The sequence below is a fragment of the Camellia sinensis genome, chromosome 12 (assembly GCF_055761805.1).
Source record: "Camellia sinensis isolate YWXY chromosome 12, ASM5576180v1, whole genome shotgun sequence".
Lineage (NCBI taxonomy): Eukaryota > Viridiplantae > Streptophyta > Magnoliopsida > Ericales > Theaceae > Camellia > Camellia sinensis.
Window position 1 is genome coordinate 32,549,057 of NC_138972.1, and position 72,089 is coordinate 32,621,145.

Genomic DNA, 72,089 nt, shown 5'->3' on the forward strand with positions numbered 1-72,089 from the left:
AGCCCTTATCAAAATGGCATTAAGCCTCTTATCAGAATGGCATTAAGCCATAATCAGAATGGCATTATGCCCTTATCAGAATGGCATAAAGCCCTTATCAGAATGGCATAACGCCCTTATCAGAATGGCATACAGCCCTTATCAGAATGTATGAACTCAAGAGGTGGCTCGCACGGATTCTAGAGGTAACTCGCATGGTAGCACTTAGTTCCGTGCAGCACTTTGTTTCATACTAACAGATCATACAGAATGGCCATAGGCCCAGATGTCACAAATTGGCCATAGGCCTCACAGATGGTACAGAACGGCCATAGGCCTCATAACTTTCACAGAACGGCCATAGGCCTCATAACTTTCACAGAGTGGCCATAGGCCTCTTAACTTTCACAAAACGACTTTAAGCCTAGTACACACAAGTATGGACTCAAGAGGTGGCTCGTACGGATTCTAGAGGTGACTCGCACTGCAGCACTTAGTTCCGTACAACACTTTGCTCCATACCAGAAATTCATAGGTTTTAAGAATAGAACCATTCATATCACGTCATGGCATAAACATATCGATTAAACAGAACAGAATATTCCCGGGTTCATAAGAAGATAATTCCATAATAGTGTTCATAAGGTACCCCATGGGTTCTTACAAATTAACATAATTATCTTGCATATCAGAACATTAACAATACTCATCGACAAAAGTCACAGGTGTCATTACAGCACTATTCATGAGGACGGACCAATTCACACCCTAACTTGGGTCATATAACAATATTGTTGATATTCGATTCTTTGACGTTATCCGAGTATTCATTTCGATAATCCATTCTAGGCAGATGTCAATGACATAAAACGTGCGCCAAATCAATCAGATTATAGGAGTCCAAAATAGGACATTCAAAAGATTATGTTTCTATAAACGGGGTTTACGTCCCTAATTCCTTTTTCATCAATCAATTGCACAATATTAATAATTCGTATGTAATTCTTATACGGAATCATAAGTAACTTACAGGTTATATCACATTAATGATGGCCACTAATCATAACCGAAAAACAGAGTAGTTGCAGGGTCATATGAAAACATTTCCATTCTTTTACATCATTCATTCACATCTTTTCTAACATTCCTAGAAGTTGCATAATTGACATGCATTAACAGAACGCGCATAGAAATCATTAGCTGTAGAAAGGCGTACTATAACAGTACTACTACTCACAGTGCATTGATGGCGCAACAGTTCCTTCTAGTATGTGACGTATGCACACATAGAACCCACAAATTAGTCAACTTCCTTTTTCTTTAAACTCACATTTGATTCGATAACTTCAGTACATTAATAAGCATTTTAAAAACTTCAAATACTAATTTTAACCATTCCAGAGGGTTAAACAGATAAAACGGAGCAGACAGGATTTTACAGCATGGGCCACACGTGCGGCTGTGAGCCCTGCATGTGCGGCAGTGGCTCCCGCACGTGCGGCAGAAGGGTCCCGCGCGTGCCTTTTTTTCAGTGTCTATCGCCCAATTTTTCCCTGTTTTCCGCACGTACGGCTGTGACCCCGCACGTGCGGCAAGGCTTCCCGCACGTGCGGCCATGACCCCCGCACGTGCGGCGATTCTGCACAATCTGCAGTTTGAAATTTAGACAAAACCCACAACTTGGTAGGCACATGTTAAGGCACAAAGGAGGGAAAATTAAGGCAATACCATAGCTTAACATCATGATAACATGGATTATAAGTATATGATGCCTCAATATTCATAAACCACAAGCTCAATTACATTAATTCATCCCAATTTTGCAACACCACTCAATTCTCTTCATCATACAAACAATATTCATGTGCCACATGTAATTTCTACATGAAAATTCAAAGGATAAGTTACAACTCCTCTTTATACCTACTTTACCTTTAACACAATCAAATGATAAGAATACTTCCCAAGAAAATAATGCCCACATACATGTTCTCAATGTCAAACTCCATGAAAGTAAGAGGAGTTTAAGAAGAGGTTAGAAAGGAGGTGATTCATACATACCTTGAGCCAAATCTTCACAAACTCTCTCTCAATTCCTCCTCTCCTCCCTCTCAAGCTCTCTTTCTCTCCCTAACCCTCTCTCAAGAGATGTGTTTGAGTTAGAAACTTCTTTTATCAAAAGGGTCAAAGAATACACATATATACATAAGGAGGGAATAGGACGAAAATCAATCGTTTAATCATCCCAAATTAAAATTTCATAGGAAGGCTCATTATTACTTAAAAATTATGCTGATTCCAATTATGTAATCAATTTGGGATTCTCAAGCCTCTAAGGTCCTCAATTTCTGATTTAACATTCTAAATGTAACAGATACTTTCCTTACCTAACAGATACAGGTTCAATTCATAAGATATATATACTTAAACTTAATTTCTCATGAAGTTTCACATTTAGCATTTGAAAGCACAAAATAAGGGACGTAAAATATATCAGAATCACATACGAGAGTCAGGTTATTACATTTCGTCTCCTCTCTCTGTGTCTTCTACTTCTTCTCAATTTATTTTATTTTATTTTGGGTGTGTGTGTAAATTTTGCCCCAAAATGACGTATCTGGACACACACTGGAATGGCGCTTTTTGTCATGTAGATCTCGATGTCTCTCTAATGTCGATCACACCCTCAGACTCATCCAACCACTGGCGTCCGCTACTTCAACCAGTCACTCCGGCGTCGCCTCCAAGGTACTCTCTCTCTCTCTGCTCCCCACATGCCCACACTGCTGCAACTGCAAGTTTGCAACCCCTGCCCTCAGGCACCCTTTGGACGTCATTTATCGAAAACTCCCCACTTTTGTGTGTGTGTGTGTGTGTGTGTTTTTTTCCTTCTTCTAATTAAAAAAAAAAAAGATTTGCTTTTGCTTTTCTTGTCTGTACAGACTGTGTTTTTTGTTTCAATTTTTTCTTGTATTGATGTGTAAGAATGTTGATTTTGTGAGATGTATACGAAGTTCATTTTTTTTGTAACTAATATGTTTTTTTGATAATTTTTATATTTCTATGTTTGTTGTTTGTATTTTGTTTATGACTATGATTATTGGAAGTTTCTTGTATTCTGAGGATGTATATGTAGTTTTTTTTTTTAATTTTCTTTTCCTTGGTCGGCGTCGATTAGATTTTAATCGGGTCAAAAAGAAAAAGAAAGTCCAGATTTTGGATTCCAGATTTAACACACACTCAACCTGCCTAATCCACCAAATCGAAATCGATTAAAGAATTCAACTCACTGGCCAGTCTGATTTGGATATGGGTGATGAAAATTTCAACCTGCCAAGTGACACGGACTGGGCGCTTGTCATCCCCCGAGAAGCCGGCTTCACGAGTGATACTACATATCCCATGAATTACACCCACGGACTAACTCAGTAAATGCAATAGAGATCTACTTTACCTGCCTTGCTGCTTACAAACTAATGCGCTTGCAAGGTGCTTGGTGTAGAACTTACATCCCTAATGAGTTGGTACGTGACACAAGGCCGGTTAAGTTGAAAAAAATTGCTGTTGAACGCCGCATTGAATAAAAATTTATGGAGACGGCACTAGTTGCCCCCCCTCAGTGTAAAATCCTCTCTCTGTTCGTGGTCCTACCATCGGACACAATTGAGGCAATAAAACAAGATTTTTTGTAGTTCAAGTGATTCAATTATTTAAACATAAATGATATGTATTCAAAATAACATAACACAACATTTTACTATAAGGGATAATTACTGGCGGATCTTATGGACTGGACCAGACTCATAAGTCTTGAGTAAAAAATTTTACGTGTTTACCTCTCGTTTTGATAATGAGAATTTTTTTAGACTTTTTAGATGTATATTTTATATTTTATGTTTGTGGAATAATCATTTGGTACTGGTAATGATAGTGAAAAATTTATAAAACTGATAAATGGTTGGGACATTTTGGTTTTTGTTTGCGAGTTTTGATTTATTTTTAATCGTTGAAAGCTTGAGCAGGCTTTTTTGGTACGGTTCATAGGACTGGCCTGTAACTACCCCATATTATAAGCATGACCCTACTTTGCAGATTTCTATACGAGATAAGTCTTAACTGTTGCCTTATTATAGGAGAAAATGCAAGTCATTTTGTGCTAATTTTTGGACAATATGTTGAAGTGTTGAAATTGAAAATCCAACCAAATTACCGTTGAGAGCTAGAAATTTTATATGAGCAATACTATCTTTGACTTTATTCTATTTCCATTAAAATAATAACAAATAGTTTATCTCTGTCTATAAATAGTTAGACAATTTGAACAAGTTAACGAGACCAATTTACAATACATTCCCTATCTATCTCATGGAAGAGCATCATTGGGTCAAACTACAACCCCAATAGTGTGTATTGTCAATGCTTCATGAGAAAAACACATATGATTTACACTACAATACCAATTAGTTTCGCAAATCAAGCAGTTTTTGTTAGAGCTTGCACTAGATCTTGGTTGAAAGTTAAAACCATCAACAAAAATGTAGATAAGTGTTCAAATGTTTATATTGACGTTGCAAAGAGATCCAAAGTGATGTGGTTAATGATCTTTCATTCCTTGGCAATGAAACTTGCCTAATACAACAACAGATAACATGATATTTCACCATTGTTAGAAAGTAAACGCCTTAATGACTATACTAAATAGAGATGCTATACATTATAAGAAGACCATACATGAATATAAGTGTAGATATGCTATCACTACTAATGGTACTTTTGTCTCGGTTATCTCTTAGGAACATAATCCTTCAATAATTCTCCTGGGAAAAAGACCAATCTATGCCACTTTGGTTTCTGTATGGTGGTTAGAAATTGTGAAAATACTAGGAGTGAGCATGGTCCGGATTGGGGTAAAATTAGGACCAATCCGTTATCTACGGTTCCTGAGAAATTAGAACCAATCCAATCCGTTTAAATCGTGGAACCAATCTGAACCAATCTGTTTAAACACGGATTGGATCGGTTTAGGATTACAGATTCACATAATTAAATAACAAAAAAAATATAGAACATTTAAAGCAAACAAAAGCAAACAGCATCATGTGTGAATTGATCAACAAAAACATCAACATATAAAATAACAAAAACCCATTAAAACAGTATCACCAATTCTCCAAAATGTCATCTTATGTAACAAAATTCCAAGCAAACAAATAGCAGTAGTAGTAGACAACAACAAACAAATTTAACAGTAGTAGACATTTCCCTTTCCACAAATTCTAAGCAAACAAACAGAGATAAACTGGTTTTAAAAGGGGGGCATACCTTTGAACCAAAAGGAGTTTCAGGTTGAGGATCATACTCTGGCTCAGACTGAGACTGAGAGAGGTCATGACATCATTTGTCTCTCTAGTACGCATCTATCAAACAAGAAAAAGAAATACATCAAAAAAATAGGATTAATATTATTAGAGAATAGAAATCATACCAGAAATCAAAGAAAAAATATACACGGTTTCTCTCCATACCACAGAAATCATACTAGAAATCAAAGAAAAAAAATTTATCCACACCACAGAACCAAAGAAAAAAATAAAAACAAGAATCATATAATACACACACACCCATTTAAGATACACTATTTCTCTCCTTACATAAAGAAGTCATTGTTTTAGAAAAAAAAATAAAAACAGGAAAAAATATACACACACCCATTTAAGATAAAAATAGAAAAAAATAAAAATAAAAACTCTTACTTACACACCCACACCAATTTTAGAAACAGAAAAACAGTGTCATCAAGAGAGAGAGAGAGACAGCTCACCAAGAGAGAGACAAGTAGCTCACCGATCTGATCTGAGATGGATGAGAGTGTGAGAGACAGTATCGAGAGAGAGAGAACTCAGTCTAAGATGAGAAAGAGAAGAGAGAGAGAGTACCGAGAGAGAGATAACAGTGTTAGAGACAGTGTGGCGAGAGAGAGTACCGAGAGAGAGATGAGAGTGTTAGAGACTGTGTGGCGTGAATGAATTAGGGTTAGACTTTAGCTTTTATATGAAACAATAAATTATATTACATGGGAGGGTATATAGTATAAATATAAATATAAATTATTTCTATATGGTCCAGATCAGTTCCAATCCGGAATCGTGAGATTCAATCCAAAATTGGTTTGTGACTTACGGGTTTTTAAATTTTCAATCCGAAACCAAAACACAAATTCAAAAAACCAATTCAAATTTATCAGATCAAACTAAATATCCAATTACGAATTATACTAATTTCTTGCTCAGCCCTAGAAAATACTTGTGTCCATTAAAGTAATTTACTGTTTGCTAATATACATGTTCGTTGGTTGAAATATGTTAGGGCAATGACCTCAAACCCATTAATCATCTTACTGAAATGCCAAATGACATTCTCTCTTTCATTCTCTCGTTTTTGAGTATTAGAGATTCTATCAAGGCAAGGATACTGTCTAGAAGATGGAAATATATCTGTCCATTCATGTTGAATCTTGATTTTGATCTTCATACTGTGCTCGGAATCAACTACAAAGCAAGGTACTCAAATGGAGATTCAGATATCTCATGGGAGAATAAGAGTAAGTTTGTAACTGGAGTTGATTAATTTTTGGAGCTATACAATGGTCAAAGGCTACTCACTCTCAGGATCTGTTTTTGTCTTGGTAACGAGTACGCTGGTTATGTTGATAGGTGGATTAGATTTGCAATTATAATGAAAACTGAAAAGCCAAAGTAATAACTTATATGATTTTCCCTGTCAGCTTCTTCATCAACCTCAAGGTGATTAATCTCAATTAAAGTATTTGTGCCTAAAATCATGCAACCTAAGGCCAACCCCTAATCACGTAAGCAGGCTCGTCTTCCTAAATCCCTTGATTTAGAACATGTGCCTCTAAATCAAAGTTGTGCTAACAGTATCCTTTCTAGTTGTTTAAACCTTGAATGGTTGAGGCTAAAGAACAGTATTCTACCTGAAACTTTATGCATTCATGGTCCATCCCTCCATTTGAAGATTTTGATTGTGCATAAATTCTATTGGTCTTACCACATTTGCATATATTGGTGAAGTGAAATACTTCTCTTTTCTTGACGTTCCTCGGCTGGAAAAAGTGCATATCAGGTTCATGGTTGCATATGAGAGGGGCATACAATATATATATATATATATGTTCAATGGAATTGCAAATGTTCTTCCTCGGCTTCAAACCCTATCACTAGTTTTGACAACAGATGAGATGAAAAAAATGAAAGAATTATTACTCTTTATTGTGTACTTTTTCATTTTGTGTATGAAAATGGGATATTTTTCTATATAAAACTTTTTTCTTCTTTTCTCTTCAAGTCCTCCCAATACCTGCAAGGATAACTAGATTCAACTCTCTCAAACAATTGGAGTTGCTTGTTATGGTATCATCAGACTTTAACCTTCTCTCTCTTACTTCGCTCTTAAATGCTTCTTCTCTTCTGCATAAGCTCCATTTGTCGGTGAGTCATCAGAATCATTTTGATATTGTTATGGTGTAGTGAATTGAATACAAATTCCTACAATTGCAATGATAGTTTCACATTTTTTTAGCAATTTCCTATAAATCATGTTACCTTTTATATATTGTTCATTTCCTTATTGGTTCATTTATCCTAGTAAAATGCAACAAATATGGGCCTCTGTACTTGTATTTTTATTGTAACTTGCGCTTTGTTTGTTTAAACAAAAAACATTTTTCCATGGAAAACATTTTCTACGAAAAACATTTTTAGAAAAAATGTCTCCCTATGTTTGGTTGGGTTCTTGAAACTAATGTTACAAAATAGTGCCAACTTTTTAAAAATAACAACTATGGAAGACTAAAAAAACCTAAAAAAGTCATGACATATTTTTATAAAATAACAAAAGTAGCCTTGTTTTTTTCAATGTCTTTTGCAAACAACCTGCGTCCGCACATTCCTTCACCCTCCCTCGCCACCTCTACAACTTCCCCATCTGCCTCCATCACTCCTCCACTCCTCTCCACCTATCTCGATCATCTCTACTTACCTCCGTCACTCCCCTACCAATATCCGCAATTTCCCTACCTACCTTTGCTACCCTCAAATCATTCCTACTCAACCCAACACCGTAGTTGACCTAAAACCTAACCACCAGAACTACCCAAAACCCAAAATTTACAAAGTGCACAATTTGGAATGGGTTTTGACAGAGGACTTCATCACCAATTGCCTGATATCTCTACATCCTTGACTCTAGTGCCTAAATTCATACTTTATGCGATCTCCATTGATGAGCTTCTTTGACACTTGCGCGATTAGGGTTTGCTTCTTTCTCAATTTTGTTATGGAACATTGTCCAATCTAGTGTTTAAAGGTTTAATGAGATATAGTCATTTATCTCATATTTAAGCCACTAAATTAGTATATTCTCAATTTTTTTTTAACCCATTTTCTTGTATTCCTGATTGTAGGAAATAATTAGTAGTAATTATTCATTTATAATTTTTAAGCTTTTCAAGTTTTGATTGCAAACAATCTTTATTGATAAATAATATTTTGTTATTTGGTCACTATAAATAGCTTTTATGGTTGGGTTGTTTGCAGGTACATTGCTAAGACATTGTACGGTGATGATGATGAAGAGGTTACTCCTCAGAATAGCGACACAGTGGAGGAGCCAAAATGTTTAGGCCTTTACCCTGGATCAAATGAGAAGGTTTTCCTTGTTTTGATTTAACATCAATTATGTGAAAAATGAATCTTTATCATCTTCAGAAGCTTATTACTGCTTTTAATGTATGTATTGGAATTATTTTTATTTTTTAGATTCTCTTGAAGAATGGTCCTTATGGGTTCTATGTTCAGCTTGGTGAGGACAGGAAGGGATACTTGCCTAAAAGAGCCTCGGTTTCTCAAGTATGTTTAGCCTCATTTGTATTTGTAATGGGACTACTAAATTTTTGGAGCTTTAATTCCTGGCCTACTGCCATTATCTGCATATATGTAAATGCTTAAGTTAAGCATCTATGCTTCGTTTTCTTTTCAAGTAAATTAGGGATGAATACTTAGCCACTACTGGTCATTAGGGAAGTCTTGTGATGTTAATTTTCTTCCTTTTTTTTCCCCTTCAAAACAATTAACATCAAGGGATCATCTGTGGATCAGATACAAAGGGTTGGGTCATGCCTGTTTGGTTTAATTTGGTTATTCAAATCAGGCCTTCAAATTTCAAAAAATCCATACATATACAGACTGAAATCAATAAATCTAAACATAAATTTATGCATAATATTATCATAAAATCTATAAACATAAGACTGAACATAAACATATCTAGAGATTCTAGACTGCTCTTGCATGCTTTTCTCTCTTTATGCAAGCATTCATGTGCTGACACTTGTTCTCTTGGAAGAAGAATACACCTTGTGGAATATGTCTTTTATTTTGCATATTTGTGTTGTGAACTGCATGATAGAAAAAAAGATGGATTATAAAAGATTAAGGGGCATGTATAAAATTTCAAAGGGGCCAATTTGAAGAACTTTATAAGTACAGGTTAACTTGTAATTTTAAAAGAGTTGAGGGGAGGCACTGCCCCCTCTGGGCCAATGATGGCTCCACCACTGGCCACATGAATATCTTGCTTCTTCTGTTGATACCCATTTCTAGAGTGTTTTTCTTTTCTTTTGTTGTTAGTATTGTAGATGCAGATGCAGTAGTCGTCGTTGTTCTTATTATTATTTGAATCCAATAGTGTGTCATATTTATTGTCGTTAATGAATAATTTTTGTTTGTTGCTATATGGCCTCTGCTCCTTGTGTTTCATCAGTATTGAATAATTAAAAGTGGGATACAAAAAGTGCAGTTTATCAGCTCCCTATAGAATTGACAGTGGTCACATCATCCTCCCAGAATATCACTACTACTTTTGTAGTTAATTTCATAAATTCCATTAATCTTTAAAGCAATATTTTCCCTTATTCTTGACCTTGCAGGTCGTTTTTCTCACTACTTCCATTCATGTCCTTTTAGACTTCTTGATTTTTTTTGGAAGGTTCACCTGTTCCAGCATGATCCTCACTGGCTGAATAATGACTCATTTGTTATTCCTGAAAATCTTCTCTGCTTTAGGCAGCTGCCCCTCTATTCTTGCCAATGTTTGTCACATTATTCTAGAGCCAACTGTGCTTCAACCACTGAGCTGAAACTCCATTCCAGTGTCTCTGGTTATCTCTCAATCATATTGTCGGATCATTTGGTCATCAATCTTCCTTTTATACTTCATCCCTTTCTTCTTTTCCTTGTCTTGGTCCTACTTCTGAAACATTTTGGTATTAGAATATCTAGTTTTGCGCCAATATGATTTTGTCAAAGTTAAAAGTCGCATTTCATCCAGTTTTTATTTGTATCACAATTTGATTTCGGTATTAGAATATCTAGCTTCCTCTAATTGTTAAAATTTTTTATCATGTGCCTAGGGCAAAAAAGATGCTATCCGCAAGTATGAAAAGTTCTGCATGATATTTTTTATAGGTAAAAGAATATAACTAATGTATGACATATTTACAATCATATAACTATAGAATGTCAAAAAAATTTACTAGTTTGTTTAATTCCCCCTTTTAAAAACCTTTACTAAAGCACGTGAAGCTTCCACTAAGGTTTTTAAGCACCAAAGTTGATATGCACTAATATATTTTTCATCAGTATGTTTCTGTTTTTATTATTATGGAGAAAATTATTCTTTCCTCCAAGGGGAGTACCTGGAGGATAATTGCATTTGGCCATGAAGCAATAACTTGGTGCTCAAAAATTCTGGCTGTTGTGGATTAATTGTAAAAATATGGATTTATAAATAATAAAAAAAAGAATGAAAAGAAAAAGAATCTTAAAAATATGGATTATGTGGATGCTCTCTGAGGTCTCTTGGTGCATCTAGGCATCTACAGATGGGAGATCGACTTTGATCCATGCCTTCATTTTATTTTTTTAGGATATCATACACAAGCTTCAGTTCAGAACTTTTTTATGAACTGTTTCGATATGGCAGTTCATGCATCTGTAAAACACTACCTGCTTCTTTCGCCCCCCTCAAAAAAAAAATAAAAAATAAAATAAATGAATAAAATGACTTGTATTTGTTGTAATATTTAATTCATACATGATTGAAAACATTTATTATTTCAGAATTTTTTTTTGACAAGTAACATTTGCTATTTCAGATAAAAAAAATATAGACTCTATTACCCTGCAAGATGCTATTGAGTTGCTGCACTAGCCTGCAACATTGGTATGTCTTCATCTAAATACTCGTTTTTTAAATTTTTTTTATTTATCATTGTCAAACTTAGTTTTCCTGTATCTATGTTAGGGAAACCATCCTGATGATGGCCAGCCAGTTGTATTGAAGCTTGAAAAGTTTGGATTTTCCATTAGACATCGACACACAATCACGCCTGTACCTGAGGTATATCTTTCTTTGTTAAGCATGTCTTTATTAAATAGTTATGGTATTTTCCAACTCTTTTTCTTCACTAAATTCAGCTTGAATCTCCTATTGTAGTACTCATTTGAGTATGAGAAGTATCCACAGCAAGTTTAACTAATAAGCTATTGGCCACCATATTAGCCTCCTATAGCAAAACCTTACAAATGGGTTCTTAAAACTAGACAGCTGGTGTATATAGGTCAATTCTCAGCCATACATAGTTCGGAGTATTTTTATCAATTTGTGAAGTAGGTATAGGAGTTGGATGGGCCAGAAGCCGAAATCTGCCCTTAAATGTGGCACTTGGGGGTAGGTGTATTATTTTAGATGAATATGAACACCTAATACTTATAAAAAATTGAATATGAACACCTAGTACTTATTAAAAAATTAGATATGAAACACCTAATGGAGAACTATGTTAATACATATATAGGAAGTGTTATTTATGGAGTGAAATATCTGCCGTCACTGTCATTTTGAGGTCCCAAAATAATGAGAAGACACTGTCAAAGACATTGAATACTGAACAAGTTGTGCAGACAGCGATGAAAAGAATTACTAAAGCGTTATATGAAAGTTTGTGAAACATAACTTGAGTAATAATTTGGCAAAACAAAAGAATGAATTTCCAGCATGAAATGCTTGTCACGTAACGACAGGCCTGAGTTGTCTATATGTCTTAAATATTGATTAAATTACACATGATGAACCATGCACATATGCTATACTTTTAACTATCAAGTACCAACCAATTGCATGTGTATTTATTTGTGAGATTGCCTTTTTCCTTTTCCTGTCTTCCCCTTGTGAGGTGGGAAGATTGAATCTCAAGGGTCCTGCCATAGACATATTCTGTTCTTGATTTCAGAGACCAAATTTAAGGCAAAACGAGCAAATATTAAGCCTCTCCAAAACAAGGAGGGAAATGAAAAAAATAAGAATAGAAAGGAAGAAAGAAACATACAACTATTGGGAGTATTTTTGGCTTTTGCAAAAGCAATGTACAACTTTTCCAAAGTATTGGACCCTCGGAAATGCTTTAGCGGCAGAACTACAGCTCTGCTAGAGGGCTGCCCTCTTAAACTAACAAGAAGAGAAAGATTATGACCTACTGGAATAATCCAGTTGGCTGGAACACCTACATCTCATTAGGAGGTCAAGATTTTAAGTCTTGTCACAGGCAAGACTCCCCTTAGGCTACAGCCTCCAATGTACCCAAAAAAAAGAAAAATATAGACTATTAATTTAAATAATAAATATATGAATAAACCTTTAGGAGTGCAGTCATAAGGATTGAGTAGATTGGCCGATCTGCATACTGTATTATACATTGAATTTAGTGGGTTTATAATTAAATGAACCGTTAGGAGTGCAGTAATAGGATTGAGTAGGCGGGCTGATATATGGACAAACAGCTGCACGCTGTATGATACATTGAATTTGGTGGGCGTGTAATTAAATAAACCTTTAGGAGTGATGCATTGAATTTGGTGGGCTTATAATTAAATAAACCTTTAGGAGTGTAGTCATAGAGATTGAGTGTTGTTTGGAATGGATATGTGATATACATTTAGTGATGTCCGAGGAATGCAAATCATTACTGGCAAACAATTATTTTCCCTTGAACTCAACTGGTGAATTCCTCTTGTAAATCTTCCCATCAGAAATGTTTTAAAATTTGGATTAAGTGGATGGAAAATTGGATCAAGAATTGGGAAAAAAAAAAGAAAAATCTTTTCACAAACTCAAGTGCAGATTTGTGATATTAAGATCTTTAAAATGCATATCAAGCAAATTTGATGTGGATTCACTCTGTTGGTGAGATTATTACTTCTTGATTAGCTTTTGTATTTGTTTTCCTATGCTGGTTCAATACATACACGTTTTTCTTGCTTCCGAGAGACTGCTGTTTGAACCTTAAGTCTGTATTTTTTAATTGAATTTGTTTCACATCAAAAAAGAAGAGAAAAAAAAATAATACACGCATAACATTCACCCTAATTGGTAAACCATGTTAAATTTACTGCCCATCCATGATGCAAAGATTTAGTGCGACTTGGAAAGTTTGCATGAGATTGTCAGTCAAAGTTTTCAGATCCCAACTCCATTGTCTACTAGTAGAAGGGGAAACAGAAACGAAACACACTGTAACTTGAAAGATCCAAAGAGGCAAGTACAGCTTGGAAGAAGTCTAATGAATAGTCTAATGAACAGTATACATCTCAGTTACTTGTTGAGATGGGGTGGAGCAGAGGAAAATTCTTTTTAAAAAATATTCTCTGGTCCCTGTTCAGATTATTTCATTCAGAGTGCATATTATTTGTTTTGATAGTCACTTTTTTCCATTCATATATTTGTCATCTTTGAGAATTCTTATTTTGTTAACTTGGTTTTCATCTATTTAAACCTTCTGTACAGAACTTGAAGCCGAATGATATAACCTTTGAGAAAGCATTAGAGCTTTTGTTGGGTAAAGATGTAAAACGATGTGGCTGAGCCAAGAGCAAACCAAAGCTTGAAGGGGTTGTTGAGGAGATATAGGCATGACATATTCTACGAGGCCGTGTGCAAGAAATTTAAAGTCTCTGCAATTGGTATGCATATATAAAGACATCCCATTTGCGGCATCTCCTCCAGTTCTTCCATTGGTGAGGTTTGAACAGAGCCCATACAGGTTGGATCTATCCCACACAGACATAGGGCTGAGCAAGGAATCCGTAAAATCCGTAATCCGATCCAGTCCAGTCCAATCCGATAGGTTTGGATTGGTTTTTTGAATCCGTGGTTCGGTTCCGAATTGAAAAATTAAAAATCCGTAGTACATGGATTGGTTCCGGATTGAACCCCACGGTTCCGGATTGGAACCGATCCGGACCGTATACAAATAATATATATTTTTATTATACATCCTTCTCCATAGTATCTTCTCTTATTCTATATAAAATCTAAACTCAAACCTAAAACCGTATAATATCTTCTTTTATTACTTTTGTTTGTTAGTTTTTAGTTTTAATTTGTAATGGTCTAAATACTTATGGTGAAACCAGTTTTCTTATGGTTGTTTAAATTCTAGCATAGTATGTCGCTATTATAGAAATAGATGTTGCTATTGTGGAACTAATATAGCGCTATGTTTATATTTTTATGAAATTAAAATGTTATATATATTTTTTTGTTATTTCATTATGTGAATCCGTGGTCCTAAACCGATCCAATCCGTATTTAAATGGATTGGTTCGGATTGGTTCCATGATTTAAACGGATTGGATTGGTTCCAATTTTTCAGGAACCGTAGATAACGGATTGGTCCTGGTTTTATCCCAATCCGGTCCAATCCGAACCATGCTCACCCCTACACAGACATATCTAATGGCAGGAAATGTAGTGTAATGGAAGTTAGTAGTAGCCAATTTTGTTGTAATTCACGAATAAGCTTTTAAGTAATATTTAATGTAGTGTTACTTGGATTCCCTTTGATTTGGCAAAAAAATTCTTTACAAAAATATTTATTAAAAAAATGTTCTTTGTAGATCACATTTTTTTATGTTTGGTTGCAACCTTAAAACTAATGTGCTGGCTAGTGATTGTATTAGTAGCGGTGAAGGTGGTTGTGTTGGTGGTGCTGGTGGTGGAGGTGGAGGGGCAAGTGGGTGGGGGTGGCAGTGGTGTAGTGGCAACATTAGTAAGATTTAGTTGGGAAAACGTTATCACTTTCAAAAATAAAACATGTTTTTATTCCAAATGAGTTTGTTTTGAATTTCTGTTAAATTTTTTAGAATGTCAAAAAATAAAAAATATTTTTCAAAATATGTTTTCGGTCAAACAAACGGAACGTTAGGATGGGATAGGGACAATTTTTGAACAAATTGTACTCTTACATCTACCTATTATATTATTTGGATCACATATTGTAAATAGTTCATTAATTCATTGCAACTACTTGGACCCAGGGCAGAAAAACTTAAAAGAGTCATTACTATTGTACACTTATTGTACTTAGTACGACAGTGGCTTGTGCAGTTTTGCACTGATGCAAAAACTGTAGGGATGTTGCAATTACGTAGAGTCAAGCAAGTGTCTGAATCCGAAAGGCCTTTGGTTGTTGCAGTCAACCAGTGCTAACCCCGAATATTTCATCATTACAATACCTTTGATAGAACCCAATGCGACTCTCAACCCTTGAATCCGTGCCATGACTGCATTTGAGATTGCCATATATGATGTTTGTGATGACACCGTACTCGGGAACCCAACTTGCTGATTGGTCAGCTGTAGACGGCATCCAAGTTTCGGTGATGACCGTGTGGCACGAAGGCTTTGGTGATTGTGGGGTTGTCCAGAACTATAAGGCTATCTTGAATGAGATGATCAGGTCAGTTTCTACTAGATCAGGGTTGTTTAGGAGATCCAACCCTAAGGCCTCTCCAACTTGTCCATAGTTGTAATTGCTGAAATTTAATATCAAAACATAAAGTCAAAATATGTAATGAATTTAATCAGCATAAAATGTTTTGACTAGTTATTAAAATTGCAAAAGCAAAAAATATTAGGTGAGTCAAAAATTTCAGTTCAATCGTGTGGTGGTTTAATGGCATGCAGTCATGTGGTAATTTTGTTTATATATTTCTAGAAAATGGTCACATACCCCCTTATTAGTAAGTAGATATGATGTTCCCAAAATATTAGATTACTTCATCAAAAAAAGTAAAATCTTAGATGACTATATTGCTAAGAGCATCTCCAATTATTATTGCTATAATGCTATTGCTATAATTTGACAATGAATAGTGTTATTTTGTCAAATTATAGCAATGGTGCTCCAATGGTCATTTGCTATTTTTAGCAAATCTTAACCAACTTTCCCTCCAAGTTTGTAAGTGTTGTTTGGATATAAATATTTTTGTGATTTTTTTTTTATTTTGTCTTTTGTGATATTTTTTTACCTGTTTGTTAAAAAAATTATATATTTATATTATTCCCAACTAGACAAATATAAAAAATAAAAAAGATGAAAAATTGGAAAAAAAAATTTTGTTTGATTAATTCACCCCACCAAAAAACATATCACTACATATTTAATAAATTTTTTTAACTACACATAAAAAATAAACAATCACCAATTACCTACCAACAACCAACCACCAACAACCATCCAAATTAAAAATTAAATGACATTGCTAAATTTAAAAATACATTATCCCGTAATTATTCATCAGGAGGCATGGGAAAATAGTAATTTAGGCTACTGACATTTGAGGACCACTTGGCGAAAATCTCATTTTTTCGCATTGCGTAATATGCTTTTGTCTGAGGGTCCAAAAGAGAAATGTCCGTAGTCATTATCTCATGTTCTTCTTTTCTGATCTCAAGTTCTTTCATTTCTTACAGTGCTTGAATCCTTTTTTCTTCTCTTTCATCTTTTTCCTTTTCCTTCTCAACAAGGTGTTAGTTAAATGTCTCCAATTGTATGCTCATTTTTTGGACTTCAAATTCAACCACTTGATTCCTCCGAAATAATTCTTTTGAAGCTTTCCTACCCATAGGCTTTTTACCCCTTGCAGAGACACTGCCCTCACCGACAGTTGGATTGTTACTAACACTTGGACTGGTGTCATCTTCAAGAGAAATGTAGTTATCCATAGGGGAATCGGGGGCTGAATCAGGGAAAAATGGTGTATGTATCCTTGACTTCACCATATTCGTAGGAGTTACATCTTGCCACCTGATATTGTTTTGCAAGATTGACCAACAATGTTCAAAAGCAAAATGTTTCTTTTCATCTTGATGGTATAAAAGTTTTGCTTGAAGCATCTGTATCAATAAAATATTAAATTAAGTAATTATTTAATTTTTATATGAGACGAAATAAAATAAAATAAAAAACTAACGTAATAAATGAAGATGAAATCTTACTAGATCAACTTGAGACATCCCGCTTAGGTGTAGATTTTCGACTTGCGCTAAACATCCACGAAATTTGTTAGAACATTTCATGATTGTACCCCACCGAGATTGGATTGAAACTTGTGTTCTTGACTGATCATTCTGAAGGAAGCAATAATTTGCATAAATTCTCCTCCAAAAGTGAGCATAAGATTGTGAATTGCTAACAATTGGGTCTTCAGAAATGTGACACCAAGCTTTACAAAGTGTCATATCTTCAGCAATGGTGAATGATTTTCCTCTCTTTATTTTTGATGAATCTTCCATACCGAATGTGTAAAGAAAATATAAATAAAAATGTAACTTAGAAAGTTTGTTGTGAAATAAAATTGAGTAAAAGAAGAGGAGAGAAGGTTTGTATTTATAGAAGAAAAAAAAAGCCATTTTTTTATAGCCGTTTTAACATAAAAATATGATCATTTATATCCGTAGTGGATATGTTTCACTTATGTTTTTATTTAATTTTTAATGAATAAAGTAGCACACTTGGATCTCAGTCATTGGATTGTTATTAATCAACGACTGAGATTAATCATGTGTCTGTGTGAGAGAGAGCTTCGAAACACTTCGGATAAACTTCAGATAAACTTCAGAGAGAGACTTTAGAGAAGATCAGAGAGAGAGAGAGCTGCGAAACTTCAGAGAGAGAGATAGCACACTTCAGATAAACTTCAGAGAAGATTAGAGAGAGAGAGAGCTTCGAAACACTTTGGATCAGTGAAGATCACTTCGAAACACTCCTGCCCATTAATCAACGGCTGGTTCTCGCCTTCTCTCTCTTCTTGTTTCTTGGATCAGTGAAGATCAGAGAGAGAGCTTCGGAATAATGATTTTCAGAAGATCATCCTTCTCTCAGCCGAAGCTCCCATCTTCTCTCACCCGAAGCTCTCTCTCTCTCTCTCCTTCGGATCAACCTTCTCTCATCCACCACCAGATCATCCACCTTCGGATCAACCTTCTCTCATCCAGGTATTTTTCTTGATGAATTTGTGAATATTGATATTGGAGAATTTGTGAATATTGGAATATTGGAGAAATTGATATTGATGAATTTGTGAATATTGCAGATTCTTGTTCATTGCTGAAATTCTTTGATGAATTTGTTCATTGATTCTTTGAATATTTGGAGATTCTTGTTCATTGATGAATTTGTGATATTGCTAAAATTCTTGATGAATTTGGTATGAATATTGATGAATTTGCTGAAATTCTTGTTCATTCTGATTAATTTGTGATGATTTCTATTTTAAACGACATAGTGAATTTCATTTCTTTAAAAAAAAAAACTTCAAGCATTATGGAAAATCCCAACTGAAAGGGAAGGAGGGAAGGAAGAAAACAGTTTAATTTTGGGTGACTTGGCAGATTTGGCAGCTGCCAAAGTAGCTGCCAAATTTGGCAGCTGTTATAGCATGCCATTGGAGAAGCCAAGATTTCCCAAACTGCTATATTATGGCTTTGGCAGCTGATTTAGCCATCCATTGGAGATGCTCTAAGCAAGGGTATGGTGACTAGAAGCATATTGATACTAACTTTTTGTTTTCAAAGGGAATGCATTCATCCCCGAATTCCACAGCTAGCGATAATTGGATTCTCAGAGAGTATAGCAAACCTATATGTTTCAGAGATAAGGTGCCGATGGCTAGCAGAGCTTCTTGATGGCACAATCAAGCTACCCAGCATTAAAGAGAGGGGAAAAGATGTATTGGAATGGGATAAATACATGAAGCGATAATTTGACAAGTACTATCAGAGATCTTGCATTGGTACCCTTCATATAGGTACATTGATCAACTCTGCAAGGACATGGAATGGAACCCTAAGAGGAAGAAGGGATTCATTGCCTAGTTGATTGACCTTACGATCCAACGAATTATGCTCAACCTTAAAGCTAAAGCTCCAGGTGCGCTAAAAAAGGGTGTTAGTGTGCTATGGGTGGCTTAATTATTTCATTTGGTTTTCTTTCCTTGTAAGAGGACTTCTTGTCCTCCCTTTGTGTCTCCTTTTTCATTATTAATAAACACTTTTTGTTGCTGATCCAAAAAAAAAAAAAAAAAAAAAAAACCAACCATGAATGAAGTTGGAGAATTGGAAATTATGTTCCTAGTAAACAAACTAGGATTCAAACAACCATGACCACAGCTGGATTTCGAAAATGCATACATCCAAACTGAACCAACACTTTCTTTCGGTTAAACCGTCGAGGCTTAATGAGAGAGAGAGAGAGAGAGAGATTTCCAAGACTATTAGAAGGATTCTCATTGTAATATTTGAAAACCAAAAAGTGGGCATCAATACATAAATAAGAAATTTTCAATTTACATATAGTTTCACTTTCTGGTGATGAGAGAGACAGAGAGAGAGATTTCCAAGGCTCTGGTAAAAGTATTCTCGTTGTAACGTTTGAAAACCAAAAAGTGGGCATCAGCCCACAGGACTAAATCATCAAATAGCATTACTCACCATTTTAGATAGGAATCAGGGATTACAAGTCATACTTAAAGAATAGTTAATGACAAGCAATAGATTCCTGAATCCTGATTACACCCATCTCAAGCATTGATGCAAGATAGGTAAAAATTAGTAAATTAGTGACAATGGAAAAACCAAGACAAACAGGTAAAAATAGTAGGAAAAGCAACAACAAAAAGGCAGATTGTTTCAACTAATATAATACAGAGAAAGCAATGAACAAAAAACTACCAACCTCAGATCCCTTCAAGTCCTGATGCAGAAACCACCATGGACCATTTTTGGATGATATTCTGAACATGCAAGTGGAATAACAATTAATATCTATTGAAAAAAAGTAAAAAAAAAAAAAAAGCGAAAGAAAAGAGAGGACCAATAAATATACTATCCTAGTGAAAAATGCAAGAAAAACGCAGCACAGTTCTTCAATAACAATGTCATCAAAATTGCACTAGAAAGCAGTACCAAAAATTTGAGCATGCCTTTAAACCACAAATATGTTCATGAAATTATTTATCGGAAAACCAACTCTAAACAACGTAACCAATGCCCTATCTCTCATATTACACCAGTTTTCAATTAAACTGAAATGGAGGTTCATGGTAAAAATAGAATAATCACGTCATAGACAAGAAAACACGAATTGCAAATAGAAATTTTTAAGAGACAACAGACATGCCATAATATCCTACAGTTTACCTGATATATCCTGCCAACGTATGCAGCCCCATAAAAAGAGCCAAGACTGCCCACACACCACAAAGACCAAAAATTGAAGGAACATATAGCAGAAATGCAGAAGATATTGCCCCTACCACCATTTGTAATTTATTTAAAAATTGTTAATAGAGGCCATTGTACAATCTTCACAGCCAGCTAATAGCATCACAGAGAAATTTAACTGTATAAGCTTACCATGGAACAAGCTGCGTATGGGAAGTCTGAAACACCATAATGGAGACCATCAAAAATAAAAGCTAGAGCATTTACAGGTTGGCTGGCACTGACAAAATGTAACAATTTCAGGAAACGCCACACAAGAAAGATCTTAGCACTTGACCATTCAGATAAACTAACAAAAATTGATAGATAGGATGACATGGCGAGCAAACATACCAAAACCCCAGTTCTAACAACTCCTAAGACTTCAGCATCCTTAGTGAATAAGGTGGCTAAAGAACCAAAAGATAAACCCAAAATTGCAGCCAAGGAAACCTTGTGAGCAATCCTATCTGCAAAAAAACATGTGAATAAGATTTGAACCACTATCAAGAAATATTGCAACTCCAACACAAAGAGCCTAAACACCTAGTAAACCTAAAATTCATTTGGTCCCAAGTAGAAGAATGTCGAAGCATAATGGGGAGGCATACAGGAATGACTGACCTTTAACGCAAAGTTTGTAACCTCCCTCAAAGTTTTGTAATCACCTTTTGAAGAAGAACTTGCAATCAAGGCCTACAAGAAACACAAATTTGATTTCAGAGAGGAAAAATACACACTAAACTCTGTAGATGCACAGTTTCTTTTCCTAGTGACAATTTTGGCAGTTTTGAGTGGAGTCAGCATCAACAAGAAACGTCCCATCCTAACTCAGATAATATGACCATATAGATTGTAATGAGACCACAAATCCAAACAAGTACATATGTATTGGGAGAGCATATATCAAATAATCTTTACAAACAAAATTTTGTACCTGACCAGATGCCACCAATGCATCTGTGAGGAGAGATACAGCCAACCATACTTGTAAGCATATTTGATGAGCAGCCATAGCTACTGTAACGCCCTCAAAAAATACATAAAACCCATCATTCTTGGCATGCAACAATATAAGGAAAATAAACATCTTTCTATTTATCAGAGTAATTCTTACAAAAGTATTACATGTTGACAACAAAAGTAAATGCCCTAAATGCTTACAACTTTCCAAGCCAACACTTGGTTACAAGAAATGAGTACTAACTATATACATATTAAGCCCTTGGCTTGCATTTACATGTAATACATCAAAAGAAAGCAATCTAACAAAAGTCTGCCTACCTCTAGCCTCTCAAGCTATGTCCTTGGAGGTGGCATGCTGCCTGTACCTGAAAATGATGTCCTATATAGGGTGAGCCACAGCCCAGTAGAAATATACTAAACCAACTATAAACAATGACTAAAAGATTAGCAGTTGATAGATGGTCAACACTTATATTCCAACTCATATCATATTACAGTTTCATGACAATCATGTCCATGCTACATTTCCTTTTTCCATTTCTCATTCGACTTTAAGTTCAAAAATAAGGCTCAGATCCTGGCCAACCAGTTTAATGAGATTATAATTCATCATTAAAATACTTTCGAAAATCATGACGGATACACATTTCGATGCCGTATCAGTAACACATGATATCACTTCCATACTTCACACACGATACACATTTTGGTGTTGTATCAAATAAACATAGAAACATTTCTATACTTCACAATTGATAATGATATACATTTTAGTGCTATATCAAATCAAACAATCACTTCCATACTTCACAATCGATACACATTGTAGTGCTGTATCGATGTCAAGCAGTTTCCGGTTTAGAGGTCCATCCCCTAAACCGTGGAGTACATCCCCTATCTCCTCCCACATAACACAATGTCTATAAACAATTATCATATACATAATCAATCAATACATAAGGTTAATGTATTATTCCAACCGTCATATTCGATGACACATTCAATTGATTAGTTTTAGTTTGCCTAATCATTATGCATTATCTACAACAATCAAGACTATCCTCCACCGATAGCCCAAAACAGTTATTTCTAAACAGAAAATAAATGCATCAAATGGACATAATATCGACATTTTGACTAGGTGAGCGATAAACAAATCCAACTCCACCCTTTGATCCCATATCCTTTCAATTCCATTATTCTCAATTCAATTTCTCATTTCTCAAAATTAATTATACAAATTAATTTATTAAACTAATTAGGGCATTTTCCCATAATTCAAACAACAACCCTAAGGTTCCATTTTCATCAATAATCCAACATTTATTCCTTTTCTCAATGTATTACATACATGTGGGTTTATATATATGAAAACCCCATCTTTTGAAAATTACATCATGATCCCAAACCTTCTCAAAATTACCCAACAACCCCCAACATATCAAAATGCTAAAATTTAAAGACAAAGCTCATAAGATGAAGTAGGATATCCTTACCTCGAAGTTAGAGCTCAAAAGGAGAAGAAGACCAAAACCAAAGTGCTCCAAATCCACAAATTTTCGGATCAAAAGGAAGCCCTCGACGATCAACACACTTTTTACAAAGGCGAAAGGTTAGGAAAACACTCTAGCTAGATCAAACCCTAGAGAGAAGGGAGATTCTAGAGAGAGGAGCTCTCAAAAACGTTTTTTGGGAAAGTAAGAGAGAGAAAGAGTGTTGAAAAAGTGATCCAAAAAGTGAAATCTCGCACTGATATAATCGACTTCTCGCTCGAGCATGGAAACCCCTGCTCGAGCGTCAGACACAGATTCACGCTCGAGCGTCCAAAGCGCTGCTCGAGCGTCGATTGCACACCTGCAGAAGTTTTGCAGACATGGTCCCCGCTCGAGCGTCCGACGACCTGCAGAGAAAAATACTAGGAGATGAGAATTCACGCTCGAGCGTCAAAACTCCCCACTCGAGCGAAGAAGCAACAACGAAGGGCCCGCTCGAGCATCAAAAGTCCCGCTCGAACGTGAAGGCCAAATTCTGGGCATCAACTCTAGGTTTCCAAACGCAACCAACTTGTTTCAAACCTGCCCAACACAACCCAAGACTCAAATATAAAGAGTAAAGGATGGAAATGAGAATGAGACAACAACACATCCACGGAACCGAGTTCGGAATACAATAAATAAAGGAAGGAAAACCAGGATCGCTATAACCTTCCCCCCTTAAAGAATTTCGTCCCCGAAATTAAGTACAAGTTTTCAAAAACAAGTTTTTGTCAATTCTCAACAATATTACAATTCATTACTCACCCATCTGACCCATTACCGGTCATTCCATCTCTATTCAAGAGGCATTTCACAATATAACTCAATAAGTATTATTAGCATGCTTTTCCTCGAAATTCAACGATTTCAACATTTATTCCACAATTCCCATATCATATTCAATATTCATGATATATTCCATTTTTACAATACATTCAACGTATACAATGTTACAATAACTTCCATTTCGAGGCAAGTTTCAAATTATCTCCATAAACCAAAACATACACAATGTTTTACAACTTAAGACATATATAATGCTCTTAAAGTTTACTAACATTACAAAATCTCAATACAAGGTCAAGCATTTACAAACAAGTCCGGATATTTCTCACGGACATCCACCTCACGTTCCCAAGTGGCTTCTTCCACTCCGTGATGTTTCCACAAAACGTTTACCAAGGGAATGATCTTGCCTCGCAAGACTTGATCCCTTCTATCCAAGACCCGAACCGGTCTCTCCTCATATGAGATATCCTCGTCAATCTCCAAATCGGTCCAATCTAGCACATGGGACGGATCTGGTTCATACTTCCAAAGCATACTAACATGAAACACGTTATGTAACCCGGATAACTGCGGCGGTAAGGCTAAACGGTACGCAACCTCCCCAATCCTCTCAAGGATCTCAAAGGGACCAATAAACCAAGGGAATAACTTCCCACTCTTCCCGAACCTCATCAAACCTCGTCTAGGTGATATTTTCAGAAAAACATGATCACCCGTTTCAAATGCCAAAGGCCTCCTCCTACGGTCGGCATAACTCTTATGGCGACTCTGGGCTGTAACAAGCCTCCTACGGATAAGCTCGAGTTTCTCCGTTGTTTCCCTCACCAACTACGGGCTCAACAACGGCGCATCACCCACCTCGGCCCAACAAACTGGAGACCTACAAGGTCAGCCATACAAGGCCTCAAAGGGTGCCATATCGATACTCGACTGGAAACTGTTGTTGTAGGCAAATTCCACCAAGGGCAAGTGCCTCTCCCACGACCCACTAAAGTCAAGGACACAACTTCGAAGCATATCCTCAAGGATCTGAATAGTATGCTCGGACTGCCGTCAGTCTGAGGATGATAAGCCGTGCTAAAGGTCAACTTAGTGCCCAAGGCACTCTGCAAACTCTGCCACAACCTAGCAGTAAAACGAGGATCTCTATCTGAGACGATCGTCACTGGGACCCCGTGCAACCTCACTATGTCCCGAATATACAAATCGACTAGATGATCTACCGAATCTTTCACGCGCATAGGGATAAAGTGCGCCGACTTAGTCAACCGGTCTACAACCACCCAAATAGCATCACTACCCTGCTGAGTCCTCGGAAGACCTACAACGAAGTCCATAGTGACATGCTCCCACTTTCACTCAGCAATAGGCAAGGGTTGCAACAAACCCGCTGGCCTCTGATGCTCAACCTTCACTTGCTGACAAGTAAGGCACTTAGACACGAAAACTACCACATCTTTCTTCATACCCTGTCACCAAAACTGGCGACCCAAATCACGATACATCTTGGTGCCTCCCGGATGCACTGCAAGACGTGAATGGTGAAACTCTCGGAGTACCTCCTCTCGGCAAGCCTTGGCACAAACAGACGGTCTCGATATCTCACACTCAGGTCGGGATACAAAGACAAACCCTTCTCAATCTTCCCACTGGAGATCTTCTCTCGGATGGACTCTACCTCAAGGTCACCTCTTTGTGCCTCTAACACTCAACTCACAAGTGTAGGTTGCGCAACCACAGAAAACAGAGTCGCAGCCTCAACGGATTAGCCCAGAAGCAAATCAAACTCCCCAAGTGCACCCAACATTTCCCACTCCTGGATGGCTATACAAGCTACATCACTAATGGATTTCCTACTAAGGGCATCGGCCACAACATTGGCCTTACCCGGGTGATAGTGCAACTTAAAATCGTAGTCCTCAATGAACTCCATCCACCTCCTCTACCTCAAATTCAAGTCTCTCCGTGTAAACAGATACTTCAGACTCTTATGATCCGAGAATACCTCGAACCTCTCACCATAAAGGTAGTGCCTCCAAATCTTCAATGCAAAAAGGACAGCTGCTAACTCTAAGTCATGTGTACGGTAATTCCTCTCGTGAATTTTCAATTGACGTGAGCCATAAGCTACCACTTTCCCCTCTTGCATCAACACACAACCCAAACCCTCTCGTGAGGCATCACAGTAAACCGCATAACCCAAACCTCTCTCTGGGATAATCAAAACCGGAGCGGTGGTCAATCTAACCTTCAACTCTTAGAACAACTTTTCATAAGTCTCACTCTATACAAATTTGACTCCCTTCCGAGTCAATCTAGTCAACGGTGAAGCTAGCCTGGAGAAATCCTTCACAAACCGGCGGTAATACCCAGCTAATTCCAAAAAACTGCGGATCTCAAAAACACTTTTAGGTTGTGCCCAATCCTGCACTACCTCTATCTTGGATGTATCAACAGACACCCCTTCCCCGGAGACCATATGGCCTAAGAACTTAACTTCTCTTAGCCAGAACTCACATTTTCCAAACTTGGCATACAGCCTATGGGCTCTAAGCAACTCAAGCACCACTCTCAAGTGTTCCTCGTGCTCTTCCTCAGAAGGTGAATAAATTAGAATGTCGTCCACGAAGACGACTACAAAATGATCCAAGAATTCCCAGAATATCCGGTTCATCAAATCTATAAACACTACCAGTGCATTGGTGAGCCCAAATGGCATCACCAGAAACTCATAGTGGCCATACTACGTACGGAATGCCGTCTTCGGAATATCCTCCTCCCTGACCCTCAACTGGTGGTAACCCAATCTCAAATCTATCTTAGAGAAACAACGGGAACCCTTCAATTGGTCAAACAAATCATCTATACGAGGCATAGGGTACTTATTCTTGACCGTAGCCCGATTCAACTTCCGGTAGTCTATACAAAGTCTCAAGGCACCATCTTTCTTTTTAGCAAAGAGGGCCGGTGCTCCCCACGGCGAAACACTAGGGCGAATAAAACCCTTATCTAGCAACTCCTAAAGCTGAATCTTCAGCTCACTCAACTCGGCTGGGGCAAAATGATATGGTGCCATAGAAATCGGTGCCGTACCGGGCACTAGATCAATGGAAAACTCAATCTCTCGGTGAGGTGGCAAACTAACGAGGTCCTCGGGAAAAACATCCGAATACTCACAGACCACTCTCGGCAATACAATCTGGGTCTCATCACACTCACTACTCGAAAGGCTAGCAAGAAGACCACTAAGCTCACTCCGCCCTCGCGGATCATACACCGGTGGCAACACACTACCAACCCGATCCCCCAAGAAATGGAAACAATCCCCGCTCAAGGTACATACTGTGACCCTCTGGCGGTAAGAATCAATAACTGCTCGGTATGCCGATAGCCAATGCATACCCAAAATAACATCAAATCCCGACATAGGCATAACTACAAAAGGAAACGGAGGTCGACGATCTGCTACCTCTATATCACAACCTCTACACCCTTGTTTCAAAATCAACTCACCTCCAATAGGTGATACAACACAAATAGGAGATACTAACCATACCAACTTCAAACCCAAAACAGATGCAAATGCAGCAGATACAAAAGAATGAGATGAACCTGTATCAATCAACACACTAGCAACCGAGTTGCAAAACAGAAAGGTACCTCTCACAACTGATAGAGCCGGTACTAGGTCCTGCGCGATAACAGCATGCACGCGCCCTGTAGGCCCCTGATCCACCTGCTCAACCCTAGAAGCAAAGGATTGCTGCACAGACTGGGACGATGAAGCCCCCTGATTGGCCCTCAAGGCCTGAACTGACTGAGCTGGCTGAAAACTCTGCCTCTGCCCAGATGCACCAGATGTGCAACTCAACTGCGGGCAAAACCTCTTCAAGTGCCCCGCTTGACCACACTGATAACACGACAAAGGCTGGCCTCTGCCCTGACTCTGGCCCTGAAGTCGAGCCGAAGATGAAGCAGCTCTCTAACCTCCTCCCTTCTGCGGGCAAGCTGGAGACTTGTGGCCCAACTGACCACACTTATAACAAGTCACGTCTCCCTGGCTGCCTCTCCCAGAACCTGCACTCGGCACTGGAAAGGTCGATCTAATAAAACCTCACTGAGACTGCTGAGGGTTAGAACCCCTCTGTTTCTTGCCATCACCCTAGCCATCTTGGCTCCTCTTAGAGCCCCTCTGCCCCTCCTCCTCCTCTTGTATCATGATCTCCATATGGGCTGTAGCATTAACCAAGCGCCTATAGTCTCGGGTCATAGAACCCCCAACCCTCATCTTGAGGTCGCGCCTTAACTTCTTCTCAACCTCGATACAACGACGCTCCTCGGACGCCACGAGCTCAGGTGCAAACCTGGACAGACTAGTAAAAGCAGCCTCAAACTCGGCCACTGAAGAACTCAATTGCAAGAGCTGGCAGAACTGGTCTCTCAGCTTCTCCCTGACAGTTGGAGATAAGAATTTCTCCTAGGAAGTATTCACAAAAGCCTCGCAAGTGCCATCAATACGACCCTTCACAAACTTCCACGACTGACCCGCATCCCCCTTAAGCTGGAAAGGTGCCAAGGTCACTTTCAATGCTCCGTCCTCGATGCCTAGCATCTCGAACGTCTTCGTCATCTGCTTTAACCACTCATCAGCCTTAAGGGGCTCCTTCGGATCCCCAACAAATTCGTCCGGATTCGACCGGAAAAACTCCCTCTTCAAGAAGGAAGGCCCTGCCTCAGTAACGTGGGCCTGAACCTGATTCTCAGCTCTGAGAATGCCCATAGACTCTCTCAAAGCTCCTGCTATCTCTCGGGCTAAGACGCCCATAGCCTGCTGACCTGCTGGCTCGGCCACATTGGCCTGACCAACCCCCTCCTGCTGTTCCAGAATCTCCTCCGGTATAGGCATCTCCTGCCTTCTAGGCCTACCTCGCCTACCTTCTCGTCCTCGTCCTAACATCCTAATAAAGGTAACGAAGAACATTAGCACATCCACAAATGTGCCGAAGCTATAACACTCACGTCCTAATACACTGGACAACTGTAATTCACTCCACGTAAGCACATAATCACATAAGCACCTATGAATTTCATTTCCGGATAATGATAGTCCAGACGCGTTGCTAGAGTTCCAGTTAGAAACAGCATTAATCAAGTGCTTTTCCAACAAGACTCACAGAAACCTAAGGATCCAATCAACATCCTAGAAATTAAATCCCATACCCAGGTAGTCACATAAACATGTTATCACATAAGCACATAACATTACATCTAAGTCTCTAACAAGCGAGACAAACCCATTGTGATACTAATCACTTCCCACGTACCCAAAGTATTCAAACCCGGTACGCTCTGATACCAAGTTGTAACGCCCTCAAAAAATACATAAAACCCATCACTCTTGACATGCAACAATATAAGGAAAATAAACATCTTTTTATTTATCAGAGTAATTCTTACAAAAGTATTACATGTTGACAACAAAAGTAAACGCCCTAAAGGCTTACAACTTTCCAAGCCAACACTTGGTGTCACGACCCAAACCCGGCCCCATGGGTTTAGTACCGTAACCGGCCAGTAATCCGAGATTACCGAAGGCCTGCTTAACAGTAAGACAGTAAAACAGAGTACAGGGCCTGGCGGAAGCCAATACAGTAAATAAACAGTGTCCAATGAGCTGTGACAGTCTGTATGCAAAAAGATTTTTCACATATATATACATAACCAGTACAGGACAGTATGCACATTATTTACATTCATTCAGACTAGGGACTCCATCCCTTACATAACAGTACAGTAAACATTCAGTCTATGCCATCCATTCGGTTATTACAAAACAGTAAGACAGTACAGAAGGAGGAATTCTAAAACACCCCTAAGCCTTAGCATTATAGGCTTGGAACCTCGCAGTGAGGCACATAGGCTGGCTTGACAAAACTGGTGTAACCCTGACGCTCCTAGCCGTGGTCTGGTGCCTGTACACCTACATATATATATGAGCAGTGAGCTAAAGCCCAGTGAATAACATAATGCGTAAAGAGGTTAAGAATGAATATCCTTACAGTAATGAAAACAGTTCATTAAATCAGTATTTCAGTCGTTCAGTCAGTACAGTCATATATAGTACATCCATTAGCATAACAGTACAGTAAACACTAGGTCTTAAAAGACCGAGCAGTAAATGATGGCCATCAGTCAGTAACAGTAGTGGTTCCAACAAGGGAATCGACAGAGATCTCTGTAACAGTAACAGTAAACAGTAAACAGTAGGTGCTAAGGATGCCACAATACAGTTCAGAATATAGGACATACATTCATTCAATTAACAGTATTCAATTCGGAAACAGTACAGTTCAGTGGTTCAGAAAATAATCATTTTTGAACATATCTTTACACAATCGTTACTCACAGAGTTCTGGGCTACAGTAAGCTAGAGCGTGTCTCCCCAGTCGCCAACCCTACACAGTTAACAGATTGAACACACTAAGCTACATAGCTGGGAAAGATAATAACTTAATCCCTAAGTTGCCTCGGTGTGTTTTACATCTATATCCTCAATAAGATGCCTTAAACTAGGCCTAAGAATGCCTAGAATGGGATGAGGATGCAAAGATGCACTTTTAAAAGCATTTTCAGAATTTTCAGAAAACAGAGTCCCGCTCGAGCGCAGGTTTCCCCGCTCAAGCGGACATGCAACAAAGGTACACGCTCGAGCGTACAAATCTTCCGCTCGAGCGTACTGTAAAAGTACTGGATGGGTGAAATCTCTGCTCGACGCTCGCTCGAGCTTGAGACACACGACTCCGCTCGAGCGCCCAATCCTCCGCTCGAGCGGACTGTAAAACAGTGCAAGATGCTGGATGCTCGGATTCCACGCTCGAGCGGCACTTCCCCCGCTCGAGCGGAAGTGCAAAATCTGGAAATTCCAGATTGCACCTCCAAGCTCAAACTCAAGTTTTTAACAACTCAAACTCGACCTCTTGGGCTGAATTTCCAGAAAACATTTGTAAACACATAGAATAACATGGTTCAAAGCTCAATTTTGAGAAATCAAAGCCCAAGGGTGTTTAATTCAAACCCAATTTCAAACCAATTTCATGAACATGGAGAACATGCAAACATGCATGAATTCAAACCAATTCAAAGCTTCCAATACTAGCCCAAAAGAGCCAATTCTTTTCAAAACATGATGAGTTCATGGTCTTAAACATAATTGTGAACATGCATGTAACATTTTACCATGAAAACAACTCAAACATCTACAATACAAACATGCATGCATGGAATGAGCTTCAATTCAACATGTTAGAGCTAAATTATGACTTAGCTCCTCAATTAGACATGAACCATGCATGAATCACTTAATATTCAAGAACAAGAGAGTAGTTATTCTACCTTAGGTCTTCAATGCAAGACTAGAAGCTCAAAATAGCAATCTATACTTCAATCCCTTCAAGCCCCAAGCCAAGACAACAAGTTGAATTCAATTCACTCACTCTCACTCTCTCTAAGGTTGGTTGAACAAGAGATATGGCTGAGGAAAATGTTTTGATTCAAGTATGCAAGGCTCTAGTATTGACTAGGTAGTGGTCCACTCATGTGGCAAAATGGTAAATAAGTGTAACAATGCAATTTACCAACATTTAATCTAATTTAATTATACCTAATCAGTTTTCGGATAAATTTACCATAAAATCACATTAATTACGAGGGTCAAGAAACATCAATCAATTCCCGGTTCGGCCGCCGATAAGCCTTCAATTAGCAGTTTAAACATAAAACATAAACAGATCAAGTAAACAATCAAACAGATAGAATACAGATTAGCATACATACTCAGTCAATTCAGTTCCAGTTTTCAGTCAGTCAGTTCAGTGCTTTAATCAGTTCAATTATCAGTCATGATCAATTCAGTTTAACGGTAATCAATGTTTATCGGTAGGCAGTGGTGAGGGTTATTACACTTGGTTACAAGAAATGAGTACTAACTCATATACATATTAAGCCCTTGGCTTGAATTTACATGTAATACATCAAAAAAAAGCAATCTAACAAAAGTCTGCCTGCCTCTAGCCTCCCAAGCTATGTCCTTGGAGGTGGCATGCTGCCTGTACCAGAAAATGATGTCCCATATAGGGTGAGTCACAACCCAGTAGAAATATACTAAATCAACTATAAACAATGACTAAAAGATTAGCAGTTGATAGATGGTCAACACTTATATTCCAACTCATATCATATTACAATTTCATGACAATCATGTCCATGCTACATTTCCTTTTTCCATTTCTCATTCGACTTTAAGTTCAAAAATAAGGCTCAGATCCTGGCCAACCAGTTTAATGAGATTATAATTCATCATTAAAATACTTTCGAAAATCATGACAGATACACATTTCAATGTCGTATCAGTAACACATGATATCACTTCCATACTTCATACATGATACACATTTTGGTGCTGTATCAAATAAACATAGAAACATTTCTATACTTCACAATTGATAATGATATACATTTTAGTGCTATATCAAATCAAACAATCACTTCCATACTTCACAATTGATACACATTGTAGTGCTGTATCGATGTCAAACAGTTTCCGGTTTAGAGGTCCATCCCCTATCTTCCCCTAAACCGTGGAATACATCCCCTATCTCCTCTCACATAACGCAATGTATATAAACAATTATCATATACATAAGGTTAATGTATTATTCCAACCGTCATATTCGATGACACATTCAATTGATTAGTTTTAGTTTGCCTAATCATTATGCATTATCTACAACAATCAAGACTATCCTCCACCGATAGCCCAAAACAGTTATTTCTAAACAGAAAATAAATGCATCAAATGGACATAATATCGACATTTTGACTAGGTGAGCGATAAACAAATCCAACTCCACCCTTTGATCCCATATCCTTTCAATTCCATTATTCTCAATTCAATTTCTCATTTCTCAAAATTAATTATACAAATTAATTTATTAAACTAATTAGGGCATTTTCCCATAATTCAAACAACAACCCTAAGGTTCCATTTTCATCAATAATCCAACATTTATTCCTTTTCTCAATGTATTACATACATGTGGGTTTATATATATGAAAACCCCATCTTTTGAAAATTACATCATGATCCCAAACCTTCTCAAAATTACCCAACAACCCCCAACATATCAAAATGCTAAAATTTAAAGACAAAACTCATAAGATGGAGTAGGATATCCTTACCTCGAAGGTAGAGCTCAAAAGGAGAAGAAGACCAAAACCAAAGTGCTCCAAATCCACAAATTTTTGGATCAAAAGGAAGCCTTCGACGATCAACACACTTTTTACAAAGGCGAAAGGTTAGGAAAACACTCTAGCTAGATCAAACCCTAGAGAGAAGGGAGATTCTAGAGAGAGGAGCTCTCAAAAACGTTTTTGGGAAAGTAAGAGAGAGAAAGAGTGTTGAAAAAGTGATCCAAAAAGTGAAATCTCGGAATGATATAATCGACTTCCTGCTCGAGCATGGAAACCCCCGCTCGAGCGTCAGACACAGATTCACGCTCGAGCGTCCAAAGCGCCGCTCGAGCGTCGATTGCACACCTGCAGAAGTTTTGCAGACATGGTCCCCACTCGAGCGTCCGACGACCTGCAGAGAAAAATACTGGGAGATGAGAATTCACGCTCGAGCGTCAAAACTCTCCGCTCAAGCGGAGAAGCAACAACGAAGGACCCGCTCGAGCGTGAAAGCCAAATTCTGGGCATCAACTCTAGGTTTCCAAACACAACCAACCTGTTTCAAACCTGCCCAACACAATCCAAGACTCAACTATAAAGAGTAAAGGATGAAAATGAGAATGAGATAACAATACATCCACGGAACCGAGTCCGGAATACAATAAATAAAGGAAGGAAAACCGGGATCGCTATAGCTACCGTTCCTTGACGAGCAGCCATTGATGTCCCCAGTGTCATGGTCACAAGAATAGCAAGAGTTCTGCTGATAAGAAAACCACCTAGAGGAGTGAAGAATGTGTAAAAAGCATCACAATCTAGGATTCTAGAAAGAACAAGACCACAAAGGGTGAAAAACAAACTATTTTATGTATGAAATCTAATGATTTCGTGTTTGTGTTAGGTCATTTTAAATATTGAAAAAACAGAGCCAATGAGGCACAAATTGACCATTGTGTTCTGCTTTTCAATGCAAAAATAAGTCAACCAGAACTCGACCATTTGTATGTTGCATATGGAGAAAATAAAGGGCACTCTTATTAAACTTGATCCTAAAAGTGAGACTCTCTCCAAGGTGTCCTATAACACTGCCACTGAGTAAGGTATAAAATTACATGCCATGCACTTGGAGTGATTAGTATTGACCGCACAGCACAATTGTTCTCCATACATAGCACCACGGTGGTGAAACCATCTTTCCCTCAAGATTTAAGAATCCTTTAGAAGTTGAGAAAACCTACCATCCATATAAAATAAATCATGAAAGTCATGATGTCCCAACATCATCAATCCAACACTTCAGAAATTTTTGCATATTTGGATAATTGTCTTATCACCAAGGATCATTCTTCAAGCACCAGAATGGTGCATGACTATCACTCAAGTCATATTGCCAACCAGTACCTGTCTTGTATACTTTAGAACAGCAGGAAAAAAAGAATAGCGACTGTTAGAATAGTTGGGGTGTTATTGATATTTTTGTTATTACGTTGAGGGTATTTTGGTCATCATGTAATATTGGACACCATAACTATATATATACTATTGGTATAGGGTTAATTAAAACTCTAAGCCAATTAGTTCAAACTTCTTCTCCTTCTCACCTCTCTTCTTTCTCTTTCTCAAACCCTAACCCTAGTTTCATACTCTTTTTACTTCAACTGCAACTAATGGACAACATATACCTAAAATTCTTCCTCCTCCTTCGAAGCTAATATACCGACATATTTAACACAAAAGTGGTCAACCAGTGCACAAGGCTCCCACGAAAGCACAATCTAGGGAGGGCAAAATGTACATAACCTTGCTGTTATTTTTGAGAGATTGTTTCTGCGACTCAAACCCGCGCCACTAGGAAGTTAATGTACAATGCTCATGAGAACCTCAAGGTTTTTGGGTACAATACTAGCTCCTTAGGAAGCAACAAGCAAGGATATATGAACTTACAGACTCCATTTGAGTGTGCCTTCCAGCACTAGTCACATTAGAAAGGTTAGCTCCCACATGCAACAAAACAGTCTGTCCCAGTGTTCTGCCGCTAGATGAACTGCTAGAACTAATCCACCTTAGACAGAACTTATGGCCCTAATCCAGTGTAATATTAATATTCAAATTCCATACTCTCACAAAATTACAATAAAATGTCAGCGTAAATCGCATCTGTCAGACGCATGCCAATAGATTTTACAACAATGATTCATCCCCCATTTTCCTCCCACCCCCTTTGACCCCCTCTCTCTCTCATTGGTTACTTTTACTTTTTCTTTTTCTTTTTCTTTTTTTTCCTGCTCCTCCAATCACCACCTGCCATGTGGCAAAGGGGGTGAGGGGGTGACCCCCAAAAGGGGGTCCCAAGCATTATTCTAGATTTTAATCACACCAGCAGCATCTTAAAATAAAGAAACACTTACCAAATTTTATATAACCTCCAAATTGCAGATCTCTTAACCTTGGAGGCAATAACACAGCTCTCTTATTAAGATGCCAGATCATTAAGAAGGCAACGATATATCTGAAACATAGAAAACCTAGCACAGTCATTCTTCAATAAAGCAGAAGAAAATTTTAAAATAGAATAAATACAGAAAATACATACTGAGAGATAACAATGGAAATGGCTGCTCCAGTCACGCCAAACTGAAAATAATACATAAGTATGGGAAACAAAAATATAGCAAAGAAATTACCAACACCTGCAAACAGAACAACTGCAAAAATTTACAAGAATTTACCCCATTTGATGGGACTTAAGGCTTCGTTTGGTTTGGTTTGGTTTAGCATTTTAACCTAGCACAAGCTCATACTTACTCCCATAACCATTTCTAATACATCCATTCAAAAACCTCTTTTTTGATTTTAAACCAAAACCCTAGGTTTGTTCAAAATTACCTCAAATCTCAATATTTCTTACACATCAACAGATAACTAAGTTAAAACTTATAATAGAGTATAGAAAGTCCCTACCTCAAGCTTAGAAGACCAAAACAACAATGGAGGAACTTGAAAGACACCGAAATCAAATCTTGTTCAGACCAAAATGAAGCTCTTGAGGCACTCTACCTTTTTAACAAAGGCACAAAAATGGAAAAATCACTAGATCTAGATGAAAAAGTAGAGAAAATGTAGGTTTTAGAGAGAGAGGGTCTCAACTTTAGGGTTTAGAGAGAAATAGATCTGAAAAAGTGATGTAAAATGACCTTGTTACGAACTGATATATGCATAGTCCGCTCGAGCGCAAGAAGTGTTGCTCGAGCGTCAGACACAATAAATTGTTCCGCTCGAGCGCAAAAAGTAACGCTCGGGCATAGAATGTACACTTCCAGTAGTTTTGCAGATAACAGACCAACGCTATAGTGCAAGAAAGGTCGCTCGAGCGTAGAATACACTCTCCCAATATTTTTAATTTTGCAGACCTGCAAAAATATTGAGAGTTCACAAAGCCCGCTCGAGCACAAGAAATGTCACTCGAGTGGAGGAGCAAAATCCTAGGCAACAAAAGGTTTGAAAACCATGTAACACAACCTGTTCCAAACGCAACCACAACAACCTAATAACCAAATTTCTAATAAACACAAGGGAAGCAAGATATAACCAACAATATAAAACCATTAAACCTGAGTTTGGGATACAACAATAGTCGGGTCACAACAGGAATCGCTATAAAGCTCATAGCATTTCATGCCAGGTAATAAAGACGAAGTTGGAGCATTTGAAAACATATGATTATCTTAGAAGAATTAGGAATTGGTTTTGTTGAATCTCGTTTTGTAATCCTGTTTGGATAATTGTATTCTTTTACTATATCTATACATATCTTTTGTAACATATCCTTATTTTCCGTCACTTTATGTAGACCTTGTATTAATATCTTGTTAAGATCTATCAAAAAGGTAATTTTGTTATCCAAGGAGATTGGACTTTGAAGGAAAATTATATTGACTTCTTTGATCTTTCCTAGGATCTTACTTGGTTATGAACCAAAAGACTCATTAGTGACGTTTCCCAAACTTCACCCTTAAAGTAAATCTTGGAATGCCACACTTGTAACCGTAGAAAAATCTTATATTTATTTGTTAATGTATTCCTTGATGTTCTCGATTTTTGGAGCATCATAGTGCACGTGCTTTTCGACTTTGTTCTTAGAATCTCAAAGTAGGATTCAGTTTGGTTGTGTGATCACATTTTAATACACATAACTATGTTTTGAAAAACATATGGAAAACTACAATTTCGATCTATTTCAATCAATCGGTTTGAGAAATCAAGTCAAAAGGCTTGTCAAATCCTTTATTTTACACACACACACACACACACACACAAAAGACAAAATTCCTATCCAACAATGAGCCAAATAAAAATTTTACTTTTTTTTTCATTGCCAAAGTTCACAATTTTCATAAATAAAAACTCAAAATAAAACAAATAAATAAACTACGTAAAATTCTACAAATTAGTAAAACTTGACAATACTAAAAATCATAATTACAAATAAATAAATAAATAAATAAATTGCACCACTAATCAAAATGTATTTATCTTTAAAGAAAAAGAAATTTTAAAAAAAAAAAAGAAGCAAGAATTTGATATTCATACAATCACCAAGCCCAATAATCATCACCAGCTAGCCTCATAATTAGAGAAAAATAAACACAACAAAGAATTCAAACTCCTTTCCATCGGAGTTAAATCCACAATCTCATACCACAAAATGGTCTCATTTGGGAACAGGCTATTCTAATATTCTTTTTAATTTTTTATGAAAAAATGTGTAAAAAAGTAGAGAGAGTGATGTGACAATTTATAGTAACTTTTTAACTTTTTCACTAAAATCTATAGTTGACAAACGAAACCTAATGCTACATAAAATTACTAAACCAAAAGCCTAATTGAATATACAAAAATTAATAGATAATGATATTGCAAAACTAGTTGTACTAAAATGACAACCCACTATTAAAATAGTATAACCAAAAAAAATATTCAGTGTGTTTGGTTTTAATTTTTTGAATTCATTATTTTGAAAATTAAATTTTTTATTTTCCGTATTTTTTAGTTTTTAGTGAATATTTTAAAAATTTTAAGCAATTTTTTTTTTTACTTTTTTTAGATGTATCTAAAGAGTAAAATATTTGTGAAAAAATATTTTAAAAAATTAATAAATACACAAAAATATTAAAAATATACTAAATGTTTTTTTTTTTTGTATCTTTGGTATTTAATGAATTTTTTTCACAAATATTATACTTTTTAAGTGTATTTATGTTAGGTGTGTCTAAAAATTTTTTAAAAAAAAATGCTTGAAATATTAAAAAAAAATTAGTGAAAACAAAAAAAATACAAAAAATTGAAACAATAAAAAATTTAAAAAATTGAATTCTGAAAATGGAAACTAAAGAGAGTGATTATAATTTTAACTCTTTTTTTTATATCATAATAAATTAAAAAATAATTTTAACAAAATAATTTTAACTTTTACCATTAAAATTACTCATATATAAGATTAGTGGTAACTAGTTATCTGTTCTATATCCTCCCTATATATCCTCAAACAAACCTATCAAAATGATAAATAGAGCTTAATAAGAAATTGAAACATTGCAAATTGATTCGGTCCAAACACGGTTTGGTTTGGTTTTCTCAATATATAATTCGGTCCTGATTCTTAAAATAAGGAAACCGTACTTCATGGTTCATTCTGTGATTTTATAGTTACAAATCCAATTTGGAACCAAACTGGACCGTTTAGTGTATACACATATAATTTGTTATCTACCGTAAACATTCAAATATCTTAGTAATATCAAATATATATTTATAAGTTGTAACATTTCACTCTTACAAGTTTATTTTTGTATAGTGATAGAACTAATTCTAAATAATTATTAAGTTGCGAATAATATTTCATGGTTGTGTTGTGAATGATGACAGTATTTCTAAAAATCATGATTTCAAACTGAACTAAATAGTGATTTATTGGTTCGGTTTGGCTTGGTTTCAAAATTTTTATGATTTTGGTTTGATTTCAAATTTTATAGAACCATAAGTAATGATTTGATCCCAATTTACTCTTAATTCGAATCAATCTGAACTATACTCACCTCTATAAATATCACAAGAGGCCTAATTACAAATATGAAATTTGTAGATAAAAAATTGTTTGAACAAAAAAAATATGAGGGGCAAATGCGTGATGAAGTATAATTAACAAAATAATAGACAACAATTAAGCCTTCGTTTGACATCTTAATCTTAGGTTAAAATAGTCATAAAAAATAAAATAAACTAATAAGATAAAATATTATATTTAAACTATAATTATTATTTTTTTTTTTCAGAAAAATCAAAAAAATTATAATGTCCATCCCAAATAAAAAAAATTTAATCTAAATTAAAAAATAAAAAATCAGCCCACGTTACAAACTTACCCTAAGGGAGGAAGGTGAGGTCAGGCCACCTATGTAATGGAGAGAGCTAGCAATTTAAAAATAATATTGCATGTGGCGCAGTTCGTTAGAAGCCACAACGTGTCCTACAAGTGACATTAATGGTGGGGTCCACTTCACCACCCACCACACACCAAACAGCGAGGTGACAACACTTCGCCGTTTGACAGCGGAGCACTATAGTTAGGTTTTGATGTAATTATTAAAACAGATTATAAATTATAGATTATATTTTAATAGATTATATATTATAATTTTAATCAGAAATTATTATTTTATTTGGTGTAACTGTTGAATTATATACTTAATTTGTTATGTAGTATTTGTTAATTAAGTTGTGAAATAACTTTTTCAATTAATTTTTATTTTTTATTATTCATTACTTGTCTATATTTTTCATAAAAAATAACAATAATCTATAATCCATTTGATTTTTTTTTTCTATTTTCAAAAAAAAAATAAAATCTAACAGTATAACCCTAAATTAACATGTCTATCGCAGAAACTGATAATCAGAAGTAATGGGTAAACTGCTTCTCAGAATCAGTTTTTTTTGAGTTAAAATAAGCTGTTAGAATTAAAAAAAATTGAAATAAATTTAACCAAACAGTCCAAAATAACTTTTCCAAAGTTAGAAGTTAAAAATTATAAATTAGCTCAAAAAAATCCAAACAAACAGCCCATGTGAGAGTGGTGTTGTTGTAGTGTAGTCAGTGGCGGAGCCATAAAATTAAGTTAGAGGGGGCACTTATTAATTATATTTTTTTATTTTAAAAAAATTCATGACCAACATTAAGATAATAATTATTTTATGAGATAAATTTAAACATAAAAAATTACATATTCATTATTAATAAGAACAAATCAAAATTCTATAATAGTGTGGAATAGCTCGGTGTGAGATGATGATGTAAGTTTGTAATTTTAGCACAAAAAATTATGGATCAAAATTCCTAATTTTAAAAAAAAAACACTTGATTTATAGCACAAATTATTATAAAATCTATTTAATTTTTGTTTGACAAAAAAATATTAAAGAGATGACATTGCTTATAAATTATGTGTTTTGAATGAAAATTATTAAACAGTCTTAGAGTACCATATGACGTTACTTATGTGATGCTCAAAGCATAAAAAATCACAAATCACAGTAAGTGGTATGTCAACTATTTGAAAATAATGAGTTTATTATATCCAATCTATAATATTTTTCGCTATACTATTGATTTAAACTACTACATAGATAATACCACATAGTGTTTTCACAATATCAAATAACTACTTGTTGTGAATAATATAATAAATCATTAGCCAAAGAACATGTTAAGAAAAAAAAAAAGAACACATTTTATACATGACAAATAATAAAAAAAAAAAATTTTACAAAACTGAGGGGGCACGTGACCCCCCTCAGCCTATGCTGCCTCCGCCCCTGGGTGTGGTGTTGGGAAATTATTTAATATTTTCGAAATATTACGTGTCTGTATTTTTTAACTAATTATTATTTAATGTATTTCTTATGTTTTTTAATCACACAACACAATATTCTACCTACTCATCTTTTTTACCAATCATAATGTTATAAAATATCATGTATTCATATATCATGGGATTACTGAATAATTAGCAAGCATTGTTGGTAACAAGCGTGATTCTTCCGGGAAGCAAGACGACAAAGCGTGAATCTTGTGACGACTTCCATGCGTCCCGAGGCTAGATCCATGGGCCTATAATGGAACCGTCGTCAAAGCACTTACAATTGGAGAATGTTTGAGATCTTTTGAGGATGACTCCCATATTCCTAAAGTAATCTTGGTCCTCCATATATGTATAGGGTTCACTTTTATATATATATGTAGAGTTTATATTATGAGTGATTCAAATTTAGAAGAGTCTTGTGAGGATCTTATAAGATGAGAGTCTCAATCATTACTCCTTATAATTTATCACGTGGATATTGTGGGAGCTCAAGCCTCGAAGAGGAGGCAGTTTTATTTTATTTTATTTATTTTTATTATTTTTTGAACTGGAAGAAGAGGTAGTTTGTCCAGAACATTATGTAATTGTATTGGGATAGTGAGAAAATTTGTGGTTGGCTTGGTTTAACTTTAGAATTATGATTTGAGTAAAATGTTGTGTTTCAAGTTTTAAATTTTTGAACTATGATTTGAAAAGAAAAAATTTGTTTGGTTATGAATTTTAAAAATAAGTTTGAGATTATTTGTAATTTTTTTTATTTGATTGATTGATATATAAAATATGTGAGAATGTGAAAGGAGAGATGAGTGAGAAAAAGTGATTGATTGATTAATTGGCTAATAATAATAAAAAGGAAAAAAAGAGGAGTTTTGAAAGTAATTTTGAGTTGTATTTTAAAATTTTGTTTGATTATCAGTTTTGATCCAAATCATAATTTAAAAACAAAGTTGAGTTTTGAAAAATAAACCAATTGTTACCTAAATTTAAGAATAGTGAGAGAATTAGAGATTCAGATAATCGATTTAATGATTGCGTTCCTTTTTTTTTTATAATCCAACTTACTAATTTCTAAAAATTAAAAAAAAGGACTAACCCTGTTTGGGAATCGGATTTAGGACTTTTTTAAAGTTAAAATTTACAACAAGACAAAATAGGATAAAATAATCAATAAGACAAAATGTCACATCAAACTCATAATCATTTCACTTTTTTTTTTACAAATATCACATCCAATTACAAAAAAATCCAACCATCTTCTTAAATACAAAAATTTTAACTTACTAAAATAGTTAAAAACTAAAATAGTATATTAAAATAACAAACTTTCCAAACGAGACTAATAAGTGCTTTGCTTTGAAGCCCAAGGACACAACGTTTCTTAGGTCTCGTTTGGCATAACAACACTTTTAGCCTAAAAGTCAAAAAGTTATTCAAAAAATCAAAAAACTTATAACTTATACAAAAAAGTCAAAGATTCACTTTTATCTCTACTTTTTGCATATCTTTTCGTAAAAAAATCAAAAAAGTCATTCCAAACATACTATTTTTTTACCTCATATATATTTTAGTAAAAAAGCAAACAAATTACTAAAATAACCTGTTTCCAAATGAGGCCTTAATATGTTAATTTTTGGAGCTAGGATTCCTATTAATCTCTGGAGTTGAGATTCTTGGAATTGTTTCGAGTCTTTTTCAATTATCTGAATTATTCATATTGTAGATTTTATTGACTAGATCATTCATGTAATAAAATTCAATTGATTGAATATTTGTAGCTCCATACCATAAGCACATTTATTTTTTCAAAAATAAATACTTAACATGATTTAGATAATTTTTTAAAAATAATTGGAACCTAATTTTGCGGTTAAGAATGTATGATTAACTTATTTTTTTTTAATGAATAATATACTTGACAAATCATATAATATAAACAATTCAAATTATTAAAAATAGACCTAAAAAAAACTCCTAAACCACTTCACAGAGGGATTGATCTGCTTGACGTGCAACCCTCTGCTGCAGAAGGACTGATTGATGTGTCTTGCAAACAAGTGTCCCTAAGACACAACTAAAAAACAAAAGAATTAAAAATACGAGTCATTTTTTGCTAAATTTAATACACTTTTATTGAAATTAATACACTTTTAACATTTTTATATATATTTTAAGATACTTTTTACACACTTTTCAAAATTGAACAATGCCTAGCAGGTACTTGTTAGCTGTAACAACCCCGATCTGTAATTAATTAGTAATCCATAATTAACGATGTTAATTAAGTGATTAAAATAAATTATATGTTTATCGTGCATTTTGTATGTTATTTGGCTTTCTATCTGTTACTCGCAGAACTATCTATCTGGAATTCTGCTTTGAGCCACTATAATTATATAAACGTGACCCTTAAGCTCATTTGAGCTCATCTTTGCCCATTGTTGAGAGCAAAAATCTAAGATTGTATTCTAGAGAGAGAGTGAGTTCACTTTTAGAGTGAGACAGTGTAGGAATTGAAGAGAAATTGAAGGCTTTGGCTTGAATTCTTCAAGATTGTGCTAATATCTAACTAATTGAAGACTTTAGGTAAAAATTTAATTTCTAAATTGTGAATCTAAGGCTCGGTTTGGAAGAGTTTTGAAAATATAATTATACCTCTTGATTTGCACGTGGTATTTGGTTACAGTTTTCAAAAATTAATTCCACATTCACTTTTGAAAACTCTTTCCACGGCGGGAAATTTGGACTAACTGGTCATCCTCCCGGATGTTCGGCCGGTTGATCGGAACAGTGCAATTTATTTATTTATTTATTATTTTTAACAATTGGCACCTATTATTTTTTATATTTTAAATAAACAAAATTTGGAATTTTTAAATTTTTTTATGAGTTTTGAATAGAATTTGAGTTGTGTGTTTGGTTATGAGTTGTAAGTTTCTGTATCAAATATCATATGTCACATCAAAAATTTCCCACTCAATTCTAAACTATTTTCAAAATTCATTCACCAAACAAATTTTTCACACTCAAATCATAATTCCAAAACTTATAAACTCAAAATACAACTCTTATTCTCAAATCATATTTAGAAAATTCTACCAAACGCTATCTTATACTTGCATGTCAATAATAATGACATCACCATTACATTCAAAAATTTTCATAGATAATATGGTTTATAGTAGTCTTGTCATTTTCAATTAAAACAACCATTATTATCCTCATAATTTTTAAAATGTCATTGATATTTCACTCTAATAATATTTTTGTAATTTTTTTTATTTAAAATATTTTCTTTATGTTTGCAAAAAAAAAAAATTAAAAAAAATTCCAAAATCTAGGGAGGGCACGTGACCCCTCTGGGCCTTCACTCCCTCCGCCACTTGCAACACTTATATTTATTCCAATAATACTAAACAATTTCTCTATGTTTATAGTTTTTACCATTTTGGGTGCGGGTAGTGTGCATCTTAAAAATGAAAATAGAAGAATAAAAAATATAATAGTGTTTTTTTTGTTTCTCAAAATATAAATTTAAAGATTCATTTGGCATTTGATTTTTGGCTAAAAAAGGACAAAAAGATAAAATTGGCTACATAAGCCAATAAGATAAAATATCACATCCAAACCATAATCATTACACTTTTTCTCTCACAAAAGTCAGAAAAATAAAAAATAAAAAAGCCAAACCAAACGAGGCTAAAAAAGTCCTAACACAAAAAAGCCAACTAAAAAAGCCAATGCCAAACGAAGACTAAATGTATTTTTCTTAACGCAATAAGTTGAGAGCACAATGTGTCTAATGTGAGACCACAAATTATCTTCTTTTATTTTTGTGTTTTTTTACTCGAGGCCTCCATGCCAATACTATTCTCTCTTCTTCATTTTCTTTGAATACTAAAGTGGGAAGTTATTGATAAATTACAACGAAGAAGACAAATGGAAGGCTTTGTTTTTACATTGTGTTTGAATTAGAGGTGTTCACGGATCGGTTTCGTGCAGTTCGGATAACGGGTTAGACCCGCCCGATGGGGTGCGGGTTGGGAAAAAATGGAACCGCGTCCGCCCGCAGTGCGGGTTGCGGATTGAATGGGTGGGTCATGCGGTTGTGCGGGCGGATGTAGGCAGTTTGTGAATTAGATTTTTTTTTTTTAAATAAAATTATTTTTGTGTTTCAATTGCAGTTGGAGGTTCTGTATGGGACAAAAATTAGACTGAAATATTTATAACTTTTTGCTTTGAATTTAGTATGAAATTCACACAACAAAATGAAAAAGATTGTAGTGTATATCTATAAACTTGTCGCTCGTAAGTCATATTTTCTGGATCTATATCATCTTGCCCACAACACAATACAATCAAAAGCATTTTCTTTTATTAAATAAAAGAAGCAAAAAGTTACAAAGCCATCACTATCAAACAAACAATAAAGCAAGTCTTGAGGCATGATTGCTATCTCACTGAACTCCATTGTTTTCTCATCAATCTTCCACCAATTAAACGCCGGGCCACGAGGGCCATTGCACAATCCAGCTAATACAAGTTGATCTTGACAAGAAACCAAGAATGAAAACAAAACCCCAGGAGGCCTAAGTGTCTGGAACTCACTCCAAAAGTGTTTGTTCAAATCAAAACACGAAACAGAGCATGAGCAAATCCCAAATACATAGTAGATCTTCCAAATCTGGCATCTCCAGATCCAGTTTGCGATTGGGCGACGGCGACACTGTGACAGGGAGAAGAGAAGAAGATGGAGAGACGACGGCGATGGAGTAAGGTTGATCTGCAAGAGACGACGGCGACGGTAGAGGAGATGAGAGAAATGGCGACGAGGAGGAGATGAAAGAGATGGCGAGCAAGGGGCGAGAGATGGTGGTGGTGACGGTGACGGGGATGAGGGAAGAGAGAAATAAGCGAGATAAGAGAGAGAGAGAGAGAGAGAGAGAGAGAGAGAGAGAGAGAGAGAGAGAGAGAGAAACCTAGATGAGAGAAAGAGAGAGAAACAGTAAAGGAGGATCAAAAAAATGAGAGGATCAAAAAATGAATTAACATGTAAAGAGATTTTTTTTTTTTTAAACATAATCTGCGGATTATGCGGGCGGGTTTCGGATTTGCACGGATAGGGTCGGGTCTGACCCGAACCCGATTTTATATGAAAAAATAGACCCGCACCCGCACTATTTATGCATGCGGGTAGGGTCGGTTTGGCGCAGGTTGTGCGGATCGGATAAACCGTTGCCCACCCCTAGTTTGAATGGATCAAAGACTCACAATGGAGAAAAAAGTGGTTACAACACATACATTTATTTAGCTCAACAGTTTTCTCTTTTAACTTAACTTTCTATTTTCAATAAATCAGTGATCCAAATAATTGAAGCATTACTTGTAAAAACAAAGAGATGTGTTATGTTTTAGTGGCTAGGCACCCAGAAGAGAGTTTGGAATTGTTAATTATAGGGAAAATAATATGTCAATATAATGTTAAAAAAATAGTACCAACTTTAAGCAAAAGTTTATAAAAGTGTCTTAGTGTTGCAAAGATTTTCATTAATTTAAGATTATTTATCTTACATTCCACTTAAATGATATTTTCCCTTAATTTGAGTACAGGCAGATGTTAGACTGGGTTGTTTTAAAGATTACTACTTCAAAAAAATTGTAACGCCCCATGTTTTATTACTCGAATATCATTATCCAATCCCTGATTATAGTTCATTTCCATAATAATAAAAGCGGAAGCAAGAATAAATAGCTCAGCAATAAATGTTCTCTCTCGTATGTAAGATGATAAACTATTCAATTATAATAATTTATAACATGTGCCCTTAGGCTTACATAGAAGAAAATAAAACAAAACAAATAAATAAAAAGGGATCAACCCTTATTACAATAAGATGGCATTCCGCCTACAAGTAATAGACCCCGTGGTCAACAAATAAGGAGACTCTATGGTCTTGAACAATATTCCAAACTTCTCACTTGAAAAATAGTTAACAACGTGGGATGAACACTAATGTCCAGTAGAGATCCCAGTGATTCTAAACAATAGTAAAATATAGCTATATATGATCATGAATGCTTTAGCTCAATAAATATACATAGATAGTGTTGTTTTGAATATCCAAAATATACATACATACGTATACTTTTCTCAAAAGAATCATTCTTTATCATTTCAAGAAAAATCCATTTTTCAGACCTTCGTAACTCATTATTTTCAATTCAAAAGATTTCCAAACCGAAGTCACATCTCGAATATCACACACAATAACCATTTCGGCAACTCTATGACTCATCTTCTATAATCCAAATGATTTCATCACGTTGTTTATTTTCAAAATCAATCCACAATTAATCCTTTATACTCTCGTGCTACTCATTTACATCAAACAACACTAATAAACATAACAATTATATTCTCAATAGAATCAATTCACCTCATAACACAACTTCAACTATATTCTCAATACATATTTTCGTCAACAATAATCTCTACAAATATACACACATTAGCAATAAAATTTCGTAATAAAATAAACAACTTAAGGTCTCGCCAAGCCCCACATTACCATCGTGGTCTTGCCAAGACCCACGTCTGCCTGCTTTACCGGTTGCTAGTCGGAAGGAACGCATTACCTTTACATAGCATAGCCTGCTTTACCGGATGCTAACTGGAAGGAACGCATTATCTTTACATAGCACAACCTGTTTTAGCGGGTGCTAAGTGGAAAGAACGCATTACCTCTATATAGCACATCAGCCCGCTTTACCGGTTGCTAGTTGAAAGGATCGCGTTACCTCTAAATAGCACAACCACATTCCATAACACGTGCATCTCAATTTCCTTCCATTCATTCACATATAATTATGTAATTATGCAGTTATTCAACAACACATAAGGTTTCATATCAACCTATTTCACATCAATTCTACAACAAGTAATACCATCCTTCACCGATGGCCAAGGACAAAACCTCTAAGCATTTAATAGTAATAATATAAATTCTTATAAACAAGATAGTGTGATTCTCATAACATTTCCATACCTCAATATTACCATCGTTGTCTAGAGTTAGATTAAAAATTATACCATCTCGTAATGTCCACAATTGATTCCACTACTTTTGATCACCAATACTTACAACATAGACCAATTTCATGATAATCATTTACTTCATTCTCTCTCTACTTTCCATTTCTAGTTCACAATAATTATTACAATCATCTATTAATTACTTTTTAACTATCAAATTTTTCAATTTACCAATGACAATACCTAGCTCAACCATTCATAAACATTAACCCTTTTTCATATTACATAACCATCAAATAAAAATTAGGGTTTTTCGTTTTAAACTTCATAACTAACTTTTAATAGCATCCATTCATCATATTAACCAAGACATCACAAGATCAACCATTTAAATTTCCTTCTCTTCCCATTTAACATTTCTTATTCACAAAAAAATCAACATGACTCAATATTTATATATAAAAAAAATACCATCTTTTCTTTTCATTCTCATAAACATTAAATTAAAAATTAGGGCTTTTTATTTCAACCATCATAAATATGTTCTATTAGCTTAAATTTCCATAATCAACAACAAAATATAAGATTAAACTATTTGATTCAAAACCCTAAATCTCATCTACATGTATTTCAAAAAAAATCACTTGTAAACTCATGTTTTTCATGCCATAAAAAGTACCACATATCCATCTATAGTGATATATTGAAAAGAATCAAAGAGATCCCTACCTCAAAATATGAAGAAAAACAAATCTGAAATGCAAGCTTGCCGGATCAAGAATCCAAGACTACCGGTGTGAAGAGTGCAGCGGGCTCTCCAACTTCTATTTACAAAGATTGTGCAAAATCTCGCTCTAAGGACTTCCACTCTAAGCTCAAAGCTTGAGCAACAATGGTGGAAATTGGAGAGAGAGAGAGAGAGATGGAACCAACTCTCTGGCAAAGGAAAAGAAAATGAAGCAGAAGGAGGAAAGAAAAGGTAAAAAGGAAATGGGGTAGGGGCAGCCCCACGTGGGTTGCCTCTTCCTTTTTTTATTTTTATTTTTATTTATTTATTTATTTTTAATTTATACATATATCTATATATATACATCAATTAAAATTATTTTAACAACATTTTAATATTTTGTAACATAAAATAATATAATTTGTCTCATCACAAAATATATTTTCCGTTTGATAAAACACACCATAAATTCACATTTCAAACATTTATAATACAATATAACAAATAATAACAACTCTCGAAGTGGTACTTTCCATTCATGTAATTAAAAAGGACCAAACAATTAAACATGTATTACATGAACCCAAATTAAATTGATTCTAAATTATGGCTCTTGAATAAAATTTCCACCCATGAACTAACTAAACATGCCCCAAATATATACAAAACTAAACAAAATAAGTTTTACCTCAAGTCATGATTTTAATATCAAATATCGACACAAAAATTCTACTGTACATTAAACTTAACACTGTTCAATTCTTAAATTTTCAGAAAATAAATACTCATGCGTAAACACTTCATAAAATTTTCGTAAGTGTTAGAGCTATACTACTATTTTTAAAATTTTACAAAAGCAAGGTCTTCAACTCGAGAGACACAAATTTCACCTCGAACTTGTGTAACAAATAAAGAACTGTTTTTCAATTATTATAAACCCATTTACAAATGATCTTTTCATATAAAACAAATATCACCAATCACGGGGTGCGACAACCATTCAATTAAATTATGTAATGATTTAAAAAAAAAAAATCCGAGTTATTACAAAAATTATTAATTTCAGCATCCATAAAAAAGTAGTATTTTTCAAAACAGAGAATAAACTACTGAGAAAACATACCCATAGTAAAACAGAGTGAGTCCGAAGATAGACAATCAAGACAAGAATAAATAAGTTATTCGGGATTTGGATTCCTAGACCCTAGAGCATCTCCAACCATACTCTCTAAAATGCCTCCTCAAAGTACACAGAAAACTCCCTTCTTTATTTTGCCTAACTAGTTTAACTAGTGTACACTCCAATCATACTCTTCATTTTAGCTAACCAATCAGACTAACTTAACTAATTTTTAAAAGAAAACTATTATAAACATTAAGAGGTACCTCATTGAGTCGAATAAATTGATGACAAACATACCAGGAAACAAAGAAAGAAATCAAAGTGAAGCAAATGTATTAATTTAGGGTTCAAAGAGTTCTGACCTTGAAATCCAATGTTCAGACCTCTTGAATCTTCCTGAATCACAAGAAGTAAACTAAGCTTAGCGAGATCAAACAGAAGGGGAAGGGTTTCGTAGTGCAGGAGGTGGGTTGAGAGAGATCGTTGATGGGGAAGAACGGGAAAGGGAGAAAGAGAGAGAAAAGAGAAAGAGAGTCACCTGAGTTGGCGAGAACACACTTTGCCTAGCAATGGAGGCTGGCTACCTGTGGAGAACCAAAACGAGAATGGGCAAAATGCCTCACCATTGCCTCATGCGTTGGAACCCTAGAAATGCAGCTTCAATAGGCAAAATGCCTAATTCTCTCCATTTGCCTCATGCGTTGGAGATGCTAAGCTCGTGCAGCAACCAACAATAAAGAAGTCATGAACCACATTAGAGAATTGGTAGCCCCTCTTCATCATTTTGTCCAAACACTGAAACTAAGATCTCCTTGTAACATATAGCCCAAAGCCCAAGAGCATTGCCACATCCGTAGAACTCAAGATTTCTCATCTCATAGGTTTCATGGTTATACAACACTAGCTCATTCGTCTAACTTTCAAACAAAAGCTCCTCCTTCTAAAACTCACGCGGAAGAAAAACTTATGGAAAGGGATTTACTGTTATTAGTTTGGTCCAACACCCTTCATCCTCCATCACCCATATATCAATAATAGATTGCAAAATCACACCAGTTTGACAAAGGAACAGACCAATAGAATCACTGTACAATGAAAGAAACCCCCATTGAGGTTCAGGATGATCAGGCTCTTCTCTCTCTCTAAATTTCTCCAGCCGCATGTGAAATGAAAGGATCCTATGTTTACTATAATCCAAACCAGACAACCAATAATATGCTTTATTTATGCATGTGGCACACAAAGAATTATAGATATTACGGTCTTTAGGTATTGTAAGAAGATCGAAATGTCTCCACGATTCTTTACTTAGAGTGTATATTGCAGCAACATGATAAGGATAGTCTATATCATATGTTTCATCACCAATCCTTTTAACAAAGTTGTGAATCCAAATAATCTTGTAATCCCTAGTCAATGGGTCCAACCCAAATCTAACCACACTTGTAAGGGCATGAAAATTCAAGGGAAAGATAGGTTCAAGTACATGGAGGCGGTTGAACTCTCTCATAGCAGGGTTCCACAAAGCCATATGGTCATTGTTGCTATAATACCCAGGAATGTGCAACAAAAATATGTCGTCAATATAGCGATCCCGGCTTCCCTTTCTTTATTTGTTGTATCCGGACTTAGGTTCCGTAGAGTTGGTTGTTGTGTATATCTTGTTTACATCCTTTACTCTTTGTATTTGAGTCTTGGGTTGTGTTGGGCAGGTTTGAAACAGGTTGGTTGAGCTTAGAAACCAAAAGTAGTTGCCCAGATTTTGGCCTGTCCCCTCGAGCGGGAAAATCCATCTCCCAGTATTTTCCTTTGCAGTGTTGGACGCTCGAGCGGGCGTTTTGACACTCGAGCGGGAGTTTGTGTGTGTGACGCTCGAGCGGGGACCTGGTTCTACAAAAGTTCTGGGAGCGTGTATCCAGCGCTCGAGCGACGGCTTGGACGCTTGAGCGGGAGTCTGTAAGTGACGCTCGAGCGGGGCGACGAGTATATCACTCCGAGATCCGACTTTTTGGATCACTTTTTCAACTCCATTTCTCTCTCTTACTTTTCAAAAACACCATTGGAGAGCTTCTCTCACTAGAACCTCAACTTCTCTCTAGGTATTGATCTAGTAGGAGTGATTTCCTTACCTTGGACCTTTACAAAAGTTGTGTTGATCGTCGAGGGCTACATTTTGATCCGAGCATATTGAGTTTTGGAGCACTTTGAGTTTCGTCATCTTCTTTCTTTGAGCTCTGAATTTGAGGTAGGGATTCCTACTCACTCTTATGGGTTTTGACCTAGATTTTGAGCATGTTGTTTAGATGGTTTGGTTTTAGGACTTAGGGTTTCAAAAGTTATGAAAGAGGGTTTTGTTATTTTGATTCTTAAATGTGTAATTTGGGTTTCAAAATGAAGTTATTGTTGTTGGTTGTTGATATTTGAACCATTGGGTTAATATTGAGAAAATGGGAAGAAAGCCCTAATTTGTATATAAATTAATTGGTATAATTAATTTGGGAAAGTTATGGATTTGTGAAATTGAGTTGAATATAATGAAATTGGTTCATTATAAGATGGAATAGTGAAGTTGGATTTGTTAATCGCTCACTTTTGGAAATATGGATAAATTATCTGTTGATGCATTATTTATCTGTTTAGAAATAATTACTTTGGGCTACCGGTGGAGAGTAGTCTTGATTGTTGTAGACAATGCATGATGATTAGGCAAACTAAAACTAATCAATTGGATGTGTCATAGAGTATGACGGTTGACAGAATACATTAACTTTATGTATTGATTGATTATGCATATGACCTATGTGTATATACGTTGTGTGTATGGGAGGAGATAGGGGATGTACTCCACGGTTTAGGGAAAGATGGGGGATGGACCTCTAAACCGGATACTGTATGGGAGAAGATAGGGGATGGACTCCGTTGACACAGCTCATATGCTTGTCAGCTAATGTGTTAATATAGCTCATATGCTTATCTATGGAAGTGTTGATATAGCTCATATATTTATCTGTTGAAGTGTGGATACAGCTCAATGCTTATCTGTTGGAATGTTGGTATAGGTTGTATGCCTATCTATCGAGGAGTTGATATAGCTAGTGTGCTTATTTATTGTGAAATGGGAAATGTTTAGTATGAATTACTATTAAATTGTTGGCCAGGTTCTGAGCCATAGTCATGAATTGAGAATGTGATAAGAAATGGAAAAATGAAAGGAAACATGGACACAGTTGTCATGCAATGAAAATGGTGTATGAATTGGCTTATGTGAGTCAAACATTTATCAATTGCTAATGTCTTAGTTACTGCTCATGTTGTGTTTAGCATATTTCTACTGGGCGTTGGCTCACCCTTTATGGGACATCATTTTCAGGTACAGGTAGCATGCCATCTCCAAGGACATAGCTTGGATGGTTCTGGGAGTAGAAGGCTCTTTTTGATTATTTTGTTGGTATTACATGTATTTCAAGCCAAGGGCTTATTTTGTATAGAGTTAGTGTTCTTCTCTTTGTAACCAAGTGTTGACTTGGAAAGCTGTAAGTCTCTAGGGCATTTGCTTTTGTTGTTAACATGTAATACTGTTATAAGAACTACTCTGATGGATAGAAAGGTGTTGATTCCTCTTATATCATTGCAAGTCTAAAATGATGGGTTTTATGCATTATTTTGAGGGCGTTACAACTTGGTATCAGAGCGTACTGGGTTCGAATACTTTGGGTACGTGGGAAGTGATTAGTATCACAATAGGTTTGTCTCGCTTGGTTAGAGATTTAGATGTAATGTTATGTGCTTATGTGATAACATGCTTATTTGACTATTTGGGTATGGGATTTAATTTCTAGGATGTTGATTGGATCCTTGGGTTTCTGTGAGTCTTGTTGGAAAAGCACTTGATCAATGCTGTTTCTAACCGGAACTCTAGTAACACCTCGGGACTATCATTATCCGGGAATGAAATTCGTAAGTGTTTATGTGTTTATGTGCTTACATGGAGTGAATTACAGTTGTCCATGCATTAGGACGCGAGTGTTTAGTTTCGGCACATTTATGAATGTGCTAACGTCTTCGTTACCTTTATTAGGATGTCAAGACGAGGACGGGGAGGTAGGCGTGGTAGGCCTAGGAGGCAGGAGGTGCCTCTACCGGATGAGATTCCGGAACAGCAAGAGGGAGTTGGCCAGGCCAATGTGGCCAAGCCAGTGGGTCAACAGGCCATGAGTGCCTTGGCCCGAGAGATAGCAGGAGCTTTGGGTATTCTCAGAGCTGAGAATCAAGTTGCTGAGGTAGGGACTTCTTTCTTGAAGAGGGAGTTTTTCCGATCTAACCCGGACGAGTTTGTTGGGGACTCGAAAGAGCCACTTAAGGCTGACAAGTGGTTGGAGCAGATGAGTAAGACGTTCGAGATGCTTGGCATCGAGGACGGAGCATTGAAGGTGACCTTGGCATCCTTCAAGCTTAAGGGAGATGCGGGTCAATGGTGGAAGTACGAGAAGGGTCGTGTTGGTGGTATGTGGGGGCCTTTTGTAGATGCCTTCCAGGAGAAGTTCTTGTCTTCAGCTGCTAGGGAGAAGCTGAGGGAACAGTTCTGCTAGCTTAAACAGTAGGGCTTGTCAGTGGCCGAGTTTGAGGCTACATTTACCAGTTTGTTTAGGTTTGCACTTGAGCTTGTGGCGTCTGAGGAATGCCGTTGCTTTGAGTTTGAGCGGAAGTTAAGGCGTGGACTCAAGCTGAGGGTTGAAGGATCTTTCATTCGAGAGTATAGACGTTTAGTGGATGCTGCAGCTCATATGGAGCTTATGATGCAGGAGGAGGATGATGAGAAGCATAGAGGCTCCAAGAGGAGCCAAGATAGTCAGGGTGATGGCAGGAGACAGAGGGGTTTTAACCCTCAGCAGTCTCAGGGTGGTTTGGCTAGATCGACCTTTCCAATGCAGAGTGCAGGCTCCGGGAGAGGTAATCAGGGAGGCTTGACTTGTTTTACATGTGGCCAACTGGGTCACAAGTCTTCGGTTTACCCGCAAAAGGGAGGGGGTCAGCGAGCTGCTTCTTCTTCAGCTAGACCTTAGGTCCAGAGTCAGGGCAGGGGCCAGCCTTTGTCTTGCTATCAGTGTGATCAACCTAGGCACCTAAAGAGGTTCTGCCCACAGTTGAGTGCCACTTTAGAAGCGTCTGGTTCTAGGCAGACGCAGAGTTATTAGCCAATTCAGTCTGTGCAGGCCTCGAGGGCCAATCCGGGAGCTTCGTCATCCCAGTCTGTGCAACAGTCTTTTGCTCCTAGAGGTGAGCAGGTGGATCAGGGGCCTACAGGGCGCGTGTATGCTGTTACCGCGCAGGACCTAGTACCGGCTCCATCAGTGGTGAAAGGTACCTTTCTGTTTTGCAAGTCGGTTGCTAGGGTGTTGATTAATACGGGTGCATCTCATTCTTTTGTATCTGCTGCATTTGCATCTGTGTTGGAGTTGGAGTTGGCACTATTAGCATCTCCTATATGTGTTGTATCACCTGCTGGGGTTGAATTGATTTTGAAACACGGATGTAGAGGTTGTGATATAGAGGTCACCGATCGTAGGCTTCCGTTTCCTTTTGTAGTTATGCCCATGAAGGGTTTTGATGTTATTTTGGGTATGGATTGGCTATCGTCATACCGGGCAGTTATTGATTGCTACCGCCAGAGGGTCACAGTATGTACCTTGAGCGGAGAGTGTTTCCATTTCTTGGGAGATCGGGTTGGTAGTGTGTTGCCACCGGTTTATGATCCGCGAGGGCGGAGTGAGCTTAGTGGTCTACTTGCTAGCTTTATGAGTGGTGAGTGCGATGAGACCCAGATTGTATTGCCGAGGGTGGTTTGTGAGTATTCGGATGTTTTTCCCGAGGATCTCGTTAATTTGCCACCTCACCGAGAGATAGAGTTCTCTATTGATTTAGTGCCCGGCACGGCGCCGATTTCTATGGCACCTTATCGTTTTGCCCCAGCCGAGTTGAGTGAGTTGAAGATTCAGCTCCAGGAATTGCTAGATAAGAGATTTGTACGCCCTAGTGTTTCTCCATGGGGAGCACCGGCCCTCTTTGCTAAAAAGAAAGATGGCGCCTTGAGACTTTGTATCGACTACCGAAAGTTGAATCGGGCTACGGTTAAGAATAAGTACCCTATGCCCCGTATAGATGATCTGTTTGACCAATTGAAGGGTTTCCGTTGTTTCTCTAAGATAGATTTGAGATTGGGTTACCACCAGTTGAGGGTCAGGGAGGAGGATATTCCGAAGACGGCATTCCGTATACGGTATGGCCATTATGAGTTTCTAGTAATGCCATTTGGGCTTACCAATGCACCGGCAGTCTTTATGGACTTGATGAACCGGATCTTCCAGGAATTCTTGGATTGCTTTGTGGTCGTCTTCGTAGACGACATTCTTATCTATTCGCCATCTGAGGAGGAGCACGAGGAACACTTGAGAGTGGTGCTTGAATTGCTTAGAGCCCATAAGCTGTATGCCAAATTTGGAAAATGTGAGTTCTGGCTAGGAGAAGTCAAGTTCTTAGGCCATGTGGTTTCTGGGGAAGGGGTGTCTGTTGATACATCCAAGACTGAGGCAGTGCAAGATTGGGCACAACCTAAGAGCATTTTTGAGATCCGCAGTTTTCTGGGATTAGCTGGGTATTACCGCCGATTTGTGAAGGATTTCTCCAGGCTAGCTTCGCCGTTGACTAGATTGACGCGGAAAGGGGTCAAGTTTGTATGGAGTGAGACTTGTGAAAAGTCGTTCCAGGAGTTGAAAGTTAGATTGACCACCGCTCCGGTTTTGATTATTCCGGAGAGAGGTTTGGGTTATGCGGTTTACTGTGATGCCTCACGAGAGGGCTTGGGTTGTGTATTGATGCAAGAGGGGAAAGTGGTAGCTTATGGCTCACGTCAGTTGAAAATACACAAGAAGAATTACCCTGCACATGACCTAGAGTTAGCGGTAGTGATCTTTGCCTTGAAGATTTGGAGGCACTACCTTTATGGTGAGAGGTTCGAGGTGTTCTCGAACCATAAGAGTTTGAAGTATCTGTTCACACAGAGAGACTTCAATTTGAGGCAGAGAAGGTGGATGGAGTTCATTGAGGACTATGATTTTGAGTTGCACTATCACTTGGGAAAGGCCAATGTTGTGACCGATGCCTTAGTAGGAAATCCATTAGTGATGTAGCTTGTATAGCCATCCGGGAATGGGAGATGTTGGGTGCACTCGGCGAGTTTGATTTGCTTTTGGGCGAATCTGTTGAGGCTGCGGCCTTGTTTTCTGTTATTGCACAGCCTACACTTATGGCTAGAGTGTTAGAGGCACAGAGAGGTGACCTTGAGGTAGAATCCCTCCGAGAGAAGATCTCCAGTGGGAAGGTGGAGAAGGGTTTGTCTGTGTATCCCGACCAGAGTGTGAGATACCAAGACCGTTGGTTCGTGCCGGAGTCTTGCCGAGAGGAGGTACTCCGAGAGTTTTACCATTCACGTCTTGCGGTGCATCCGGGAGGCACTAAGATGTATCGGGATTTGGGTCGCCAGTTTTGGTGGCGGGGTATAAAGAGAGATGTGGCAGTTTTCGTGTCCAAGTGCCTTACTTGCCAGCAAGTGAAGGCCGAGCATCAGAGGCCAGCGGGTTTGTTGCAACCCTTGCCTATTGCTGAGTGGAAGTGGGAGCATGTCACTATGGACTTCGTTGTGGGTCTTCCGAGGACTCAACGGGGTAGTGATGCTATTTGGGTGGTTGTAGACCGGTTGACTAAGTCGGCGCACTTTATCCCTATGCGCATGAGAGATTCGGTAGATCACTTTGCCGACTTGTATATTCGGGACATAGTGAGGTTGCACGGGGTCCCAGTGACGATCGTCTCAGATAGAGATCCTCGTTTTACTGCTAGGTTGTGGCAGAGTTTGCAGAGTGCCTTGGGTACTAAGTTGACCTTTAGTACGGCTTATCATCCTCAGACTGACGGGCAGTCCGAGCGTACTATTCAGATCCTGGAGGATATGCTTCGAGGTTGTGTCCTTAACCTTAGTGGGACGTGGGAGAGGCACTTACCATTGGTGAAATTTGCCTACAACAACAGTTTTCAGTCGAGTATCGGTATGGCACCGTTTGAGGCCTTGTATAGCCGACCATGTAGGTCTCCAGTTTGTTGGGCCGAGGTGGGTGATGCACCTTTGTTGGGCCCGGAGTTGGTTAGAGAGATGACGGAGAAAGTGGAGCTTATCCGTAGGAGGCTTGTTACAGCCCAGAGTCGCCAAAAGAGTTATGCCGACCATAGGAGGAGGCCTTTGGCATTGGAGACAAGTGATCATGTTTTCTTGAAAATATCACCTAGGCGAGGTTTGATGAGGTTCGGGAAGAGTGGGAAGTTATCCCTTTGGTTTATCGGTCCCTTTGAGATCCTTGAGAGGATTGGGGAGGTTGCTTACCATTTGGCTTTACCACCGCAGTTGTCCGGGGTACATGACGTGTTTCATGTTAGCATGCTTCGGAAGTACGAGCCGGATCCGTCCCATGTGTTGGATTGGACCGATTTAGAGGTAGATGAGGATGCCTCGTATAAGGAGAGACCGGTTCGGGTCTTGGATAGGCGGGATCAAGTCTTGCGAGGCAAGACCATTCCCTTGGTAAAGGTTTTGTGGAAACATCACGGAGTGAAGGAAGCCACTTAGGAACGTGAGTTGGAGGTCCGCGAGAAATATCCGGACATGTTTGTTGATGTGTAATCATGCATTGAAATTTTGTAATATTATCGAACTTTAAGAGCATTATATATGTCTTAAGTTGTGAAACATTGTAGATGTTTTGGTTTATGGAAGTATGCTTTGGAACTTGCCTTAAAATGGAAGTTTGTGTTAACATTGTGTATGTTAAGTATGTTGTGGAAATGCAAGCATGATATTAATGTTGCACGTGTTATGGAATTATGGAAAATGTGATGAAATTGTCAAATTTCAAAGGAATGCATGTTGATAATGCAGGTTGTTTTATATATTGTGATTTGCCTCTTGAAAAGAGATGAAATTGACCGGTAATGGGTCGGGTTGTTTAACATTATGTTGTAATATTGTTGGGAATGGAGAAAACTTTTTTTGAAAACTCATATTTAATTTCGGGGACGAAATTCTTTAAGGGGGGGAGGTTATAGCGATCCCGGCTTCCCTTTCTTTATTTGTTGTATCCGGACTTAGGTTCCGTGAAGTTGGTTGTTGTGTATATCTTGTTTACAACCTTTACTCTTTGAGTCTTGGGTTGTGTTGGGCAGGTTTGAAACAGGTTGGTTGAGCTTAGAAACCAAAAGTAGTTGCCCAGATTTTGGCCTGTCCGCTCGAGCGGGGGTTTTGGCGCTCGAGTGGGAAAATCCATCTTCCAGTATTTTCCTCTACAGCGTTGGACACTTGAGTGGGAGTTTGTGTGTGTGACGCTCGAGCGGGGAGTTTGACGCTCGAGCGGGGACCTGGTTCTGCAAAAGTTCTGGGAGCGTGTATCCGGTGCTCGAGCGGCGGTTTGGACGCTCGAGCAGGAGTCTGTGAGTGACGCTCGAGCGGGCGTTTCCACGCTCAAGCGGAGCGACGAGTATATCACTCCAAGATCCGACTTTTTGGATCACTTTTTCAACTCCATTTCTCTCTCTTACTTTCAAAAACACTATTGGAGAGCTTCTCTCACTAGAACCTCAACTTCTCTCTAGGTATTGATCTAGTGTGAGTGATTTCCTCACCTTGGGCCTTTACAAAAGTTGTGTTGATCGTCGAGGGCTACGTTTTGATCCTAGCATATTGAGTTTTGGAGCACTTTGAGTTTCGTCATTTTCTTCCTTTGAGCTCCGAATTTGAGGTAGGGATTCCTACTCACTCTTATGGGTTTTGACCTAGATTTTGAGCATATTGTTTAGATGGTTTGGTTTTGGGACTTAGGGTTTCAAAAGTTATGAAAGAGGGTTTTGTTATTTTGATTCTTAAATGTGTAATTTGGGTTTCAAAATGAAGTTATTGTTGTTGGTTGTTGATATTTGAACCATTGGGTTAATATTGAGAAAATGGGAAGAAAGCCCTAATTTGTATATAAATTAATTAGTATAATTAATTTGGAAAAGTTATGGATTTGTGAAATTGAGTTGAATATAATGAAAGTGGTTCATTATGAGATGGAATAGTGAAGTTGGATTTGTTAATCGCTCACTTTTGGAAATATGGATAAATTATCTGTTGATGCATTATTTATCTATTTAGAAATAATTGCTTTGGGCTACCGGTGGATGGTAGTCTTGATTGTTGTAGACAATGCATGATGATTAGGCAAACTAAAACTAATCAATTGGATGTGTCATAGAGTATGACGGTTGACAGAATACATTAACTTTATATATTGATTGATTATGCATATGACCTATATGTATATACGTTATGTGTATGGGAGGAGATAGGGGATGAACTCCACGGTTTAAGAGAAGATGGGGGATGGACCTCTAAACCGGATACTGTATGGGAGAAGATAGGGGATGGACTCCGTTGACACAGCTCATATGCTTGTCAGCTAATGTGCTGATATAGCTCATATGCTTATCTATGGAAGTGTTGATATAGCTTATATGCTTATCTGTTGAAGTGTGGATACAACTCATATGCTTATCTGTTGGAATGTTGGTATAGGTTGTATGCCTATCTATCGAGGAGTTGATATAGCTAGTGTGCTTATCTATTGTGAAATGGGAAATGTTTAGTATAAATTACTATTGAATTGTTGGCCAGGTTCTGAGCCATAGTCATGAATTGAGAATGTGATAAGAAATGGAAAAATGAAAGGAAACATGGACACAGTTGTCATGCAATGAAAATGGTGTATGAATTAGCTTATGTGAGTCAAACATTTATCAATTGCTAATGTCTTAATTACTGCTCATGTTGTGTTTAGCATATCTCTACTGGATGTTGGCTCACCCTTTATGGGACATCATTTTCAGGTACAGGTAGCATGCCACCTCCAAAGACATAGCTTGGATGGTTCTGGGAGTAAAAGGCTCTTTTTGATTATTTTGTTTGTATTACATGTATTTCAAGCCAAGGGCTTATTTTGTATAGAGTTAGTACTTTTCTCTTTGTAACCAAGTGTTGACTTGGAAAGCTGTAAGCCTCTAAGGCATTTGCTTTTATTGTTAACATGTAATATTGTTGTAAGAACTACTCTCATGAATAGAAAGGTGTTAATTCCTCTTATATCATTGCAAGTCTAAAATGATGGATTTTATGTATTATTTTGAGGGCGTTACAGTCAATGGGGCCAACAACATTTCCTATATCTTTTGGGCTCTGTAGATGATCAAGATTTTCATGCAAATGTGGTATGTCAGCAAGTGTTTCATCAGGGAAAAGAGCGATAGCATATCTATCAATGTCGGAAATATAATGCTGAACAAGGAGACGACCATTATTATTTTCCTGGTTAAAGTGCTTGCTAATAAAATCAGGGCTTTTAATTAGAGTGTACCAATACCTGTAGACATATTTGAATCGCAACAGGGATTTCACGGGCAGCCTTGAGAGTATCTCATTCACAACATCTTCAGGTAAATTTTGATCGTTGTTGCTCAACATTTTACTGCCTCTGCAGCAAGAGCCTTATTTTTTCTGATGACACAAAATAAAAAGAACAATTTTGTTATTGATTTTAGTTGAGAAAAAAAGGACCAAAAGAAATCTTGTAATGCTCACCACTTGCAACAACCCCAATTGCAAAAAAGATATTTATAATGATTCATTTCCTTAATACGCCAAATGAAAAAAGAATGGTCTATTATTAAAATTATATTTCTGTCTATTTTTTAAAGATAAATTTGATATAAAAATATAACTACTAATATCCAACCATCTCAATTTTTTGTATTAATATTTTTATAACATGCCCCAAAATAGGCTCACCATACCTAACTATCCAACTCAAGAATTTGATTTTTCTTTAGTTCTTTTTTCTTCTTTCCAATCTAAAAAAAAAAAAAAAAACCCAAGAAAAAACAAATTCTTGAATAATTTCTCATGTTTTGGACAAACTATCTAGTAATTGCAACTTTTCATGTCCAAGAACAATGAAGCAAAAGCTAGCCTAGATAGTAGTAACATGTACGCATGTTATATACTATATATTAAAATCTGATCATAATAATGTACACTAAATCATTCCACACGTGAGAGGAGTTCATCAAATTAAAATATGAACAACTGGGCAAATTCTAACTATTGATCTATTTCTGAAATATAAATATTAGCTCTTGCTTACATAGGTTAAGAAAATTTTATATTTTCTTGCAAAATGTATAATATTTTAAAACTTATTGATATGTATCTTTAAGGTATGTGTTAATAAAATAATTAAATATTTTAAAGATAAGTAACAAATGTTAGGGACAAATGCATTTATAGAGCATTTGTCACCATTTCTTTTCATTTTTCTATGTGATTATGTAAATTGTCATCCCTAATTACAAGAAAGGCAACAGCTGTGTACTTTGAACATCGGCTGGACTGCAGATCTATGTTGGGCCTAATTGATTCTAGCAGAAAGTTACAAGACTAATAAATGGCCAATGTGTTACTTTCATCAGGTGTCCATGTATATCCATTTAATGATAATTTACTTTTTATTCATCATTTCTTTATTTATTTGGAAAAAAATTATTTAGTTATAAATTCTATAAAAATACTTGTAATCTGATAACTCAATTGAGAGAGTCGGGCAGGCGGATTGACAATCTGGGAATTAGGGCTGTTCAAATATCTGTCTGTCCCAGTTAACTCGCTCTATTCGACTCGGATAAACTACTAACAAAAGGTTCCGACAGTCATTTCTAAAAATAATTTATATACACGTGTAACGTCTAATTTAATATTGATTAATTGAAATAATAGAATTCAATACTTTTTTTTGTTAAATTTTTAACAAATGCCAAATGATAAATGGTAAGAGTATTATTTTAAGGAATAATGATTCATCAAAAATAATTATATATATTTAAGGCATGTTTCTTGAGTAGTTTTCAAATAAAAATTTTGAAATTTTAATATTATTGATAATGTACCTTCATTAGCTCTGCCAAAATATGCATGCAAAAATAATTTAGCTGGAATAAAAAATTTACAATTATTATGATGTGTCATATAATTAATCAGAATCCTTTTAAGAACTGAGCCTATTAAGGTTATAGAGATTTTGTGCCTAATTCTTTTTAAAAACACTATTTATGGTTTGAATTTATAATTTTTTATGCATCAATGTGAATAACTCTTACTATCCTACCTTTGAGTAAACCCACCTTAAGATATAATTAAAGACCTGATATATCACTTTAGATATGATTAAAAACAAAAGAAATTAGTAAAAATCTTTTCAATTAATAATCAAAATAATATACCATGAGTTATAATCAAGTCATAATTTATATATATTATAAAAAATTTAGTTATTTTTATTTTTTTCAGAAAAAAATATTTTGATATAAGTGAAATTCATAATTTTTTGATAAATTAGATTAATACAAATGATGATTTGATTTCAAGTTAAAAATATAATTTTTTAAAAAATTATTTGAATTTTTTTTATAAGCCTTTTACATAGTGACATAAATTTTTATCAATCATTAGCAAATCTATTTATACTTTGGCTTTCGATTGTTAGAATTTTTCTACACAAAATATTAAGATTCAAAATTAATTTTTCATTTTAAAAATAAATTATCATGTATCGCACAAAATACCTACTAGTTAATTAATAAAGAGATTGAGATAAAAAGTGTGAAAATGTTCCATCCCCTAATTTTTCCAAACTCACCCAATGATATGGCAAAAAATAAATTGTTATCATTCGAGGGAGTTCGGGGGTAGAAATTAGGAGATCTAGTATTACTCTTCAAAATAATAATAAAAAGTAAAGACAGGTCAACATATATAATGTTGATTTATTAATTTCAACATCCATAAAAAAAAGTACAAATTTTCAGAAGAGAGAAAATAAACCAACGAGACAACCTACACACAAAAAAAAAAAAAAAAAAAAAAAAAAAAAAGCCAACACCGAAGAGGACAATCAAATAACAATAATAATAGTTCATTTTGGATTTGGTTCCCTAAACGCTAGGCTCTGGTTTCCTAAAGAAGTCCTGAACCGCATCAGAGAATTGGTAGCACCTCCTCCCATCCTCATCATTTTGTCCGAACAATGAAACTAAGCTCTCTTTGTAGCAAACAGCGCAAAGCCCAAGAAAACCGCCACATCCGTACATTTCAAGATTTATAATCTCATGAGTTTCATGGTTGAACAACACCAGCTTGTTCATCCGAGTTTCAAAGAAAAGCTCCTTCTCCTTCCAAAACCCACACGGACGTGAAACTTCTGGAAAGGGTTTTACTGTTACTAGTTTGATCCAACACCCTTCCTCCTCCATCACCCATATATCAATAATACATTCCAAAGTCAAACCAGTTTGAGAAAAGAACAAACCAATAGAACCGTTGTACAATGAAAGAGACCCCCATTTATGTTCAGTACTAGCAGGCACCTCTATCTCTCTAAACTCCTCTAGCCTCATGTCAAATGAAAGGATGCCATATCGATTAGCATCATTAACTACAGTACACAGCCAATAATATGCTCCATTTATGCATGTGGCACATAAAGAATTATAGATGGAACGACGTGTAGGCATCGTAAGAAGATCAAAATGTCTCCACGAATCTTTACCTAGAGTGTACACTGCAACAACATAATAAGGATAATCTATTTCATCACCCGATTCATCACCTGATTCATCACCAATCGCTTCAGCAAAGTTGCGAATCCAAATAATCTTGTAATCCCTAGTCAATGGATCCAACCCAAATCCAACTACATTTACAATGTCATGAAAATTTGGTGGAAAAATTGGTTCGAGTACATGGAGGCGTCTAAACTCTCTCATAGCAGGGTTCCACAGAGCCATACGGTCGCCATCACTATACCAAGTGTATACCAAAAATATGCCGTCAATGGGGCCAACAACATGTCCCATACAATCTGGGATCTGTAGATGATCAAGATTTTCATGTAAAAGAGGTATGCCAGCAAGTGTTTCATCAGGGAAAAGAGCGATAGCATATCTTTCAATGTCGGAAATATAATGATGAACAAGGAGACGGCCATTATTGTTTTCTTGGTTGAAGTGCTTGCTAATGAAATCAGGATTTTTAATTAGTGTGTACCAGTACCTGCAGACACATTTGAATCGCAACAGGGATTTCACGGGCAGCCTTGAGAGTATCTCATTCACAACATCTTCAGGTAAATTTCGATCCCTAGTGCTCAACATTTTACCACCTCTGCTGTCAAGAGCCTTATTTTTCTGATGACACAAAAATAAAAAGAACAAACCTGCATTATAGTTGAGTGAAAAAGGACAAAAAGAAATCTTGTAATGCTCACCAGCCGCAACAACCTCAATTGCAAAAAAGATATTGATAATGATTCATTTCCTTAATACACCAAATAATATAAAAAGAAATATAGGTTGACGTACCGTATGTGATTTTGAGACAATAAATCAAAAAAAAAAAAAAAAAAAAAAAAAAAAAAATCTATAACATCAAACAATCATTTATCACGATGATCACTGTTGCTCTGCGACACTTTACCTCTCTCAAATAATGTTTCATGAATCAAATCCTTTTTTAAGAAAGGTTACAGCAGAACACTACCTAAAAGAAAGAATGAGGAATGAATTGATAACTTTGAACTAATAGCAAAGATATAACATTGCACTTCAAAAGTCTTAACGTTTGGCAAAGTGTTGCATTTGGAAAAAGATGAAATATTATTTTTTGAGAATTCAAAAAATTTATTAATATTTCTGAAACTGTGAAAAAAAAAAAACTCATCCGGTTAGTTTTTAGTTTTTGGAGTTTTTTGTTTCTTTTTTCTTTTTTCCCCCCTAATAAACAAGTTCACCTATAGAAATATATGGAATTTCTGAGGAATAGATGGAGAGATTCTAAGACATGGAAATAAATCAATAAACCAAAAACATATGAATAGATCGGTAAAAACCAGACAATTGACAGATAAGAAGCACGGAAAAATAAAGTAAAAAAGAGAGAACCAGCTTCAAATGTTAACAGAGAGAGAGAGAGAGAGATTGCTTCGGGCGATGTGGTTGAGAGATGTCTATATACCTAAAATCTCCACAATTTCAACACGAGAGATTAATAAGAACAGCCACAATCTAACACAAAATAATATTAGTCAGTCAAAATTAATACAGACAAACAACTGTGGTCATTGCACTCCAAGATCAAAAAATAATATTAAAAAAAATGCCCGCAACCTGGACAGCAACAGGAGAGTAAATAGAAGAGCAAGAGAAACAAATCTGGAGAGTAAAGAAGAGAGCAAAGAGAAAGGGAGACTTACCAGTTACCAAATCGGCGAGCGGAGGCGATCTGAGAGGATGATCGACGGCGACCGACAAGGCTAGCGACGGCGGTGGCGTCAACCGACAAGTTGAGGAGGAGGAGCCAGAGGGAGACGAGAGAGTTTCTTACAAATACGATGAACGAAACGAGATGTTGTTGGGGTGAATTAGGGATGGTTTGATTTGGGATGATGTATTTTTCTTTTTTGAACGATGGGATGATGTATTTTGGTGTCAATAAAAATAAAATTATTAAAATAGTTTAAGATAAAATATCAAGAAAATATTATTTTGTTTTTTAAATTATTATACAAAAATTAATTTGGCATTAAGATTTTGTATTATTTTAATTTAATTCTTAATTTTTAAAAAAAAAATTTGTCCAATTTACTTCTCGTCGTCTATTTTCATTTACAATCAAACGAAATTTGCTGACTTAGCACTAAATTTAATTTGGAATTTTATTTTACCTCCAAACTATGCCTTAAAAATCAATAAGTCCCCTAAATATAAAAAAAAATTAAAATTTAAATAATATACTTTACAAAAAATAATAAAAATATATAAAATTCCTCATTTAGAATTATCTTTTTAAGTATCAAATTATGTAGAGTCCATACTGGATAAACTAATTGAGTCGAAAATTTATTGGCTACTTTATGTGTATGCATGCACATACTTGTAACTAGATTATTCCCCAAATTAATTTTTATAGAATCGATCGACTTATAGTAATTTCAAAATTGAGTGGGTAAAAAAAAATTAAAATTCAATTATTGTCTAAATAATTTATTTAATGTTTAAACTTTTTTTTCATTTTTGAGATGAAAAATTCATCTGGTTTCAATTTCCTGAATTCAATTTTTTTGAAAATGAGTTTTTTTTTTTATTATTTTTTTTTGTTTCTAGTGAATTTAAATTATATAGGATATCATTCTGAGTTTAAACTTATTTGTATATAATTTTTTTGTAAACATTTTAAATATATATATATATATATATATAAAGTTTTTACCACATTGTGTTCTTCAAAAGAAAAGTTGTTTGTTTTTTTTGCATATTGATTTAACAGGTTAATAGAGAAGTCAAAAAAAGAAAACAAAAAAGGGAATAATTTTTTTTTATTCATTGTGTTTTCAATTTTTTTTTCTTTCTATATTTCTTTAAAATGTAGGTAAACTGTTTTTCAATTTTCAAATTGTTTCCAAAACAATAGTATTCCAAACTTTTCCAAAAAAATAAAATAAAAATTGCACACACAAAAAAAGAATGAGGATGTTCTTAAACATTTTTTGAAACACCAAAAACAATGATAATAATAAAATATTAAAAAACAAAAAAAAATTCTTATTTCTTGGATGGTTGAGAATAGTAAGTTGAAAATATATTCTGAAAATTTACTTATTTTAGAAAAAATAATGAGTAAGGAATAGATATTCAGATTTTTTTTTTGGGGGGGAGTAAGAAATAGATTTTTAGAAAAAAATTTCAATTTCAAGGTTTGATATGATATATATATATATATATATATATATATATCACTCATATATTTTTGCATTATCTTTGAATTTTTTTGGAGGAGATTGATCAACAAGTCTCATATTTTTTTTTCTTGTGATCCATTTAGTCATTTTGAATGTATAATGACTCATTTGTCCGTCACATTGGAGTATCACATTTGAAATAGTGTACTAAAGAGTTTTTTAGTGTCACATTATACCCGTCACGTTAGAGTTTCACATTTAGAAAAAGTACATTAAAGAGTTTTTAATTTTTTTAGAGTGTCATATCATACCTACCATGTTGGAGTGTCATATCATATCTGTCACGTTGTCACGTTTGAGAAAAATACATTAAGAAGTTTTTTTTTTTTTTTTTTTTTTTTTTTTAGAGCTTCACATCATACTCGTCATGTTGTCACGTTTGGGAAAAGTACACTAAAGAGTGTCACGTATCACGCTTGAGAAAAGTATATTAAGGAGTTTTAAATTTTTTTTAGAGTGCCACATCATATCCGCCACGTTGTCACGTTTGGAAAAAGTGCTCCCAAGGAGTTTTCAATTTTTTTTTAGAGTGTCACATCATACCCATCATGTTGTTACGTTTCAGAAAAATATACTAAGAAGTCTTTATTTTTTTTGAAGTGTTACATCATACCCGCTTCGTTGTCACACTTGGAAAAAATACACTAAGGAATTTTTATTTTTTTTATTTTTATTTTTTTATAGTAAAAGTTATGGAGTATGACATCATACTTGTCACGTTGTAACATTTAGAAAAAGTACACTAAAGAATTTTTAATTTTTTTGAAGTGTCACATCGTTGGAGCGTCATATTAATACTTGCCATATTGGAGTATCACATTATACATGTCACATTAATAAAAGGGTATAGTTGTCCACCAGAACACTAGGGGTGAGTATGATCCGGATTGAGGTAAAATTAGGACTAGCTCGTTATCTACGGTTCTTGAAAAATTGGAACCAATCCAATCCGTTTAAATTGTGGAACCAATCCAAACCAATCTATTTAAACACGGATCGGATCGGTTTATGATGACAGATTCACATAATTAAATAACAAAAAAGATATAAAACATTTTAATTTCATAAAAATATAAACATAACATCATATTAGTTCCACAATAGTAACATGTCTTTCTACAATAGCGACATACTGTTTTAGAATTTAAACAACTATAAGAAAATTGGCTCCACCATAATATTTAAACTAACAAACAAAAACAATAAAAAAAGATACTATGCGGATTTAGGTTTGGGTTTATGTTTTATACGGAATAAGAGAAGACATTATGTGGGAGGGTGTATAATATAAATATAGAATATTTGTATATGGTCCGGATCGGTTTCAATCCGGAACCATGGGGTTCAATCCGGAATCGATCCGTGGACTACGAATTTTTAATTTTTCAATCTGAAACGGAGCCATGGATTCAAAAAATCAATCCAAACTTACTGAATTGAACTGGACCGGATCGGATTACGGATTTACGAATTCCTTGCTTAGCCCTACAAAACACTATTAAAATCACAAACAAAACCACAGGGAAAGAAACTCTCCACTAATAGGACTTAACAGATTAATAGAAAAAACTTGAGATTAATTGGAATCTTGTTTGTGAAATGAGATTTATTGGCAAATATCCCCCTTTTTTTTTTTTGAATTTTTTGAATTAATTAATTATTATAATGATTCATTTCCTTAATACACCAAATGAAAAAAGAATGGTCTATTATTAAAATTATATTTCTGTCTATTTTTTTAAGATAAATTTGATATAAAAATATAACTACTAATATCCAATTATCTCAATTTTTTGTATTAATATTTTTATAACATGCCCCAAAATAGAATGGTCTATTTTTTGAAAAAAGAATGGTCTATTTTTTGTATTTTACCACCAGTTGAGGGTCAGGGAGAAGGATATTCCGAAGACGGCATTCCGTATGCGGTATGGCCATTATGAGTTTTTAGTAATGCCATTTGGGCTTACCAATGCACCGGCAGTCTTTATGGACTTGATAAACCGGATCTTCCAGGAATTCTTGGATTGCTTTGTGGTCGTCTTCGTGGACGACATTTTTATCTATTCGCCATCTGAGGAGGAGCACGAGGAACACTTGAGAGTGGTGCTTGAATTGCTTAGAGCCCATAAGCTGTATGCCAAATTTGGGAAATGTGAGTTCTGGCTAGGAGAAGTCAAGTTCTTAGGCCATGTGGTTTCTGGGGAAGGGGTGTCTGTTGATGCATCCAAGACTGAGGCAGTGCAAGATTGGGCACAGCCTAAGAGCATTTTTGAGATCCGCAGTTTTCAGGGATTAGCTGGGTATTACCGCCGGTTTGTGAAGGATTTCTCCAGGCTAGCTTCGCCGTTGACTAGATTGACGCGGAAAGGGGTCAAGTTTGTATGGAGTGAGACTTGTGAAAAATCGTTCCAGGAGCTGAAAGTTAGATTGACCACCGCTCCGGTTTTGATTATTCCGGAGAGAGGTTTGGGTTATGCGGTTTACTGTGATGCCTCACGAGAGGGCTTGGGTTGTGTGTTGATGCAAGAGGGGAAAGTGGTAGCTTATGACTCACGTCAGTTGAAAATACACAAGAAGAATTACCCTACACATGACCTAGAGTTAGCGGTAGTAATCTTTGCCGTGAAGATTTGGAGGCACTACCTTTATGGTGAGAGGTTCGAGGTGTTCTCGGACCATAAGAGTTTGAAGTATCTGTTCACACAGAGAGACTTCAATTTGAGGCAGAGAAGGTGGATGGAGTTCATTGAGGACTATGATTTTGAGTTGCACTATCACCCGGGAAAGGCCAATGTTGTGGCCGATGCCCTTAGTAGGAAATCCATTAGTGATGTAGCTTGTATAGCCATCCGGGAATAGGAGATGTTGGGTGCACTCGGCGAGTTTGATTTGCTTTTGGGCGAATCTGTTGAGGCTGCGGCCTTATTTTCTGTTATTGCACAGCCTACACTTGTGGCTAGAGTATTAGAGGCACAGAGAGGTGACCTTGAGGTAGAATCCCTCCGAGAGAAGATCTCCAGTGGGAAGGTGGAAAAGGGTTTGTCTGTGTATCCCGACCAGAGTGTGAGATACCGAGACCGTTGGTTCGTGCCGGAGTCTTGCCGAGAGGAGGTACTCCGAGAGTTTTACCATTCACGTCTTGCAGTGCATCTGGGAGGCACTAAGATGTATTGGGATTTGGGTCGCCAGTTTTGGTGGCGGGGTATGAAGAGAGATGTGGCAGTTTTCGTGTCCAAGTGCCTTACTTGCCAGCAAGTGAAGGCCGAGCATCAGAGGCCAGCGGGTTTGTTGCAACCCTTGCCTATTGCTGAGTGGAAGTGGGAGCATGTCACTATGGACTTCGTTGTAGGTCTTCCGAGGACTCAGCGGGGTAGTGATGCTATTTGGGTGGTTGTAGACCGGTTGAATAAGTCGGCGCACTTTATCCCTATACGCGTGAGAGATTCGGTAGATCACCTTGCCGACTTATATATTCGGGACATAGTGAGGTTGCACGGGGTCCCAGTGACGATCGTCTCAGATAGAGATCTTCGTTTTACTGCTAGGTTTTGGCAGAGTTTGCAGAGTGCCTTGGGTACTAAGTTGACCTTTAGTACGGCTTATCATCCTCAGACTGACGGGCAGTCCGAGCGTACTATTCAGATCCTGGAGGATATGCTTCGGGGTTGTGTCCTTGACTTTAATGGGACGTGGGAGAGGCACTTACTATTGGTAGAATTTGCCTATAACAATAGTTTTCAGTCGAGTATCGGTATGGCACCATTTGAGGCCTTGTATGGCCGACCGTGTAGGTCTCCAGTTTGTTGGGCCGAGGTGGGTGATGCACCTTTGTTGGGCCCGGAGTTGGTTAGAGAGACGACGGAGAAAGTTGAGCTTATCCGTAGTAGGCTTGTTACAGCCCAGAGTTGTCAAAAGAGTTATGTCGACCGTAGGAGGAGGCCTTTGGCATTGGAGACGAGTGATCATGTTTTCTTGAAAATATCACCTAGGCGAGGTTTGATGAGGTTCGAGAAGAGTAGGAAGTTATCCCCTTGGTTTATCGGTCCCTTTGAGATCCTTGAGAGGATTGGGGAGGTTGCTTACCACTTGGCTTTTCCACCGCAGTTGTCCGGGGTAATGACGTGTTTCAT

General features: G+C 36.3%; 3 protein-coding genes and 2 long non-coding RNA genes across 7 annotated transcripts; 1 reads left to right on the forward strand and 4 right to left on the reverse strand.

The window, feature by feature from the left end:
- Positions 1-6,359: 6,359 nt before the first annotated feature.
- LOC114269775 (uncharacterized) lies at positions 6,360-14,598 on the forward strand. Of its 2 annotated transcripts, none has more exons than XR_014346152.1 (6): positions 6,360-6,580; positions 8,595-8,706; positions 8,817-8,906; positions 11,213-11,280; positions 11,362-11,457; positions 13,900-14,598. It is a non-coding gene; the product is annotated as an uncharacterized LOC114269775 (long non-coding RNA). The 2 variants fall into 2 exon arrangements; XR_014346151.1 differs by lacking the exon at positions 6,360-6,580 and adding an exon at positions 7,213-8,310 and having other exon boundaries at positions 13,900-14,593.
- A 5,452-nt stretch (positions 14,599-20,050) lies between these two features.
- LOC114276265 (protein DETOXIFICATION 45, chloroplastic) lies at positions 20,051-35,993 on the reverse strand. The gene is made up of 11 exons (XM_082896756.1): positions 35,978-35,993; positions 35,770-35,866; positions 35,585-35,685; positions 33,876-33,955; positions 33,154-33,157; positions 21,596-21,675; positions 21,279-21,354; positions 21,013-21,128; positions 20,812-20,907; positions 20,596-20,717; positions 20,051-20,189 (listed from the first exon to the last, which is right to left on the reverse strand). The coding sequence occupies exons 1-11, from the start codon at positions 35,991-35,993 to the stop codon at positions 20,090-20,092; spliced, it is 888 nt and encodes a 295-aa protein (XP_082752882.1). The 3' UTR covers positions 20,051-20,089.
- A 10,878-nt stretch (positions 35,994-46,871) lies between these two features.
- Positions 46,872-49,060, reverse strand: LOC145804436 (uncharacterized). The gene is made up of 2 exons (XR_014346154.1): positions 48,855-49,060; positions 46,872-47,936 (listed from the first exon to the last, which is right to left on the reverse strand). It is a non-coding gene; the product is annotated as an uncharacterized LOC145804436 (long non-coding RNA).
- A 1,879-nt stretch (positions 49,061-50,939) lies between these two features.
- On the reverse strand, positions 50,940-51,506 carry LOC145803476 (putative F-box protein At1g32420). Its single transcript, XM_082896757.1, has one exon. It carries the CDS (start codon positions 51,504-51,506, stop codon positions 50,940-50,942), a length of 567 nt encoding a protein of 188 aa, XP_082752883.1.
- A 12,408-nt stretch (positions 51,507-63,914) lies between these two features.
- Positions 63,915-66,607, reverse strand: LOC114285140 (putative F-box protein At5g62060). 2 transcript variants are annotated; one of them, XM_082898296.1, is made up of 2 exons: positions 65,637-66,607; positions 63,915-65,347 (listed from the first exon to the last, which is right to left on the reverse strand). In XM_082898296.1, the coding sequence occupies exons 1-2, from the start codon at positions 65,655-65,657 to the stop codon at positions 64,097-64,099; spliced, it is 1,272 nt and encodes a 423-aa protein (XP_082754422.1). In that variant the 5' UTR covers positions 65,658-66,607; the 3' UTR covers positions 63,915-64,096. The 2 variants fall into 2 exon arrangements, with proteins under 2 accessions (XP_082754422.1, XP_082754423.1); XM_082898297.1 differs by having other exon boundaries at positions 66,412-66,606.
- Positions 66,608-72,089: the final 5,482 nt, after the last annotated feature.

What these genes read in the sequence shown, in the direction of transcription:
- LOC114276265 (XM_082896756.1), bottom strand. An exon ending in ATTTCCATTGTTATCTCTCA is followed by an intron (nt 35,686 to 35,769) that starts GTATGTATTTTC and finishes TCTATGTTTCAG; the next exon opens with ATATATCGTTGCCTTCTTAA. An exon ending in CATACGCAGCTTGTTCCATG is followed by an intron (nt 20,718 to 20,811) that starts GTAAGCTTATAC and finishes AATAAATTACAA; the next exon opens with ATGGTGGTAGGGGCAATATC.
- LOC145803476 (XM_082896757.1), bottom strand. Translation starts at nt 51,506, where the DNA reads ATGGCTTTGTGGAACCCTGCTATGAGAGAGTTCAACCGCCTCCATGTA.
- LOC114285140 (XM_082898296.1), bottom strand. Translation starts at nt 65,657, where the DNA reads ATGAAACATTATTTGAGAGAG. An exon ending in TGAAACATTATTTGAGAGAG is followed by an intron (nt 65,348 to 65,636) that starts GTAAAGTGTCGC and finishes TTGTGTCATCAG; the next exon opens with AAAAATAAGGCTCTTGACAG.